The sequence below is a fragment of the Bos grunniens genome, chromosome 17, assembly GCF_055505025.1.
Source record: "Bos grunniens cultivar Pamir isolate PY7600 chromosome 17, Bosgru_T2T1.0, whole genome shotgun sequence".
NCBI lineage: Eukaryota > Metazoa > Chordata > Mammalia > Artiodactyla > Bovidae > Bos > Bos grunniens.
In genome coordinates this window covers 19033964-19106052 of record NC_141181.1, presented here as the reverse complement: position 1 = coordinate 19106052, position 72089 = coordinate 19033964, and the positions used below count along the sequence as shown (strand labels likewise).

General features: G+C 40.7%; 1 long non-coding RNA gene across 2 annotated transcripts; it reads right to left on the bottom strand.

The window, feature by feature from the left end:
* Positions 1-30150: 30150 nt before the first annotated feature.
* Positions 30151-70870, bottom strand: LOC147355093 (uncharacterized). 2 transcript variants are annotated; one of them, XR_015144210.1, is made up of 3 exons: positions 63460-70870; positions 49762-49940; positions 30151-33123 (listed from the first exon to the last, which is right to left on the bottom strand). It is a non-coding gene; the product is annotated as an uncharacterized LOC147355093 (long non-coding RNA). The 2 variants fall into 2 exon arrangements; XR_015144209.1 differs by lacking the exon at positions 30151-33123 and adding an exon at positions 38914-40347 and having other exon boundaries at positions 63460-70284.
* Between the last annotated feature and the right edge of the window lie 1219 nt (positions 70871-72089).

The following is a 72089-nucleotide window of genomic DNA, read 5'->3' as shown; positions in this document are numbered from 1 at the left end:
ATTTTGTAACTTTGTCAACATTTATTTTCACCAAACAACTCATTAAATCACTATAAAAGTCAAGGCATATGGTCGGTTTTGACAGTTTAAATTCCAGAAAGAGTTATAAGTCAAGTTAAACTCATAATACATAATGTAGTCTGGGTGTCTCATCCATGAATTATAACATTTTTATTATATTCCAACTCCAAATTACTAATGTCTTCCCTGTCCTGCCAATCTCTTGATTAAATGGGGGACTATTCAGGGTTATGAACATATATTATGGTAAAGGATGACTCCATCACTTGTCTCAGTTATCTCAATATTCTTATTTAAAGCTCCATCACTAGAGCAGCTGGCCCAACCTGAATTGTTGATTTAAAGAAACGAAAGCAGTAGGCATAAACAGAAAAAAAAAAAAAAAAATTGGCCCAAAATGCCCATGTTCCATAGTCATCATCTCGCTGTGTCTCATCATATTTTTCTGTAATATCTGTGTGCCTTCAATACTTTTGGTGTCCATTTTGATCACTTTAGTTCCTTCTCTTCAAAGTTATTCTTGCTTTACAGGTCTTATTCCCATAGGTCCAACTGAAGGGTATTTTATTCTGTGTCTCACACTGATAACGGGGCAATAACTTGTACCTATCAAGTCTCCTCATAAAATGGTTTAATGTCTTGAAGCTCTGCCAGTATGTCAGCTGAGGGAGTGAATCAAGTAGATACCATTTCGCATTTATCGGAGACCCACAGAGCATTAAGTCCTTAGAAAGAACTTGCTTAAAAATTATCCTCTTTTAGAAGTTTTGATTCTAAAACTATAGGACACATAAATATTTCAAAATACAAATAATAAGTTGATAAGTTTTAGTATTCTTTTATTTTTATTCATTTTGGATTAAGCGGTTTGTTCACTTTTTGCTAGTTGCAAATAAATACACATTCACGACAGAAAATTTTGAAGATTAAAAGTTATTTTAAAAATGAAAACAATAATCACCCATAATCTCAGTACCCAAAATATGGAGTGGTAACATCTTACATTTTTCACAATTAATTCTGATTTATGTTTTCCACTTACAGTAAAAGAGAAAAAATAGTGTAGAAATTTCTCAAGGAGAAAACCATCTTTGTTTAGGAACATACCTATATAGACATGTTTGATTACAAAATTGAAACCCACAAGGCTTGACTTGAGTCTTCTAAAACAAGACGAAAGAAAATCTAGTTGATTCCCACCCACTCCCCTCACCAGAAATGAACAAGAATTCTCATCTAGAAGGAGAGAGGAGGAATTAAAGGAGAGAAGGGCAACCCTGGCATGGTAGAAGAAATGACCAGTAATTCTTAAAGCAGATCTATCTCAAGAGTAGAATAGTAATGTCTAATATGTTTTTCTGTTGTTAGTATCAATAAATTCTGTAATATTTTCTCTAATATGCTTTAATAGAATCAGTGAACACAAATCCTCTGACCCTCTGGGTCGACCACCAGACCCAGTATGTATTACAGTAAAATCTGTAATACATAGAAGCTTAAGTTGGTGGGGCTTTGGAAAGGAAAGACACAGGATAAGGGCAATATACAGCAGGATAATACCATGCAGGAAAAGAAACAACATCCAAGAGGGCAAATGCAGACTGGAAACTTAATCTGGAACCAAAGCAGAATCTCACAACCAGAAGTGATTATGAAAAATGTCACTTCCCTGGAATCCCAAAGATGATGGGAGAAACACTGAATTTCCCACTGGAATGGAGACATAAGCCAAACTTTATTTAAATATCAAGGATAGACGACCCCCAGGAAGGTAGTTTTAGACTGATGTCTGCATTACATTTTCAAGAAAATACTGGACGCTTTAGATGATGATAATGACGGAGAAAATGATGATGCTGGCGGTGGTGCTAACACACTGACAGGTGGGCGTGATGAAAAACACGATGGACGTGCTCTACAACTGTTCTGTCAATCAAGTAGCCAAATAAAATTCCAGAATTTGCCAAGCACTTTCAGAGACAGTTTGCTGAGGCAGATAGAACACAACTCTGATAGAGCACAATCCTGATCGCATCAGGTTTCAGATCTGGTCCCTTTAATTTCTTCTAAATCCAGTCTCCCTACCTCCGGGTAGCACTATGGAGAATCTCTGGAATTGGTTACATGGTAACGAGGGAGGTATACAGAAAGCAAGAGAGAATGGGATCAGCTAAGTATGAATCTATTGGCATAATCACCCTGTGCACTGGCCTGAATCACAGATAAAAGGAGCTACAGGAAAATAACCTTGAACTCACAAATAAAACCACATGGGTGGTACCAAGCACAATTCAGTGATCAGATAACAGAAAGTCACCAGAAATTAGAAGAGTCAGGGATGTTTGGTAATGAAGTGAAACTTTAAAGAATGTATAGAATGTTGGTGCAAACAAAGAAAGAAAGGGAGAGAGATAGGAAAGATGGAAGGAAGGGAGGGAAGGAAAGGGGGAATCAGGAGAGAGGAAGAAGATTAAAAAAGAAAGAAGATCAAAAAAGAAGAAAGATGAGGGAAGATAATTCCAGGCCAGACAAGGGTTTGCTACAGCTTGGGATATAGTAGCTAGGAAGACAGTAACCCAATCAAAACAGCAAGTTCAAGGTCAGGCTAGAAATCCAGAGTAAGATAAGATTTTGAAAACTAAAAGGAATCAGTTTATTAGGAGACGGAAAGTCAGTGTCAATTCTTGATCAGGGACTGCCATGATAAAAGGGGCATATTAGGAAGGTCAGTTTTATCCAGTTAGAGGGGGAAAGCACAGTATGGAGAACACAGAGGAGGTTGCCACAGTCATACAAGTTTAAAGTAAGAAAGGATATGGCTGTGTGGGCTCAGTAGTGCCAGCTTTGTATGTGCAAATGGCTGCATTTAGTGGGCACCTGAGAGTAGTTACACAGAAGAACAGAAATTAAGTAAGTACCTATTTCTATTTTATTATCTAAAATTCCAATGGATTAACAAAACTAATACACCTCAAAGCACAAGACAGGGTGGGAAGAAGAGGGAGACAGTGGGGAGTTATTCGGAGGAAAGCTTTTGGGTAGGAAAACAAGCAAACCCAGTGTATTCATTTCCTACTATTAGCATAACAATTCTTTTTCTGCCTTTTTGTTTCATTTTTCATCCAGATATTTTTAATACAACTTTTAAAGGTTACACAGCATTTGCAGTCTTATTAATTTTGTAAAAACTTAACTTTTACAAAATATTAGCTATATTCCCCATGTTATATAATAATCCTTGTAGCCTATCGTATACCCAATAGTTGGGACCTCCCACTCCCCTTCCTCTCTACTGTACCTCCCCCACACACATTGGCAACTACTAGTTTGTTCTTTGTATCTGTTAATCAGTTTCTTTTTCATTATATTCACTAGTTTGTTTTATTTTTTAGATTCCACATATAAGTGATATCATACAGTATTTATCTTTCTCTGTGTCACTTACTCACTTAGCATAATGCCCTTCAAGTCCATCCGTGCGTGCATGCATGCATGCTAAGTCACTTCAGTGATGTCCAACTCTTTGTGACCCTATGGACAGTAGCCCACCAGGCTCCTCTGACCATGGGATCTTCCAGGCAAGAGGACTGGAAAATGCCCTTCTCCAGGGAATCTTCCAACCCAGGGGTCCAACTCGCATCTGCCTGCATCTCCTGCATTGCAGGAGGATTTGCTACCTATTGAGCCACCTGGGAAGCCCATACGTGTGTATGTGTGTGTGTGTGTGTGTGCGTGCGTGTGTGTGTATACACACTACAAACACACATCACACACACACACACACACACACACACACACATCTTCTCTATCCATTCATCTGCTATTGGACATTTAGATTGCTTTCACATCTTGGCAATTATAAATAGTGCATCTATGAACATTGAGGTGCATGTGTCTTTTCAAATTAATGTTTCTGTTTTTGGTTTTTTGTATGTATACCCTGGAGAAAAATTGCTGAGTCACATGGTAATTCTATGTTTTAGGTTTTTTGAGAAATCTCCATATTGTTTTCCACAGCAGCTGCACTGCTGTAACAAATTATCACAAATTTAGTGGCTTGAATAACACTAGTTTATTACCTTATATTTCTGGGAATCTATAAATAGCATCTTCTATTTACACTCACTGGGCAGAACCCTGCCATATAGTCACACTCAGCCAGCAATATCTGTAACATCCCATAAAACTACTTCCTTTGTAGAAACAGAAAGTTTCCAAATGGAAACAAACCACTGCTTCACAGTCACACACCAAGAATGAGAAAAAGAAGGGTGAGGAAAGAGAGAAGGAGGTGGAAAAACATTTCCTCCTGGAGAACAACTTCTTGATATTTGATAGTATTTATGGGACATCAGAAGCTATTTCAAAGGGAGTTGGTGGTATGCTTTTCCCTGGAGAAATTTAAGGATTTTCAATTGCAATCAAGTGAATGGAAATAGTTTATAGTTTCTCTCTTACCAGAAAGCAAGGAAATTAACCATAGTCCTCTGAGTTGCCATTTAATCCCAATCTGTTTTCATGGCATATTTGTTTTCCATCTTCTCAGAACTGTTCAGGAAGGTGTTCCTGGCAATAAACTATAAGCTCCAAGCACAGAAATGAAGACAAGAGAAAAAAGAAGCCAGACGTTTTTAAATGATACTGAAATATTCGCACATTAATGTTGTGAATGGTTTGGTATGTCATCTTGTGTTTGAACAATAATTTTCCAATCAATATTACCTGTCCTGTACTCAGTTGCCACAGTCATGTCCAAATCTTTGTGACCCCATGGACCGGACCAGGCGCCTCTGTCCATGGGATTTTCCCAGCAAGAATACAATATTACCTGTAATAAGTCAAATTACACACAGGAACTTCCTCCATAGCCCCAAATATGTAAATCAGAGACAGAAGTAAAAACAAAAATCATTAAATCTTTTAAGAATCTAATCACTTAAGAGAGAATATTATCACCCCAAATATTCAGTGGAAATCATCCAACTGAAAGACAGAATGTGTATATGTGTGAGTGTGAGTGAGTGTGGGTGGTGGCGGGGGGAGATGGAGGAAGAGAATTCGGAGACAGCATCAGCAAAAAGAAATAGAAGTGGTTTTCATGAATAAAACTCTGAAAACACTTCACTCCACTTGTGCAAGAATTATGGAGAGCAGCATTATTTTGCTGACCCAGCAAGATACTTGCTTAGCAAATCTCTTGACTACCTAAGAACACTCTGTCAAATTATTTAACTTGTTAATAACTTCTAAAAACAGAAAATTCTTGGCAGCCTCTTCGCTAAGAGGCATCGCTCTCATTTCAGAGCCCTCTTCGCTGCTCTAGCTGCAGTTACTACTCACCCTCATGCTCTTCAGTCTTCCTCTTGCCACCGTGGGCTCCAAATCCCAGTCTACCTACTTCTCTCTGTTCAAGAACCTGCATCACAGCTCTTCATTCTCATGTGTCCTTGCCCAGACTGAATATATTCAGTGGTTCCCTCCAATAAGCCTCTTATCTCGCCCCCTATAATTTATGAAGAGGAATTCTGTGCAGGTTTAAATGTAGTCTGTGCCATAACCAATTTAATTCAATAAATATTTATTGAGGGCCCACCTAGAATTGTGCTCTACACTGTGTGGAATATAAAAGAAATATATAGCACAGTCCCTCCTGTCAAGGAGTTTGCAATATTCCTGGGAATAAAGCTTGGATGCTGAAGTAATTACAGGATGCAAGATAGAATAGAGCAATGCAATAAAATTATGTAACCAAGGCCAAAATATAAGTCACAGACAACATTATGTTTGGTCGGGGCTGGCAGGATGGAGCTATGGGGAACTGTTCATAGAGAAGATAGAACTTGAGCTTGTCCTTAAAAGATGCATGGGTTCGACTGGGTACAGTGGTGGAAAAAGGCACTTCAGGTAGTCTGAATAAAATCAGAGAGCAAGAACAGCAGGCAGGATATGTAAGAGGGGATTTGAGAGGCCAGGCTGACTGGAGAGAAGGGGATGGAGGTCGCAGAGTTGTGTTAGAAAAAGCTCCATGGAAAGAATACAGCGAAACCACAGAATGCCACAAAGGGCACAGTAACAAATCTGGACTTGAACTATCTGCTCTTCATTTCTCTCTATCTCTTGATATTGATGCTTTCATTGTCAGCAGAGAATTCACTCATTGGCAACCAGCATGATGTGTTGAGAAGAACATGGGCTATGGAATGAGGAAACACTGCTCCTACCCCTGTGTGACCTCAGCAAGGTCATTTAAGTGCTCAAGCTCCAGTTTCCACAACTGTGAAAATGGGGATCTCATTGCCTGTCATAGGGTTGTTTTGAAAAATAAAGATAATGTGTGCAAAGTACCTTGTGGGTACAAGTATATGGAATACTTTATGCATTATATTCACTCAGTAACTATCTATTATTGAACATCTACTCTGTACCAAACATTGTGCTCAGCACTAGGGGTTTAAAACACATGGTGACGGTGCTTATTTTCAAGATATGAACAGACACAGTTTAAAATGACAGAAAGAGTAGCATCTTAAAGTCACATAAACTTGCTGGGTTTTGAATTGGGGGAAACCATTTCATTAGTCTGAGCCTCAATTTTTTCATAAATGTGTGTGTGTTAGTTGCTCAGTCGTGTCCAGCTCTTTGATTCCATGGACGGTAGCTCAGCTAGTCTCCTCTGTCCACAGGATTTCCCAGGCAAGAATACTGGAGTGAGTTGCCATTTCCTTCTCCTGTTTATCATCTGTATAATTGGTCTAATAGTATCTACCTTATAGGCAGACATGAGAATTAAATATAAATCTGTAAAGAAATTAATATACTGCTTGATAATCGGAGGCAGTAAGTGATACTTCTTTTATAACGGAAAAGCAGACATGAAAAATCATAACAGTATTGGCAGGGAGTTAGAGAAGTTTTCATAGATGACAAAGTCGCCGCACTAAGACTTAAAAATGAATAGTATTTGCTGAATGGGCATGTATTGAGAGGACATTCCTGGAAGAGGAAATAGCATGGAAAAGGAACAGAGACATTAAAGTGACTGGCATCTTCTAAGACACGCAGGTATTTAAGTATTGCTATTTCATAATCTCAAGGAAGGAGAGAGTCCAAAAGATGACAGTGGTCAGATAGACCCGTGTCAAATAATGAAGAGCCTGGAACATCACAGGAAGGGGTAGAGTCCATCTCATAGCATCGGGGAGATGCTGAGTAGTAGGCTCACTGTTGAGTAGGAAAGTATCATGACCACCTTTGTAGGTAGGACAACTCTTTGCAGTGTGGAGGGACAAGGGTAGGAAAAGCATTAAGAAGGCTACTGAAAAATCCAGGGGAAACAAGGAGATGGAGAAGATGGGATGGTTACTTAAGATGTTTACAAGTTGGTTCCAACAGAATTAATTTTAGTTGGATTTTGGAGGAGGGTAATGCTGCGAAAGTGCTGCACTCAATATGCCAGCAAATTTGGAAAACTCAGCAGTGGCCACAGGACTGGAAAAGGTCCGTTTTCATTCCAATCCAAAAGAAAGGCAAGGCCAAAGAATGCTCAAACTACCGCACAATTGCACTCATCTCACACGCTAGTAAAGTAATGCTCAAAATTCTCCAAGCCAGGCTTCAGCAATACTGAACCGTAAACTTCCAGATGTTCATGCTGGTTTTAGAAAAGGCAGAGGAACCAGAGATCAAATGGCCAACATCCGCTGGATCATGGAAAAAGCAAGAGAGTTCCAGAAAACATCTATTTCTGCTTTATTGACTATGCCAAAGCCTTTGACTGTGTGGATCACAATAAACTGTGGGAAATTCTGAAAGAGATGGGAATACCAGACCACCTGACCTGCCTCTTGAGAAACCTGTATGCAGGTCAGGAAGCAACAGTTAGAATTGGACATGGACAACAGACTGGTTCCAAATAGGAAAAGGAGTACATCAAAGCTGTATATTGTCACCCTGCTTATTTAAATTATATGCAGAGTACATCATGAGAAACGCTGGACTGGAAGAAGCACAAGCTGGAATCAAGATTGCCAGGAGAAATATCAATCACCTCAGATATGCAGATGACACCACCCTTATGGTAGAAAGTGAAGAGGAACTAAAAAGCCTCTTGATGAAAGTGAAAGAGGAGAGTGAAAAAGTTGGCTTGAAGCTCAACATTCAGAAAACGAAGGTCATGGTATCTGGTCCCATCACTTCATGGGAAATAGATGGGGACACAGTGGAAACAGTGTCAGACTTTATTTTTTTGGGCTCCAAAATCACTGCAGATGGTGATCTCAGCCATGAAATTAAAAGATGCTTACTCCTTGCAAAGAAAGTTATGACCAATCTAGATAGCATATTCAAAATCAGAGACATTACTTTGCCAACAAAGGTCCGTCTAGTCAAGGCTATGGTTTTTCCAGCGGTCACGTAGAGATGTGAGAGTTGGACTGTGAAGAAAACTGAGCACTGAAGAATTGATGTTTTTGAACTGTGGTGTTGGAGAAGACTCTTGAGAGTCCCTTGGACTGCAAGGAGATCCAACCAGTCCATTCTGAAGGAGATCAGCCCTGGGTGTTCTTTGGAAGGAATGATGCCAAAGCTGAAATTCCCATACTTCGGCCACCTCATGCAAAGAGTTGACTCCTAGAAAAGACCCTGATGCTGGGAGGGGTTGGGGGCAGGAGGAGAAGGGGAGGACAGAGGATGAGGTGGCTGGACAGCATCGACGACTCGATGGACGTGAGTTTGAGTGAACTCCGGGAGTTGGTGCTGGACAGGGAGGCCTGACGTGCTGCAATTCATGGGGTCGCAAAGAGTCAGACACGACTGAGTGACTGAACTGAACTGAACTGAAAGATGAACAACAGATCTAGGATGTTTTCCTTACTAGAAGGTGATGCACTTCTTGAGATTGGGAATGCAGATGGAAGCAGGTTTGGAATAAAGGTGATACATCATGCCTGGACACGATGAATTTGAGGTGCCTGTGAAGCATGCAAGTAGAGATCTGGACATGCTGTTCTGGAGTGGAGACTGAAGAAAAGAGGTGGCTGTTGATGTCAATCTGGAGGTCGCTGACATGGACGGATGGATGGAAACAGCCACGAGGGCAGACTCACCCAGGGAAAAGGACAAGAAAAGTGGCGGCCCCAGTCAGGCCTTCTCTAGCTAGCCTTAATAACTGAGCTGCTCAAGGAGATGACACTCAAATCCTTTAGGGCAAAGACCTCAGAAATAGGGTATGCTTAGGTATGCCCAAGGTCAAAAACATCCATTTTCTGGCACACATTTCCTCCACATGGTGTAAGTTTCATTTGTCTGAAAATAACCAGAGGGAGCTCATGGAGAGAAGCTCTTGGATACTGAGGGACTACATACAGGATGACAATTATAAACACACTGTCTCTAGAAAAGCACTTCATTTACAAAGCAGATTTGACAGCTCAAGTTGCTTTTCTGGCAGAGCGATCGGCCTGGCCCCTGAGCGACCTGGTGAGCTTCGATTACAGCTTTGATGCTAGCTCCACCACAGAGACCCCCTAAAAGGGGAGTGATAGATGAGGTCCTGTCAGGCTTCATTCCCTGGGTGGCCTTGAATCTCTGCCGTTATCTGTTACCCTGCCAGTGCTGACAGTGATGAACACAAGGCAGGCAGCTAACGACACCCCGATTCATTATCCAAAAAGAAGGGAGAGCAGAAATAAAGGGAAGGTGACTGGCATGTCGAAGCTTCATTCACATCAGTGCCATCTTCCTCCTACAGGGCTGAGTGGTGAAGAAATGATGGAGACCATTTGTCCCAAACAAGGACTCCAGTGCTACTCAGAACAGAACAAGTCACAGCGAAACTTGCCCAGGAAACTGTGCCCCGGCTTCTTCATGGCTAAGCTCTTCATAAACCTTTCAGACATAAGAAAAAATATTTAGAAGGCCTGAATTTTTTTCTCAGTCCACTTGCACTCTGGAAAAATATAAAAGAATCAAAGATACATAAAACCATCGATCTCTACTGCTTGCCCAGGCTAAATTGTTATTCATTCCAGAAGAGTACACAGTTTCTCTTTGTACAATAGTATTAAGCCTGTGAGTCAGCAATAGCAAATATTTGAGGCAGGCCTAACCATTGCTTCTCATAATAGACATTTATATCTTGAAGTGGTTTCTCCCTAAACAATATTTCATCAAGATTTTTTGTGTCAACTGGTAGACCTGATGGGAAATGAAGGCTTTTTTACTTACTTCATTGTCTCCTTTTTCTTATTAATGGGATTCTTGTGATACCTAAAGACATGGTTATATATTCAATAAATACAACTTAAATTTAATGCCCAAAGAAAGCAAGGTTTTCCATCTTAATTTAATCTATTTTAATCTAGAGTGTTAATCAGAGCACTGGTTTAGTGGGACATTAAGGCAAAGGAAGTTTTTAAAAAGAGGGGAAAAAGTTTCTGGTCAAATAGACTTGAGAAACCCTGGATTGAGTACTGTGCTGCAGATTTCCTTCCTACTGGGCTTCTTTTCAGACTCTTTAATATAGAAATGCACATTTTGACTCCCCTAAATAAAGTACAATCTCAATCTATATTTTCTTAGAATATTTGTATGGGATATACATCTAGACTAATGTTACCTAGAACCACACTTTAGGAACTTTTGGTCTAGACTTGCCCACAAACTCCATCTTCTTGCTCATTTACCCCATCAACAAAATCAAATGATTGTCAAGCTAGATTCTAAGTATTTGGCAGAGAGAGACAGTCTATGGATGGAATAAACACTGAAGAAGATATGGTTTCTGCCCTCAAAGAATGCCTGTATATTGAGCTATATCCTACCTTCATCGTTACTGCCCTCTGTCCCTGTCTTCCCTGTCTAAAAGAAAGCATGGGGCAAAGAAGATGCTCAAGCAAAGGGAATGACAATAATCTTAAATTTGGAACAAAGGCAATGGAAGTGATTAATACACAGGTTTTATCCTCGCTCTTTGATAAAGATCAAATTTTCTTTCTAAAAACAGTAGCACATACACTATTCTTTATTTGGGGGAGCGCTCCAATTTTTCACTATAAGTATGAATGAAAGCGGTCAGAGTTCCAGAATACCTAAAAACTACAGCATAAGTTAAAAAACAAAAAAGTACCAAATCTGAGAGTGAGCACAAAAGGATAATTCACTTTGATATTATAAGACATACTATATGTTTTTGTTAAGCACCATGTTTCTTGTTATGTAAGACATATACACATTGGCAGTATTTCTCATGTTGGCTGTTCAGTTTATTCTAATAAAGGAAGCCACTAGTTATGTTCAAAATAACTGAGGAGAGCTGAAGTCTGGGCTTCAATACAAAACTAAAAAGTGATAGGAACTAATCGGTTTTGTTTATGAATGTTTGTTTGCTAATCAAGCCATGGAGTAAAGAAAAAAATTGAAAACAAACTGGAATTCTTATTACCCAAAGAATTTTAAACTAGTATCAAAAGCAATGTGTAAGCTGCAAACTTATAAAGACTAGAAATGGACTATACAGCCTCTGTGATCTTTTTCATCTTCAAAAAGCAATCAGGATTCAGGTGGGGAGAAGCGATCATCCAAGAACTAAAGTAATATCTGGGGGAGATGAAACCATCATTATAAATTAGAAGTAACCCATCGTTCATTTTTCTGCTATCCTCTCTCCAGAAGAAAGAAGACTCTGAAAAAGCTAACTTCATTCTTTCCTCATGCGCTCTATGAATTTAAAAGCCAATCAGGATGTTTTCTAAATAAAATGCCAAGGAAGGCACCTCCATTTTTTACCCCTTGTTGCTAGTGGCAGATTATTTGGATCCAGATGTCATGGAATTTACCAGAGATAGGATGACAATAATTCTGTGGCTTTTAGCAGAATGAGTTTTCTCTTTCCACCATTTCATGTAAAATTCTCTTTCCAGTTTCCTACAACCAACTGTGTGCCTTTTACGTTTCCTGCAAAGGCATTTATTTCTGTCTGACCAATCTGAATTGTTCTGTTGCCTTGCTACCCACCAGTGACAAATATACTCCTTCATTTCTGAGTTCTCCAAGAGCTGGAGGATTGATGGGTGTGAAGAAAGAACTGGGATCACCAAGGCAAGGGAGGAATTCATCTTATTAGTCTCTGATCCAGGTTAACCACCAGGGAGACAATATTTTAAACTCCAAAAGACTTCTTAGAAGTTTCCAGAATTTCTCCAGAGACACAGATCAACAGACCAGAATAATCAAGAAAAGGGAATGAGTTTGCCAAATGCCACTCACTTGGTAGATTGTTTTACTTGAGTAAGCAAAAGACTTTTAATGGAATTATTTCAACCCAGTGAGAAAAGGAGCAGATCAACCCTCAAGGGAGGTACCTCCAAACTGCAGCTGAAGATAAAAGAAAGGGTGACATTTTCATTCCAGTCTTCAACCCTCAACACAGGGATGCAGGCAGCACTTGATCTGAATGTGGTTCAGTTGATGCACAGCTTTCCCAGAGCACTGAGCAATCAGTGTCGTGTCCACTTAAAATAATGCACAATGATATGGGGGTCCTGGGCCCCATAATTCTGCAGAAAACTCCCCTTCTCTTTCGGCTACAAGTAACTGAAAATGAAAGCAGCCTGATTGCGGTGAGGGCTCCTTTGGCTTCTTTGATGTTTAAATATTAGCCCCAGGGCTCAGAATTAACAGCTCCCCATCAGCAAAGCAGAGTCATCTGCCCCGTTATCCTGAAGCAGGGATAAAAATTCAAATGTTTAAAAGCAAGGCCAAATTTCTAAAAACAACAAAGGAATTACACAGGGTAGAGTCTGAGTAACAAGTGAACCTCCAGCTCCCAAGAACATTTCCCAAAATGGCTCCTTTATATTTGTTCATTGTAAAGTAGAGACATACAGGCTCACTGGATTTCTTCCTCTCTAGATGCCCCTGAGCTTGAAACTGAGAGTTCAGTCAGCCCCTCCAGCTCCCTCAGGGCTCGGGTCTTTCCCAATCCACTTCTGCCTTCAACTTGATAAGCTCTTCTTTTCTCGCCCCCTCTCTCCTCTCCCTGCTCCATCTCTTTCTCTGCTCCTCTTTACTCCTGTCAATCTCCCTCCAGGAGCCTCTCTTTTCCAGTTATGGCAGCCACGGAAGCATCCATAGGTGCCCAAACTTAGCTTAGCTGGCAGGGGGCCACGGAGGCTGCCCAAGAGAAGGGAGATCCTAAGAAAGTGTAAAACTCTGAGCTGGAACTAAGCATTTCTTTAACTTGAAGTCAAAAGCATTTTCCTTAGCCCTTGCTGCATATGCTGTATTGTTAACTTCTATCAAAGGGGTTCATATCTCGGGAATCACGGGAAAGTTTCAAACATGATTGATGGCTGGTCAAAAGAACATCCTCAGCGCGATAAGCCACAGAGAGGGTCTGTGCTGAGCCAGTGCAGGGCTGCCCGGCTGTGCCTTTCAAATTCCTTTCATCGCAATCGGCAACTGTAAGCACTGCAGGGTGAGAACAAGCCAGGACTTTGTGGAATATTCTTAACTGCTAATATGTAATCCATACAGCCAGTGCTAGCAGCCCGAGGATAAAAGATTTAAAGAAATAGAGACACAGGACTGATTTTTTTTTTTTGAAAGGCAACTTGGAAGGGAAAAAAAAAAACCAGTGAGAATAGTAAGATTTATGTTAACCCATTGGGAGCGCTCTGGAAATCTCTTTGATGAAGGATTGAGATTGCTTTGAAGCTGACGTTATTGAAGCAAAAAGTAAGTGTGGTGCCCAGGGACGGGGGTTGACTGGGTCACTTATCAGTCTTCTGGACTTTGTGTTTCCTTTTTCTTGCAAATGCTGCAAGCTACCATACTCCTAAACGCTGCCCTACCAAAATATTCTCCCTCTGAAGAGGAGGCTTTATTTAGCCTTTGTAATTAGTAGAAACTTAACCAGCGGGACATATGTAAAAAGAACCCAGAAAAAAGAATACACAAAAACACACACATCAATACAACATGCAAGAGGTTACTAGAAAATCTTAACACTGTTACCCATATCCTTTCTTACTCTGAGCTCAGATTTCAAACATGTCGCTGCAGGAGCATGGGGATAAACCCAGAGGATATCACAGGGAGGCAAAAGTGGTTAGCAGTTTCCCCTGATAGAAGAATCACGGCAGGGCAAGTATGGCTTTAGGAGTGAGAAATAAAGATGGGGTTGGATAGAAAAAAAGAGAACAAACAGAGGGCTTTGAACCATCAAAGAATTTGCCTGGAACCGGGAATATAGTTTGTGTTAGTCGCTCAGTCCTGCCGACTCTTTGCGATCCCATGGACTGCAGCCCTCCAGGCTCCTCTGTCCATGATATTCTCCAAGCAAAAATACTGGAGTGGGTTGCTATGCCCTTCTCCAAGGGATCTTCCTGACCCAAGAATCAAAGCCAGGTCTCCTGCATTGCAGGCAGATTCTTTACCATCTGAGACATCAGGGAATATAAAAGCTTCTCTTAAACAAGTAAGACTACCAGTTTAGGGATCATGGGAGAAAGACTTAAAATTTTTTTTTTAGTGAAAGAGGAAAAAAACAATGAATGACATAATGACTAGAAAAGGATATGCAGCTTATGATTAAGGAAAATCTAATACTCTGGATTGTCCTTTCTAGCACGAGTTATTGACTATAGCTGTGCTAAGATGTTATTATAAATATTCTTTTCTATCCTTGTCAGTTGTGACCATAAAGTAATGAGGCTGATATTTTCTTGGTAAACAAACCACAGCTTATACATTTAAAGAGTGTTGATTTTCATAGAGATCAATACTCCTATTCTCAGATTTTAAAGTCCCTGATATCAGCAAACTATTTTCTTTGTGACTAGTGTTTTGCCTTTGAAGGTAGTTTCCAAAGGGAAGTCCCAGAAATGGTTCAAACAATCACACATCAGCCTCCATGGTATGACTGGAATTAGTGCTGAGCCTTCCCAGGTAATTCTTTAGAAAGACAATACTAATCTAGGGATACAAACTCAAGAACAATAGTACAGATGTCAGGGTCTGGTCACAAAATGAAGTCATAGAATTGCTGGAGCAGGAGGAACTAGTCCTCTTCTATAGTCCTTTCCACAGATACTGAGAAATATATTAATAGCAATCTGGTTCCACTGACCAATGAAGAAACCATAGTAGAAAATATGAAAGCAAGTATAGCAGAGAATCCACCTATTCAATCAATATAGCTCATAAAGCAAAAGGAAATCACTATGCTGTCATTTGTCCTGATAAAGACATATAAACACAGCATACTCTCAGATGTTTAGCAAAAACAGATATGTCCCAGGGAGAACCAAAGACTCAACACTGTGGCCAACGTGGCTCCTAGGGAAATTGATAACAGCACTAAATGGGTAAATGCTGAAACCCACTGCCTCCCCTTAGATTTCCCACAAGAGGGCAAGAACACTTTAAGACACAAAAACTTCAATATCTTAAATGAATAAACGTCTACACACAACTCATCCTTTCCCTATAGAAGGAAGCGGTCCGGGGACCTAACAGTAAACAGATATATCTCCTCTGCAGGAGGCTGAGCAGCACAATCCTACCCAACCTCCAAGAGTGTCAAAATGACAAATCTCTTGTTGTTTTATAATATCTGGGCCAGTTTCATGTATTTTAGTACGATGTCCATCCACCACTGTTGGAGTTGCTTAGGAGTTGTCGACTCCAGTGCCTTAGAATTATGGTATTCTTACGTGGTCTATGGGAAAATAAACACAGGAAACACACAAACTTGGGAACGGTTTTTTCCCTACTATTTGCCACTCCAAACCCGGGTCTCCTGCATTGCAAGCGGATTCTTTACCATCTGAGCCACCAGGGAAGCCCAGTAATCTTATTGGTTAGCTGAAGCTTTTCCTCAAATGTAAAGGTAGTAACTCTGTAAAATGTTGAACTGGGGCACTTAGAAGAGACCCAGAATTCAATACAACAGATTAACATGGTGGTAAATGTGATGAATCCAATGTTACGTCACTTCTAAGGACTGGGAGGGGAGCAGGGCCCCAGGAGGGGGAGTCCCTGTGGCCACTGCAGGGGCCAGAGTCCGAAAATTATCAGAGGTGATTTCATACTTGAGGATAAATCACCAAAGTCCAAGAAAAGCACTAAGAATTATTTTGAGCAAGAAACGGTGTCTTTACCATCACTGGCCAATTTCTCTGATAAACCAAGATGATGCTTTCAGTTCAACCTAAATGGGTGTGTGCTCATACACCCATAGAGAAAGAACAGGATGAAACAGTCCTTGTTGAGCCTCCATCATGTATCAGAAACTTTACATCATAATGACCCGGTGCGAGAAGAATCATTACCTCCATTTCTGCACATGAATCAGCTGAAGACTCAGAAGCCAAGTGATTTATCCAGTCACAGAGCTTGCAAATGGCAGACCCAAGATTCAAACCTGATATCTCTCTGCTATGTAAAGCTAGGTACTTTTCACATCCCCAGGCTCAAGTGACATTTAACAAGGGGTTGACAGTTGCTTCCTGCTTTCCTAAAGTCTGTACTTTGAAAATCCAGTTTTACAAAATACTTAAATTAGGAAAAAAATCTATTTTAAAAATAATTTGCCATTGAGCTCCTTCAGGAAAAAGCTCACGTGGAATATCTTAAATAAAAAGAATTTGTGTCTTGCATGAAATGGTGTATTTGTATAAACAGGGTCAATTTTCCTGATGCATCCCAAGTTTCCTCCCCCCTCTATCTCCTTACTCTTTTCCCCAACAGCAACACTATCAACAGCCCCCCAATAGTAACAAGCATTTAATAAAGAGTGGTCCTCAGGGGAGCCACAGTGCACGGCATTGAAACAGGTGAAAACAATTGAGGAGCAGGCACTTGGTAATAACAGGGCAGGGTATATCTCCCCACGTCAAGCTCCCTTCTACACTATTGCTTCGACTCCCTTCCCCAGCCTCCCACTAGAAAGTCACACAGCATCCATTTTTCAGTATCAGGCTATCATTAAATAAAACATAAACTCTGTGCTCCACAGGGCCAGGATTGGGCTCCAAACAAAATCTAACGTGCGAACAGCTCTTAAGGGTCCTTGGTTGCCATTCTGTTACCCCCATCACCAGCCTGTTTCAGATGCCTCATGACTTGTCCTCTTCGCCAGTGACTTGGCTGCAAAGCAAGTTGTTTCGAGCAGCAGATAACAACCTCCCTTGAAAGAAACTAGTGCAGCATTTTAGAAAATAGGGTCTATAGTAAATGTGGTCATGGAATCACACAGCAACCTCTCAGGACTCGTTTCCTTCAGCATCGCCCTAATGATGCTGCTTATGGCCTAAATGATGGAGAATGGCTCTCCCACACCCCCTAAGGTCTATGATGCCCCAGTATTTTCTGATATAGGGAAAACTGAAAGGATGACAGCACCAAAGAACTTTCTCCTGGTTCAGAGAGAGAGTTTGAGGTCACCTGGAGAGGGGCAGTCTATTGTAAAGATGCTTTGAGCAGAAATGAGACTTCAGAGATTGATCTGCCTTCAGGCAAAGACTCCCCTAAACTACCCAGGATGAGACACTGGCCTATTTTAAACATCGCCTAAGAAAGGGGGTTCTTAACTCTTCCCTTCTGTACAGGAATACAGAGAGAAATGGAAAGGGAATTCATTTACATCTCAAATCAGTACATGTGTGAGTCAACATAATTGGCCAAAGAAAATCTGATCCCATGATACCAGGTAAGTTATCCTTAAATCATTCATCATGAAAGTCCTTTCCTATCTATTGCCTAATTATAGGATCTGAACCAAGGAAATCCTACCAAATACTTTCCTTGATCAAAATTCTTCTATGGCTCCTTGTAATTTAAGGACTCTCATGTAAAGGAGACTGAAGACAGAAATCCCTTTGACACTTACCAGGCATGCTTTCACTTAGGGCTTTACGCTTTCCATCCCCAGAAAGCCTATGGCTCATTCCCTCACTTCCTTCATGTCTATACGCAAAGGTCATTTAAACCTTCTGTTACTATCCCATTAACTGCAACACACACACACACACACACACCCTGTACCCTCTCACATTGTTTCTCTATAGATGTATCATCATCCAACACAGTATGTAATTACATCTTTTTTATTGTCTATCTTCCCCTATCAAAATGTCAGCTCCAAGAAAAAAGAATATTTTGGTCCATTTGCTCAATATGTTTGAGATCCATAGCTATTAAAATAGAGACTGAGCCTAATATATAGTAAGTGCTCTAACATGACTGGTGAGAGAACTGAATGAACATGTAGCTTACTGCGAGACTTAGAGTCTTAGAGTTTTGTATAAGCTAATAGATGATTACCTTTCTCAAACAGGATATGAACTAATAAATATGCAACAGTTATTCCTAGTTAGGATTCTTACCTCTAATTCCCTTTAAGAGCCCGAAATGGTGGGTTTGCAGCCATGATTCCTGGAACCTTGGCACCCCTCTAAGACATGTCCTCTTCCCCCCAAACCCCTGTTGTAGAGCCACAAGAGGGAAGACCAAAAAGCCAAACATCTGGCTTCCTGGAGCCTGCTTCAGTTATCTGTCTTATGCACTGGCATTTTCTGTAAGATGCTACCAGGGAGGAAACTGTCCCGTTACTAAAAACAGAAAAACTCGAGCCTGGACCATGAGACAGAAAAACATGAAAAGACATTGGATAGAGTGTCACAGAAATATGAATATTTATAGAGCATGTATTGTGTTCTCAGCTATGATCTGGACATTGGGAATACATAGAAAAGCAGAACATAGCCAAACTCACATTCAACCAAGTTCACATAACAGTATTTTCAGAAATTCTGGAAAATCAAAGGATCACTGAGGAAGGATTTCAGGGATATGTCCTTCCAGAGGCATCTGCTAGTCTTTTTTCATTGAAATATAACTGAAATACATACTGTGCTAGTTTCAGGTATGCTACATAGTGATTTGACATTTGCACACCTTGTGAAAGGATAACCACAGTAAGTCCAATAACTATCTATCTCCCTGCAAAGCAATTACAATATAATTGACCATGTTCCTTATGCTGTATATTACATCCCCATGACTTATTTATTTTATAACTGGAGGCTTAAAATTCCCTTCACCTATTACATGCACCCTCCCCCTCCCCTCATCTCTAGTTACCTCTCATTTGTTCTCTGTATTGATGAGTATGTTTTTGTTTGGCTTGGTTTGTTTTTTAGATTCTATATATTAGTGAAATCATATTTGTCTTTCTCTGTCTGTCTTATACCACTTAGCGTAATACCCTCTAGATCCATTCATGTTGTTGCAAATGGCAAGATGCCATTCTCTTTTGGCTGAGTAACATTCCATTGTATGCATAAACCACATTTTCTTTATCCATTCATCTTATGGATACTTAGGCTACTTCCATATTTGGCTATTGTAAATAATGTTACAATGAACATTGGGGTACATCTTTTTGAATTAGTATTTTTGTTTTCTTCAAGTAAATACCCAGAAATAAAATTGCTTGATCATGTGACAGTTCTATTTTTTATTTCTTCAGGAACCTCCAGTGATATTTTCCAATCTGCTAAGTTTTAAAGACAGTTGTTAGGCAGGCAAAGCATAAAGAAGACTGACTTTCACTTTGTGACTTTAAATAAGACTTTAATCTCTTTAGGAATTAGTTTCTCCAACTCTAAAAAGAGAGGCTTCAAAATTAGCTATATGTAAACTCCCTACAAAATTTAAGGCTATGTATCCAGCTTCTCCTACTTGTCCTACGACCAGATTACAGGAATCATTTGTTTCATGGAATATTGCTGACCATCAAATGTTTTGGCCAATTCATCTGAACATTAAGACTGTATGTGGCACATCATGATGATCAGTTGTCCCAAGGACAGTCATTTAAATTGATGTTTTCTTCTATATATGAGGGATTTTTATTGCATTGTCCAGATTCAATTTCAATAATTCCATTATAACTATCCTAAACATCAGTTATGAAGTTATCTTAAGTATGGAATTAAAAACTTTATTGTTCACTATTAGCAACAAGTTTGTTTTTACATTTAAGATAAGACATCCTTTCACATTTAACATATTGAACAAGGAAGCAGAGCTCTCTAAATCTGTTAAATTTGGAACTAGGGAAAATTTCAAGACATTTTACTCCTCCATACTTTCAAATCATAACTAACATGTCAGCCAGGAATTTTTTAACTGTCATCAGCTACCAAACTATCAAAAGTTAACAGGTTGGCATGACGATAATGAGTGGAATTCCAAAGTATAACTGCCTGGGGAATGTCTCTGTTGAGTCTGTAGATGTGTATAAATCTCATTACATTCATGGTACCCAAGAACCTAGTCCCTACACAGATGCATTAACAAAAATGACTTAGTGGCAAAGAAATCAAATTAATAGCAATACTTCTAAACATAAATACTAGGTTGTCCTTAATTTTAAGAGAAAATAAGGAGAAAGTGAAAGAATATGAAAAGAGATGTTCTTTTATTATGAAGTATGCAATGGATTTAATTTATAGTTCTAGTGATGTCTGGCTATATGACTGTGAATAAGGACTGTTTTATTTTAGGACTGTTGTCCTCATTTATCAAATGAGAGTAATAATACCTATCCAACTGGGGAAAACCCAAATGTTCACCAGCTGATTAATAGATAGACAAAATGTGGCTTATCAATAAACAAAATAAGAAATGAAAGTGGAAAAATCACAACTGATATTACAGAGACACAAAATACCATAAGAGAATGCTATAAAGTTATATGCAAAAAGTTGAACAAACTAGAAGAAATGGATAAACTTCTAGAAACACACAATCTTCCAAGACTGAATAAGGAAGAAACAGACAATCTGAACATAGAAATCACTGGTAGTGAAATTAAATTTCTAACTTAAAAACTCACAGCAAACAGAACTCCAAGACCACACAGCTTCATAGGGGAATTCTACCAAATATATATAAAAAAAAATTAGATAATATCTATCCTTCTCAAACTACACCAAAAATATTGAAGTGGAGGTAACACCCAAATTCCTTCTAGGAGCTCACAATTACCCTAATAGCAAAAGCAGGAAAAGAAAACACACACACACACAAAGAAAATTAGAGGCCAATTTCTCTAATGAATATAGATGCAAAAATTCTCAACAAAATATTAACAAATCAAAGTCAATTATATATATAAAGGATCATATACCATGATCAAGTGAGATTTATTCCAGGGATGCAAGAATGGTTCAATATCTGCAAATCAATCAATGTAATATACCACATTAACAAAACAAAGGATAAAAAAAACACATGATCATCTAAATAGATGCAGAAAAAGCATTTGACAAAATTTAACATCCATTCATGATAAAAACTCATCAAAGTTGGTATAAAGAGAATATATCTCAACATAATAATGTCCATTTATGACAAACCAACAGCTAACATCATACTCAATGGTGAAAAGCTGAAAGTATTTCCTCTAAGATCAGAAATAAGACAAGGATGTCCATCCTCACAACTTTTATTCAACATAGTACTGGACTTCCTCCACAGCAATCAGGCAAGGAAAAGAAATAATAGGTATCCAACTGGACTAGAAGAAGTAAAACTGTTACTATTTGCAGATGATATGATGCTATTTAGAGAAAACCCTAAAGTCTCCACCCAAAAACTGTTAAAACTAATAAGTGAATTCAAGAAAGTTGTGGGATATAAGATTAATGCACAGAAATCAATTGCTTTTCTATACACTGATAATGGACTATTGGAAAGAGAAAGCAAGAAAACAACCTTGTTTAAAATTGCATCAGGACTTATCTGGTGGTCTAGTGGTTAAGACTCCACACTCCCACAGTAGGAGGTATGCGGGGTTTGATCTCTGGTTGGGGAACTAAGATCCCGCATGCTATACAATGCAGCTGAAACTAATTAATTAAAATGGCATCAAAAAAATAAAGTATCTATGAATAAACTTAACCAAGGAGGCAAACGACAGACTCTGAAAATTACAAAACACTAATGACAGAAACTGAGGTCAAACAAAGAACTGGAAGAATACCCGTATTCATGAATTGGAACAATTAATATTGTTAAAATGTCCATACTACCTAAAGAAATCCACATATGTAATGTGATCCCTACCAAAGTACCCATGCCATTTTTCACATAACTAGAAAAAAAATCATCCTAAAATTTATGTAGAACCACAAAAGATCCCAAATAGCCAAAGCAATCTTGAGAAAAAAGAACAAAGCTGGAGGTATTATGCTCCCTGGCTTCAGACTATACTAAGTGTGTGTGTGTGCGTGCGTGCGTGTGTGTGCTCAGTCCTCAGTCGTTTCTAACTCTTTCTGACCCTACTGACTGTAGCCAGCCAGGCTCCTCTGTCCATGGGATTTCCCAGGCAAAAATCCTGGAGCAGGTTGCCATTTCCTCCTCCAGGGAATTTTCCAGACCCAGGGATCAAACCTTAGTCTCTTATGTCTCCACTTTGGCAGGAAGATTCTTTACCACTGTTCCACCTGGGAAGCCTAGACTACACTACAGACTACAACAATCAGAACGATATTATACTGGCACAGAACACGTAGATCAGCAGAACAGAAGAGAGGCTCAGGAATAAATCCATGCACTTACAGTCAGTTAATCTAAAACAAAGGAGGCAAAACTATACAATGGAGAAAAGACAGTCTCTTCAATAAGCACTGCTGGGAAAACACAGCTACATGTAGAAGACTGAAATTAGAACATCTTCTCACACCATAAACAAAAATAAACTCAAAATGTATTCAAGACCTAAATATAAGATACGGCACCATGAAACTCCTAGAAAAAAACATAAGCAGAATAGTCTTTGACATAAATTACAGCAATATTTTTTAGGATCACTCTCCCAAGGCAAAAGAAACAAAAGCAAAAAATAAACAAACTGGATCTAATTAAACTTAAAAGTTTTTATAAAGCAAAGGAAACTAATAAAATGAAAAGAAACCTACTGAATGGGAGAAAATATTTGCAAGTGATATGACTAATAAGGGAGGATATCAAAAATATTAATATATAAAACAGCTCATACAACTCAATATCAAAAGCACACACAACCTGATTTTAAAAATGGGCAGAAGACCGGAACAGACATTTTTCCAAAGGAGATATACAAATGACCACAGGCATGAAAAGATGTTCGACATCACTGGTCATTCAGGGAAATGCACTTCCAAAGAACAACAAGATACCACTTCACACCTGTCGGAATAGCTATCATCAAAAAAAAAACCCACAAATAACAAATGCTGGCAGAGATGTGGGAGAAAGAAATCCTAGTATCCTGTTGATGAAATGTTAATTGGTGCAACCATTCGAATAACAGCATGCAAGTTCCTCAAAAAACTAAAAATAGAACTACCATGCGCTTGGTTGCTCAGTCAATCGACTCTTTGGGACCCCAAGGACTGAAGCCCGCCAGGCTCCTCTGCCCATGGGGAATCTCCAGGCAAGAACACTGGAGTGGGTTGCCATGCCCTCCTCCAGGGAGAACTACCGTATGATCCAGCAATTCCACTCCTAGGCATAAATCCAAAGAAATCAAAAACCCTACAATTTGCTCCCCAATGTTTATAGAAGCATTATTTACAATAGCCAAGATATGGAAGAAACCCAAGTGTTCATCAACAGATGAACGGATAAAGAAAATGTGAAAGATAATCAGTATACTCGGCCATTAAAAAAGAATGAAATTTTGCTATTTGTAATGACACGAATGACCTGGAGGATATTATGCTAAGTGAAATAATCAGACAGAGAAAGACAAGTACTGTATGATATCATTTATATGTGGAATTTTAAAAATAAAACAAGTTGATGAATATAACAAAACAGAGTCACAGAGACAACAAACTAATGGATAGCAGTGGGGAGAGGAAGTGGGGAGGGGCACACTCAGGGTAGGGGATTAAAAGGTGCAAACTACTTTTGTAGTGTGTATAAAATAAATAAGCTACAAGGATATATTGCACAGCACAGGGAATATAGCCAACATTTTATAATGACTATAAATGGAGTTTAACCTTTAAAAATTGTGAATCACTGTACTGTACACCTGTAACATATAACATTGTACAGCCACTATACTTCAATTTTTAAAATCTCCCACAAAACTGTGTGGTCCAGGCAAGAGTACTGGAGTGGGGTGCCATTTCTTTCTCCAGGGGATCTTCCCAACCCAGGGATTGAACCCGGGTCTCCTACACTGCAGGCAGACGCTTTACCGTCTGAGCCACCAGGGAAGCCCATACAATGGATTATTAAACATTAATAAAAATAAGGTACTAACACATGCTACAATATGGATGAACCTTGAAAATATTATACTAAGAAGTCATTCACAAAAGGCCACATATTAAAAGAAAAAAAAAAGGCCACATATGAATGGTTCCATATGTATGAAATGTCCATAAAAGCCAAATCTGTAAAGGCAGAAAGTAAATTAATGGTTGTCTAAGGTTGAGAAATAAAGACATGGCGAAGTGACCATTAATGGGCCTGGGACTTGGGGAGGGGTAATGAAAATACTCTAAAATTGAGTGTGCTGATGGTTTCCCCACTCCATGAACATAAGAAAAACCACTGAACTGAACACTTCAAAAGGTAATTGAATGCAGCCATAAAAAAAGAACAAAATAATGCAACTTGCAGCAACACGAATGGACCTAGAGATTATATTAGGTGAAGAAGTGAGACAGAGAAAGACAAATATATAATATCACTTATATATAGAATCTACAAAAAGGATACAAATGGACTTATTTACAAAGCAGAAACAGAGTCCCAGATGTAGAAAACAAACCTAAGGGTACCAGGGGTTAGAGGGGGAAAAATAAATTGGGACACTTGGATTGACATATATATATTACTACTTGTAAAATAGATAGCTAATAAGGATCTACTATACAGCACAGGGAACTCTATTCATTACTTCGTAATGGCCTATATGGGAAAAGAATCTTAATAAGAGGTGATACATGTATAACTGATTCACTTTGCTCTACACCTGAAACTGATACATTATAAGTCAACTATACTCCAATAAAAATGAAAATAAATAAATAAGAAAAAAAGGTAATTGTATGTTGTTTGAATTATATCTCAATAAAGTTGTTATTAAAAAATAATACCAGGACATCTCTGGTGGTCCATTGGTGACGAATCCATCTTGAAATGCAGGGCATGCGGATTTCATCCCTGATCAGGGAACTAAGATTCCCACATGCCTGGAACTAAGCCTATGCCCCACAGAGCTGACAAGCGGCGACTACTGAGCCCATGTACCACAGCTAGAGAGTCCGAGGGCTGCAACAAAAGATTCTTGAAGAAACACCTGGATCCCACATGCTGCAACCAAGATCTGAGGCAGCCAAATTAATTAATTAACCGAAAAGTAATCCCTATCAGATTTGTTGCAAGGAGTAAACAATGTAAGATATACGAAAGCTCTCCATTAAGAACATTCTATGTTATGTTAACCATATGACTGACTACTTTTATATTTCCTTGAAAAAGGTTTTTTGATGCCGTCCTGTCAATCCAATGATATTTAAGAATAAGCCTAAAACTTATCAAAGCAGTCACTATCTGCACATGTTCTTAAATTAGCATATTTAACAAACCTGAAGCCTGTCCCCAAGATACAGTGGTATGCCAGGAGTCTGTCCATCTCACTAAGATCTTGTATTCCATCTCCACTGCTAAAATTTGGGGCAACAGTCACTTTAGACTTTGTCAAATTTCTGAAAGGCTCACTACTTGATATCTTACTCTGAATATAAGCCAATAAACAGACAAGGATAAATGTGCTGTAAGGTGGTTTTGACATAGGAAATTTAATGTGCAAACAGAGGGGGACTAGGTGTACATAAAGCAGAAAAGTTCAAGAGAGATTTTTCTTGTGACATAACCATGTTGATTCCAATTCAGAAGCCCATTTTCCCTTGAATTTGGAGTATATCCTGGTGAACACAGCTTTCTCTTGTTTCACTTAACAACTGCTGTTAAAATTTTAGTGACAGAATGAGAAAGCCATTCAATGGAGATTGCCAAATGTCTAATTAAACGATGCTGAAAATCAAAGGAGGAGAATCCAACTGCTAAATATAATAAGCTCAGGCATAAAATCATTGATGAAAAAAGAAAACAGCATCTTCACTTTGTCAAGATGGTGTGCATGTATTAGATATCTTCTGTGATTGTCCATTGACTAAGTTCATTAGGACCAGTATCGACTACCTTAGTTTCCACTCCACATTGATTTCACATCTGATCAAGCTAAGAGCCAGAATTACTGAAAACTCATTGTACTAGAGGAAGAAAAGGAACTGAACCTGTCTTCCTAAAATTTAAAAAAGAAAAGCCATAAAATACAAATTAAATTGGTTACCTGAAAATTTTAAAACTACATCTAAACCAAAGACACCTAAATAAAGTTCAAAGACAAGAACCAGACTGTGAAAAATATTTGAAACAAATATGAAAGACAAAATGCTTATATCCCAACTATAAAAAGAACTTCTAAACATTAATAAGAAAAAGGCGATCCAGTAGGAGAATATAATAGGCAACTGGTTGAAGAGAAACGTCATTGTTCAGTTGTTAAGTCATGTCTCACTCTTCGTGACCCCAAGAACTGCAGCATGCCAGGCTCCCATCCTCTACTATCTCCTGGAGTTTGCTCAAATTCATGTTCATTGAGTCGGTGATGCTATTTAACCATCTCATCCTCTGCAGCCCCTTCTCCTTTTGCCTTCAAACTTTCCCAACATCAATGTCTTTTCCAATGAGTCAGCTCTGCGCATCAGGTGGCCAAAGTATTGGAGCTTCAGCAACAGTCCTTCCAATGAATATTCAGGATTGACTTCCTTTAAGATTGACTGGTTGATCTCCTTGCTGTTCAAGGGACTGTCAAGAGTCTTCTCCAGCACCACAATTTGAAAGCATCAGTTCCTCAGCACTCAGCCTTCCTTACGGTCCAGCTCTCACATCCATACATGACTACTGGAAAAACAATAGCTTTGACTATACAAACCTTTGTGGGCAAAGTGATGTCTCTGCTTTTTAATACACTGTCTAGGTTTGTCATAGCTCTCCTTCCAAGGAACAAGGGTCTTTTAATTTTATGAGTTCAGTCACCATCCACAGTGATTTTGGAGCCCAGGAACATAAAATTTGTCACTGCTTCCACTTTTTTCCCTTCTTTGCCATGAAGTTATGGGACTGGATGCCATGATCTTAGTTTTTTGAATGCTGAATTTTAAGCCAGTTTTTTCACTCTCCTCTTTCACCCTCTTCAAGAGACTCTTTAGTTCCTCTTCACTTTCTGTCATTAGAGTGGTGTCATCTGCATATCTGAGGCTGATATTTCTCCCGGCAATCTTGATTCAAGCTTGTGCTTCATCCAGCCCAGCATTTCACATGATGTCCTCTGTATAGAATCAAATAATCAGGATGACAATATACAGCCTTGACGTACTCCTTTACCAATTTGGAACCAGTCAGTTGTCTCATGTCCAGTTCCAACTGTTGCTTCTTGCCCTGTATACAGGTTTCTGAGCAGACAGGTAAGGTGTTCTTTAAGAATTTTCCATAGTTTGTTTTGATTCACACAATCAAAGGCTGTGTGGAAGAGGAAATACAAATGGCCAAGAAGCATATGACAATAAGTTTGCCCTCTCTAATAACCAGGGATATATAAACTAAATTACTAGGGATATTTTACAGTGATCAGATAAGAAGAAATGTTAACATTTGAGAATACCCAGCATTGGCACAGAGAAGGCAATGGCACCCCACTCCAGGACTTTTGCCTAGAAAATCCCATGGATGGAGGAGCCTGGTAGGCTGCAATCCATGGGGTCGCTAGAGTCAGACACGACTGAGCGACTTCACTTTCACTTTTCACTTTCCTGCATTGGAGAAGGAAATGGCAACACACTCCAGTGTTCTTGCCTGGAGAATCCCAGGGACAGGGAAGCCTGGCGGGCTGCCATCTATGGGGTCGCACAGAGTCAGACACGACTGAAGCGACTTAGCAGCAGCAGCAGCAGCAGCATTGGCAAAGTTTTATAGACAGAAGGATTTATTCACCAGTGGTGACCTTGTGAATGAGAACATTCACTTCATACCACCTGTTAAAATTTTAAATGTTCATATGGGGGACATGAACATTAAGAAACCCTAACCCTAACCCACATGTTAAACGTTAAGATATCTATTCATTTAAAAAAACACTCTAGTACAGGCAAAGCTGTTCACTACAACAGAAATCATGGAACTGTTAAATAAAATTGATGTATAGTTAAGATGTGGAATACTATATGGTAGATAAAATGAATAGACTAGAGTACATAAACTGATGTGTGTGTATGTCACCACTGATGGTTTTGTTTTAATGTAATTTCCATAAAATACATGAAATATAATGTGAATATATTATACATAACATAATGTGAATGTTTTTCATGTTACAAAAAAATACTATACATTTCACAGAAGTACATATATATGTATGTTGGTGCAAAAAACAACCATGTGGAAGAATATAAAACAAACTCATGATTATGAACGCCAAAAAGGGACTGCCACTTACAAGAGGGAGGACAGATTTAAATGATCATCAAAGAAGACTTCAGCTCAATCTAAAATGTTTTCCTAAAAAACAAAAAAGGAAAATACAGTCAAGTGTTTCTTGGATATTATTTTAAGAAGATGCTTAGGATAAAGCCAGAACAGAAGTCTATCAAAATGTTCAAGCACCTTGCTTGATGATGGATACATTTGAGGTTGTTATTTTCACACATACAAGGGTGGTGGGTACCGGGAGCTGGGTATGTGTAGATGTGTTTTCCAAATCTCTCAAATTTAAAGAAAAAAAGGTAGAAAATGTGACTACTATAGTTTGATATTCAGTCATATAGAATAACAAGTCCAAATGTAAGGCGGGCCTAATTTCAATGTGATAAAAGCACCTTGCATATTATAACCCACTAACTAATCCACTATTATCCATTAGATTAAACATTGGATTAAAAACTGTATTAAGTTTTAAGCTTTCACCTTAGAAATCAGAGAACAGACCTTTGAAGAAATGAGCTGAACCAGTAGATTTTTGTGATTAAATATTACTACATAATTTGTCTTAAACACTTCTCCCTTTTAAAATGTCAAGATAATTATATGTTAAATATTACCTTAATAAGCCCTAGAAATTCAGATTTTAATTACAGAAACTTAGAAAATGTGAGTGTCTAGCCTCACATCATTTAACTCTGGCCTCAAGGAATTTGCAGGTTGTGCCAGAATCCTTCATTACCTGGTTACACACTAGTGGACAATATGACATTTTGCTTGGAAATGATATAGGATAATATGATGGAAAATAACTGCACTTTCTCTATTGTGCTTCTCCTGTAAGGCTATAAATAAGTTGAATTGTGCTCGCTTGATTTATGTTTATGACTATTATTATGATGATTTATTTGAGGTTGAGTGCTGACAGTGTGCTGAGTGCTATACCAGACTCATAAGAAGAAATGGTTATGCCCCAGAGGCTTACATACCAAGACAAACAATTCAGTCATAAAACACACCAGCTAAGAGATGCTTAATCTCAGCAGTGCAATGCTTCTTGAAGTTTATCCGTAGGTGGAGAAAATTCTCTCCAACTGGGGGAAGGAGGTTAATGCTCTTTGAAAGACTTTGAGGGCCAGTTTTCAATAGAGATTTCATATGGGGGTAAAGAAACATCAAAGTGCATGCTCTGAGAGCATAATAAAGGGGATAATCGATGGAGGGTTCCCCAGCAAACAAAGAGTTTTAGGTATTGAGTTAGGTATGGTGGATATAAGACTGCCCTTCAAGGACCTCAATCTAATGGGCATACTCAACTGTACGAGTCCAGGTAGGTTCAACGTACTGTTTTTATACAACCATCTTAAATCTTTTCTGGAATAATATTGGTTATGGACATCTAACTCTCCAGCCCAGTGTTTCAAAACATATATTTTTAAAGAACACTAAGTTTAGAGGATGTTTTTAGGTAGGGCAAAGTTTGAAAACCTGTGGATAAACAAACTTGAGAAATGCTGGGTTAAAGTGAAACAAGTATCTCTATTGCAAGAATTCTCAGAGTCATCATGAAAACTGTGGATCTCTGAGTCTGAGTGCAAAATAATTTTGGTAGAGTATTTCACAGGATTAGTACTGTGGAAAATACACATCGGGAAATACCAAGGTTGGTGGAAGAGAGAAGGAAAGAATGAATTAAAACATTTTGTTTTAACCATGATGGTTGTTGTAGTTCCTTGTTTCCTGATTCACTTGCTCAAAAGACATAATGTGCTCCAGTGTCTCTTCCAGCTCAGCTAAACAGGGCACAATGCTTTTCATCACCTTCCAAATGTGGTTGGAAGGATAACAGGGGTAGAATAAGGCACAATAAATAGATCTACACATTTGTGGTAGCCAGCCTCCAAGATGGTCCCCAATAATCTCTGCCTCCTGGTATCCTACCTTTGGGTGGTCCCCTCCCACAGTAAATAGGGCTGACTTCTGTATGGGGATTCCCAGGTGGTAGAGTGGTAAAGAATCCACCTGCAATGCAGGAGACGCAGCTTTAATTCCTGTGTCGAAATGATCCCCTGGAGGAGGACATAGCAACCCACTCCAGTATTCTTGCCTGGAGAATCCCATGCAAAGAGGAGCCTGGCAGCTACAGTCCACAATGTCACAAGGAGACGGACACAACTGAAGTAACTGAACACACACGTGTAACCAATAGAGTACTTGGAAACAATGAAGTGCAACCTCCAAGGCTAGGTCATATAAGACATTAAATCTTCTAACTTGCTGTTCTGGGATCACTTGCTCTAGGGGAAGCCAGCTGCCATATTGTGAGAACACTCAGGCAGTCCTACAGAAAGACCTATGTGGTGAAGAAAAGAGTTTCTACTGACAGCCATGTCAGTGAGTCCTCTTAGAAGCAACAAGTCCTTCAGATAACTGTGACCTCAGCCAACATCTTGACTGCATCCCTATAAAAGACTCTGAGCCAGTACCACCCAGTTAAACTGTACTCAAATTCTTGAGCTACAAAAACTGTATGAGATAATGAAAATTTGGTGTTTTAAGCCACTAAGCTTTGGTGTAGTTTATTACACAGCAATGGATAACTAATACTGCATCGGATTTTTCATGATCTCAAATATTCTGTCCTATGTGTCTTGAGTTGGGGATTCAAAGAATTTGATCAATAAAACCATTGCTTTCCCTGCATACAAGGTTATAGTCACTGAATCTCAATCAGTACCAAAACCAAAAAGTTCTGTATGGCACTCTAGGAATATTCTATCACTACCCAGTTCACCAAAAACGTTCTATTTCCTAGATGTGAGTGTATGTGTGTTCAACCGTGTCCAACCCTTTGCAACCCCATGGACCTTAACCTGCCAGGTTCCTCTGTCCATGGGATTTTCCAGGCAAGAATACTGGAGTGGATTGCCATTTCCTTCTCGAAGGGATCTTCCCAACCCAGGGACTGAACAAGCATCTCCTGTGTCTCCTGAATTGGCAGGCAGGTTCTTTACCACTAGCACCACCTGGGGCAGGGCAACTTCTTGAGGAACTGATAAAATCACAGAGATAGCTATTAAGACTCTTTGGGAAAACAGGCCCCCTGACCAGGTTACTAAGAGTCAGGAAGTGGCCTCTACTATGGGAGTCGACACTGGTAGTGTCTAAACTTCACTATGGGGTAAAGCAGAAGGATCAAGTTGAGCAAGTAGAGGTAAATCCAGCTCACCCCTGTGGAACACTAAAAAGGAACTGAAGAGTTTCCAAGGATGAGGGCAAGATTGGGAGAAAGAGAAACAATACAAATGATCTGAAGAGAGTGGTTCAGAGACGCAAAAACACGATACAAGGCAAAGGGGGCTGGAGCCAAGATAACAAGAATAGAGAAAGTAGGTACAGAAGGGCCTGGCCGAGGGCATCAATAGGAGCCCTGTAGATGGGAGTTGTAAAGAATGCAAGCAACTTCGGATAGAGAGTAATCCAACTCAAATATGTGAAAATCTTCAGAATGTTCAAGAGAAGCAGGCTGACCAAGAAAAAACAGATACGTGAATTAAGCCCTATGGCTCAGAGGTTAAAGCATCTGCCTCCAATGCGGGAGACCCGTCTTCGATCCCTGGGTCGGGAAGATCCCCGGGAGAAAGAAATGGTAACCCACTCCAGTATTCTTGCCTGGAGAATCCCATGGTAGGCTTCTCTGAGCGACTTCACTTTCACTTTTCACTTTCTATGGAGTCCCCTCAGAGTAACATGTCCAAAAGAGGCTGCATCAGCATGCATGCACCAAAAGGGAAATGGAGCATGAAGACAGGTTCCTCTCTGAGCTATGACCTTGATATGTGTATGTGTGCCTTGTGTGCTGAGTCATGTCTGACTCTTTGTAACCCTATGGACTGTAGCCCACCAGGCTCCTTTGTCCATGGAATTTTCCAAGCAAAAATACTGGAGCGGGTTGCTGTTTCCTTCTCCAGGGGGTCTTCCCCATCCATGGATAGAACCCTCGTCTCTTGCATCTCCCGCATTGACAAGCAGATTCTTTACCAGTTGATCACACCCAAAACAAGTGAGGGGCAAAGAAAGGGGGAGGGGGAGGGAAGACACACAGAAGTGTGTAGACTTCTTTGCTGGTGGCAGCTACCACTCTCCTTGAGGAAGCTGGGAAACCCTTACTGGGTTGTCTAGTTGAGCATGGGATTTCTGGGTGAAGAGGTGAAACATCTGGACCATGGGCACCTCTACATAAGTGTGTGTGGTGCTAAAGTGTGTGTCAGGCTCCTTTTGCAACACTGGCAATCTTTGGGGAAATTCTGCACGAATAAGTTGGAATTATTTTCTCCCATTGCACCGAGTCCAGAAATAGTCCATGACCAATGATCCAATACAGCTGCCGGTAGAAATAAATTTCCTTACAACTTTGCAATAGGCTCAATACACCGTCTTGCCCATGGAAACGCACGTAGCAGTAATCAGTATTCCTCTCCGACTCCAGACCTGGTGGATAATTACAATTAAGCTTCAATGGATTAGCTGCCAGCAGGACAGTAGATTGTGGTATTTTACATCTGTACTTTTTCAGCAAACTTGGGTATGTGAGGTTTTTTTTCCTTCTCCATGGAAAACAAAAAGTTATTTCCAATTAATTCAGGAGACCATCAAAATTACTGAAAATTGTGTTGTTCCCCGTGATGGGATGAATGAGGTATAGAATGACTCTCCTCATTGTGTTAGAAATGCAAGGGTCACTCGCATTTCTTACAGAGCCCCTAGTTTACATTTTTCAATTAGGAGATAATCAGTGTGCCATTATGAGTAAAAATTGTTGGAATGACCTTTTGGCTGTTGCTTTAACCAGCAAATCTTTGGGGAGGATTTGATTGAAAGCATGACAGGAGAACAAGGCAAGTTATACTGATGATAAATAAGAACAATTATCACACCTATTATCTGATAAATAATTTATTGTGATTTGCCATTAATCCATTTCAAGCCACCTCCTGGATAAAAACACACCCCAAAGACTGACTGAATTCAGCTTTTCCCACATCATGTCAGAAATTCTTGTCTGAAAAGCACAAAGGAAGCACTTACCTGGAATATAAAGAGCTGTCACGGTATACTTGATCATTTTAATCAGTGCAGATAAATTATGCCCCTTATAGAAATGGTAAATCAGTACTTCTCTGTCAGTTTGAAAAAAAAAAAATCTGTGAGGTGTTTTAAGGAGAAGCCATAGCTCAATACTTAGGAGTCTGTTTGGTTTTTAAATCTTGTCTTCCACTCTTGTTAAAAGCCGTCAGCCTATGCATTTTCAGTCAAAGCCTGCAGCATATTTCTAATTTCAAAGTGTACGTACTATTATTATAGGATAATTAAATTCTTTATAATACTCCATAAGTCCAATTGGTAAGGATTGGTGGAATATATAAAAATGATTCTCAGTGTTAGAGTTTAGTGGCAAATGTTGTTTCTGCTACTGCGCTCTTCTTCTTGATAATTCCAACAGGCAAATATATATATATATATATATATATATATATTATTTCTAACCCTGGTGACAGAAAAGTAATGTGGACCTTTTGGACATAAAGATCACATTTGTCTATAACTTCCCTGGTGTCTCAGATGGTTAAAAATCTGCCTGCAATGCAGGAAACCTGGGTTTGATCCCTATGTCATGAGGATCCCCTGGAGAAAGAAAACGCACCCCACTCCAATATGCTTGCCTGGAGAATCCCGTGGACAGAGGAGCCTGTTGGGCTACAGTCCATGGGATCGCAAAGAGTTGGACACAACCGAGAGACTGAACACCATGGTCACTTAACATCTTGAAAAAAATTATACTATTTTTTCCCTTTGTGCACTCGCCTGATGCATGTATGACCCCATGGTGTCTCTTGTTCCAAGACCAGGTTTTAATTCTACTTTTTCTCCTCTTTTGTAATTTTTGTTCCATTTCAAAGATGGGTTTTTTTAAGTAAATTAATTTGACTTTTTGTTATTTACCTCTGATGTTAAACATATGTTCTTGGTTAGAGTTTTTTCTCCATGCTTTATTCTCTTGATGTTTTTGGTTACTGTCTTACTATTATTTACTTAGTCATCCTATCAGCTTGGATTCATTTCATAGGATTCCAGAACATTTTTTAATCAATAGAACATCAATGTTGGGCAGAAATCCCTGTACCATTATCAGAAATTACAAACTGTCATGGTTCCCCCTACTGAAGAATTGAGTTATGGACCTAACGTCAAAGGGTTCTGTCTTCTGCCTGCAGGTATCTGACAGAGATTAAAATAGTCTTTAAGGTCTGTTGAGAATGTGATTATACAACTATTCAAGCAATTGGACATCTTCAGCATCAGGAAATTCTTCCTTAGAGCTACCCAAAGCCCTCCAGCTACAATAAAAGCCCATTTTAAACTTGACTTTAGGACTGGGTGACTCAACAAACTCCTTTATTTTATAGATGAGAGGACCATAGAAAAGTAGACACCACAGTGTTTTATGGTCAATGTACCCTCTGCAGTGAAGGGGGCGGGGGTGGGAAGGGGTTGGTAATGGTGGGGGGAGGTCTTGATAGGCATTCCCTACCACTCCTTGGAAGAAAAGTTATGACCAACCTAGATAGCATATTCAAAAACAGAGACATTACTTTGCCAACAAAGGTCCGTCTAGTCAAGGCTATGGTTTTTCCTGTGGTCATGTATGGATGTGAGAGTTGGACTGTGAAGAAAGCTGAGCGCCAAAGAATTGATGCTTTTGAAGTGTGGTGTTGGAGAAGACTCTTGAGAGTCCCTTGGACTGCAAGGAGATCCAACCAGTCCATTCTAAAGGAGATCAGCCCTGGGATTTCTTTGGCAGGAATGATGCTAAAGCTGAAACTCCAGTACTTTGGCCACTTCATGTGAAGAATTGACTCATTGGAAAAGACTCTGATGCTGGGAGGGATTGGGGGCAGGAGGAGAAGGGGACGACAGAGGATGAGATGGCTGGATGGCATCACCGACTCAATGGACATGAGTCTGAGTGAACTCCAGGAGTTGGTGATGGACAGGGAGGCCTGGCATGATGCGATTCATGGGGTCGCAAAGAGTCGGACACGACTGAGTGACTGAACCGAACTGACTCACAAGCAGAAGGTCTTTTATTCACCATCATGATATGAGGTGGGATCAACTTCATCAACCTCAACCAGAATAGTTCTGAAAGACCCCAGCCACACGTGCTTTACAGAATAAAGCAAGAGAATACAAAATTATGAGTGCCCTTCATGACATTATAGTTTTAAATAATGGGGGAATTCCTGGATTATAAACTTAAGGACAAGGCTATTTTTCCTAATACACTCAATTTCTAATATATCATACAGAAGTGACAAGACCTCTCTCCATGTGAAATCATAGAAACTGTTTAAAATAAGCTAAAAAGACCAGAAAAAAATCTGTAGCGCTTTCTCTTGCCTGACACGAGAAAGAGATGTCACTAATGTAAATCAGTACAGCTGAAGGTCTGGTGATAATGCAACATTCAGACTTTTCATGCCAATACCATGAGAATTAACAAAAGGGAGATTTTTTTTCTCTTTCTCTCTCATGTCTCCCTGTTATATATATATATATCTTTGTGCCTATCTCAATGTGTGTGTGTGGCTCAGATCCCACAGATACAGTACCAGTGAAGAACAGATGACATGAGAAAAAAAGTTTTCTATTCTCTTTCAACCAAAATTAGTATGAGTTTCTTACAGGTGTGTCTCTCTTTTTAAAAGACAATCCACTTTGAAAACTGATGATCATCCAATTCTCCCCACCTAAAAGCTCTCAGGGAAATTAGGTAGATGATGTTTGATTTATAAAGACTAGCAGATTTCTTTTCTTTGAAGGAATTCCAGATATGGCCCTTCTGTGAGGATGCTTGTGACAGAACATTCCAGCACTCCCTACCAAGCAGAACAAAGCTCCCATTTCACACAATTCCAGATATCCTCAGGCCTTCTAAGTTACCACCTGTGGTTGGATCTAAGCAAACAAAAACCTAAAAGAGGAGACAAATCATCAGTAAATCTCTTAGGTACCAATCCACAAATACTAGGAGGCAAGGGAAATAACCAGGAAGATCCTGAAGTGATGCTAAGGAATTATGATCTGGTTGGCATCAGGGAACCTGTTAGGATAAATCAAATGACTGAAATGTCAATACTGAGGAATGCAAACTGTGAAGAAGAGAGGACAAAGAGGTGGGGAGAAAGGGCTCACGCTACAGATCAAAGAGTTGGACTTACGATGAAATACAGATGGAGGATAAAGGAAGTAGCCGTGCTGAAGCTTTATGAGTTAAGGTAAAAGAAATATATGAAATAAAGGGGAATTAGCAGTGCAGGTCCTCTGTGCACCACTAAATCAAGATGAACTCGCTGATAAATTACTGTAGAGGGACGAAACAGATACCCATGTCCCCATAAATAAATAAAATGTAGCATGCAGTATCAGTCTTGGCATAGATGTCTCATCTCTCTGTTGCTGTCCACTAAAAATTTCCATGTTCTTCTCCGCCTTTTCCTCCTTCTGACTCTCAGGCAACCGTGGGTACTAAGACCTCTGCTTAATTTCTTACCTTTGAATTAATGACAATATTCTGGGTTTCGTTTCTTTAGGTCCCTTAGATTGTGACCACTTGGAGTTTAAAGGCACAGTATAAATAAACCAAACGTAAGTAAAATGCTAAATGACAAGATCACAAAACTTGCTACTCTAGATTTCAATTACTGAGACATTTCTTACGGGATAATAAAAAGAGCAAAATGCAGGTCATCCGGGAATTTTTAGAGTTGTGTTACTATTAGCTGCTTGTTTCATAAAGTGGAAAGGGCAGCGAGAGGTGAGGCAATTTGGGCCTGCTCACGAAAAACAAGGAAGGAACCATCAGGAATCTGGAGGTAAAGGGCACTTGGGATCGTAACCTGATTCCATTTGCTATGCTGAGAGGAGGCTGATTTGTGCAACTTCTCCCAAATACACAAAATAGGAAAAAGGTGAAGCCATAAGAGAGAATTCTACCCTGAAAGTTAAAACTCACATGGGAAAAATCTGTGAAGCAAAATTACACTGTGAAATGTCATTCTCTAAAGGGCTTAAACAAGAAGTGTGATAAATGTTATTACTCTGCAGTGCCATACGGGTGTTGAGGACTCAATCACCGCTCTGATTTTGCCCAACAAGTGCAAGAAGGCAGTTAGAGGAAAACAGACCCTGTTCCAAAGTGCTTTCAGGTTAAAGGCTTCAGGGAGAGAAGCAAAATGGGAAAACCACTAATACAGCCATCAAGCTCATAAATAACTTTGAATCATCACTGACTAGTTGCCCTCTAAGGTTTAAAGGCACCTTAAGGTCAGGATAAGCAAAGAATGAATAGAGTTAAAGGTCAGAAAAGTTCAGAGAAATTCCACTTAAGAACCAAAGGAAAACCAGCCTAAACCAATCTTTAAGACTGATTTTCTTAATGATCTCAGCAAAACAGTTGCAAGAAACCCCCTAATGTCATTCCAAGATCAAGCAAGTATGTCTAAGACTGGAGAACAGCTGCACTTCTAATCTGGGATACAGATAAAAGAGCATCTAAACAGTTAGAAATTAACACCCACAGGGATGATGCCCAGATACGTGAACACAGAAATTGTACAAAATGCGTGCATGCATGCATGGTATGGAGATATATATGTGTATGTGTGTTTGTGTGTGTATATTATGTCATGTAATCCTGAATTCTAGTTTCAGTACAAAAGGGACAGATTTCATTAATTGAAAGTGTCATTTTAAACTTTGTTTCATATTTAATTTTGACCTTTGAAATGAGTCAACATTACACATACATAATATATAATATAAGCTATATTATCCAAGTTGTGATCAAGTCTTCCCAGGCTAAAAACACCCTGACGACATCCTCCATGAGCCAATAAATTAAGCATCTGAGGATACCATGAAAGAGAAGAGCAGAAAGAGCCAAGAATCAAAAGAAAGGAGTTTATTCTCCAAATTCCATTTGCGTGCATGAACAAAGAATGTTCCCTCCCAGGGCACAAGGCCACTTTCAAGTTTATTAGTAAACCAAAACTACCACCAAAACCAAGATCAAAGACTTTGAGCAAGAAAAATACTTTGGGGTTTAGGCTTTCCCAGAAAGGATCCCAAAAGACTACCCTCACATACCTGCACAGCCAGACAGGAAAATATACCAATGACATATTGAATTTTTTTAAAAGAAAGTTATAAAGCAAGACACATGGTATAATCTCATTTTTATTAAAATACAAACACAAGTTATAAATGCACATATTTTATAAGCATAGTAGAAGATCTGAAAAAATACTTTAAAATCTCTAATGGCATTTACTCAAACAGAAGTGAAAGTGAAGGGCTGACTCCTATTTTGAGAATTCACTTTTGTATTATAGTAATTGTGTCTGATTTTTATAATTTTGTAAACCAACATTAATATTCTCAGAAATTAACCTTGAGATTTCCTAGCTGCCTTCTATGACTGTTTGTTAAAGTAATATTTGTCCATCCAAATTCTAGAAAATCTCTTAAAGTCAAGAACTGACATTCTCTTAAAAGACAAAAGTAGTCAAATCACCTATATCCATAATAACTAGTTGAAGAATACACAAAAAGATATAAAATATGACGTGAGAAATGGTAAACATGGGGATGGGGAATTAAAATGTAGTGTGGTTAGAATGTGTTCGAACTTAAGATATCATCAACTTAAAATAATTGGATATACATCAGTCTTATGGACTCTGTGGCAGAGGGAGAGGGTGGGGAGATTTGGGAGAATGGCATTGAAACATGTATAATATCATGTATGAAATGAGTCGCCAGTCCAGGTTCGATGCACGGTACTGGATGCTTGGGGCTGGTGCACTGGGATGACCCAGAGGGAGGGTAGGGAGGGAGGAGGGTTCAGGATGGGGAACGTGGGTATACCTGTGGCGGATTCATTTTGATATTTGGCAAAACTAATACAATATTGTAAAGTTTAAAAATAAAATAAAATGTTAAAAAAATTAGATATAATATATTGTTATTATAAACCTCATGGTAATGGCAAACCAAAAACTTAGATACATGCACAAAAAAGAGAAAGGAAGCCAAACATAAAACTAAAGATAATCATCACATCACAAGGTAAGAGAGAAAATAAGAGGAAAGGAAGAAAAGAGAACTACTAAAACAATCACAACACAATTAACAGAATAGCAATAAGTACATACCTATTGACAGTTACTTTAAATGTACATGGATTAAATACTCCAATAAAAAGATATAGGCTGAATGGATTTAGAAACAAGACCCATATATTTGCTACCTATAAGAAATTCACTTCAGATATAAAGACATACACATAGTAAAAGTGAGAGGAGCGGGGGGAAGGTATTCCCTCCAAATAGAAACAGAAAGCTGGAATAGCTATCAGTTCAGTTCAGTCGCTCAGTCGTGTCCAACTCTTTGCGACTCCATGAATCACACAGCACACCAGGCCTCCCTGCCCATCAGCAGTTCCCGGAGTTCACTCAAACTCATGCCCATCGAGTCGGTGATGCCATCCAGCCATCTCATCCTCTGTCGTCCCCTTCTCCTCCAGCTATACTTAGCTCAAAAAATCTCGATTTTAAAACAAAGACTGTAAGAAGAGACAATGGGTGCTATTACCTAAGAAAAACAGACCAAACAAGGAGATAACAGTTGTAAATATATATATTCCCAACATAGGAGTAAAATTAACAAACGTAAAGGGAGAAATTGACAGTAACACAATAATAGTAGAGGACTTTAACACCCCACCTACATCAATGGACAGATCATCCAGACAAAAAAATCAGTAAAGAAACACTGGCCTTAAACAACAAACTGGACCAATCAGATGGATTTAAAGATACATTTCATTTCAAACAATCCATTCAAAATCAGAAGAACACACATTCTTTTCCAGAGCACATGGAACATTCTTTAGGACAGATCACCTGCTTTGCCATAACACAAGTCTCAATATATTTCTAAGAAGATTAAAATCATATCAAGCATCTTTTCTGACCACAGTGCCACAGGACTAGAAATCAACTACAAGGTGGGGGGGAGGAGGGAACTGCAAAAAAATAAAATACATAGAGGCTAAAAGTATGCTACTAAACAAACAATGCGTCATTGAAGAAATCAAAGAGGAAATCAAAAACTACTAGAGACAAATTAAAATGGAAACACAACAATCCAAAATCTATGAGACACAGCAAAAGCAGTTCTAAGAAGAAAGTTTATAGCAATAAAAAAGCCTACCTCAGGAAACAAGAGAAAATAAACAACCTAACATTAAACCTAAGGGAACTAGAAAAAGAACAAACAAAATCCAAAGTTAGCAGAAGGAAAGAAATCATAAAGATGAGAGCAGAAATACATGAAATAGACACTAAAAACAACAGAAAAGATCAATGAAACTAAGAACTGGTTCTTTGAAATTGAAAACCTTTAACCAAACTCATCAAGAAAAAAGAGAGATGATCTGCCCAAATAAACAAATCAGAAGTGAAAAAGAAGCTACAATGGACACCAAAAAATACAAAAAATCATAGTTGATCACTATGAACAACTATCTGCTGATAAAGTGGATAGTCTAAAGGGAATGGATAAATTCCTAAAATGTACAATCTCCCAAGACTTAATCAGGAAGAAATAGGAAATGTGAACAGACCAATTACCTGTAATCAGATTGAATCAGTAATTTATTTATTTTTTGAATCAGTAATTTAAAAACTCACAACAAACAATTCCAGAATCAGATGGCTTCACAGATGAATTCTACCAAACATTTCAAAAAGAGTTAACACCTATCCTTCTCACACTATTCCAAAAAAACTGCAGAAGGAACACTTCCAAACTCATTATATGAGGTCAGCATCACCCTGATACAAGACATCACACATAAAAAAAAGAAAATTACAGGCCAAAATCAGTGATAAACATAAATGCAAAAATACTCAACAATATATTAGCAAATCAAATTCAACAATACAGTGAAGGGATCATACATCATGATTAAATAGGATTTATTCCAGGGATGCAAGGATAGCTCATTATCTATAAATCAATCAATGTGATACATCACAATAACAAAATTGAAGAATGAAAATAATATGATCATCTCAATAGTAACAGAAAAAACTTTTGACATAATTCAACATTCATTGATGATAAAAACTCAACAAAGTGGTATGAAGGCATGATACCTCAACATCATAAAACATCATACGACAAACCTACATCCAACATCCTACTCAAGAGTGAAAAAGTGAAAGCACTTCCTCTGAGGTCAGGAACAAGACAAGGATATTCACTCTCACCATTTTTATTTAACATAATACTGGAAGTCTTACCCAAAGCAATTGCACAAGAAAAATAAATAAAGAAGCCAAATTGTAAAGGAAGAAGTAAAACTGTCAGTGCTTGCAGATGATATGATACTTTATATAGAAAAAAATGAGGATGAAACTCCCTCAAAAAAACCATTAAAACGAATAAATGAATGCAGCAGAGTTGCAGGATACAAAATTAATATTAAAACACAGGCAGGACACTCTCTGACATCAGCTTTAGTAGTTCTTTGTGAAGCAAACAAAAGCAAAAACAAACAACTGGAACCAAGTCAAACTAAAAAGCTTTTGCACAACAAAGGAAACTATCAACAAAACAAAAAGGCCATCTACTGAACAGAAGATATAGAGATGGCCAACAGGCACATGAAAAGATGCTCAGCATCATTAATCATTGGGGAAATGGAAATTAAAGCCACGAGATAACGCCTCACACCTGTCAGAAGGATGGTTTTCAAAAAGACAGCAAATAACAATTGTTAGTAAGAATGTGGAGAAAAGGGACTCTCTGCACTGTTGGTGGGATTGTAAATTGGTGTAGCCATTATGGAAAACAGAATGGTGGTTCCCCAGAAAATTAAAAGTAGAACTTCCATATGATCCAGCAACTTCGCTTCTTGGTATTTATTCACAGGAAACAAAAACCCTAATTCGAAAAGATATTTTCACACCAATGTTCACAGAAGCATTATTTATTTATAATATCCAAGATACAGAAGCAACTTAGGTATCCATCAATAAATAAATGGATAAAGAAGATACGATATGTATAAGCACATATATACACACATATATACGAATATATATATATGATATATATGCACATATATACACACATTATATATATGTATATACACAGTAGAATATTACTCAGCCATTAAAAAAGACATCTTGCCACTTGCAACAATAAGCATGGATCTAAACAGTATTAGGCTAAGTGAAAAGTCTCACAGAGAAGGCCAAATACTGCATGATCTCACTTAAATGTGGAAACTAACAAACAAAATGAAAAGAGTCATAGATACAGAGAACAAGCAGGTGGCTGCCAGAAAGGAGGGAAGCCTGGAGGCGGTAGAAATAGACAAAGGGGATTAAGAAGTACAAACCTCCAGTTAGATAATAAATAAGCCACAGGAATATCATATACAGCATGAGAAATATGGCCAATAATATTGCAAAAACTTTGGGGACAGACTAGATATTGCAGTGATCATTTCATAATGTATGTAAATGTCAGATCATTATGTAGTATACCTGAAACTAACACAATATTGTATTTCAACTATATTTCAATTAAAAAAAAAGAATTTCCCTTTACTATGAAAGATGGAATATATATACACACATATACATAAATACATACACATATATATGATATATATGCACATATATACACACATTATATATATGTATATACACAGTAGAATATTACTCAGCCATTAAAAAAGACATCTTGCCACTTGCAACAATAAGCATGGATCTAAACAGTATTAGGCTAAGTGAAAAATCTCACAGAGAAGGACAAATACTGCATGATCTCACTTAAATTTGGAATCTAAAAATTAAAACAAAATGAAAACAGTCATAGATACAGAGAACAAGCAGGTGGCTGCCAGAAAGGAGGGAGGCCTGGAGGTGGTAGAAACAGATGAAGGGGATTAAGAGGTACAAACCTCCAATTATATAATAAATAAGCTACAGGAATATCATATACAGCATGAGAAATACAGTCAATAATATTGTAATAACTTTGCATGGGGACAGATTAGACATTGTGGTAATTATTTTATAACATATGTAAATGTCATATCATTACGTAGTATACCTGAAACTAATACAGTATTGTATTTCAACTATATTTCAATTTTAAAAAAAAGAATTTACCTTCACTGTGAAAGACAGACAAGGCTGTGGTCCTAGTGTGATTAGATTGACTAGTTTCCTGTGAGTATGGTTTCAGTGTGTTTGCCCTCTGCCTACTCCAGTACTCTTGCCTGGAGAATCCCATGGACAGAGGAGCCTGGTGGGCTGTAGTCCATGGGGTCTCTAAGAGTTGGGCATGACTGAGCGATTTCACTTTCACTTTTCACTTTCATGCATTGGAGAAAGAAATGGCAGCCCACTCCAGTATTCTTGCCTGGAGAATCCCAGGGACGGAGGAGCCTAGTGGGCTGCCATCTATGGGGTCGCACAGAGTCGGATATGACTGAGGTGACTTAGCAGCAGGAGCCCTCTTGCAACATCTACCCTCTTACTTGGGTTTCTCTTACCTTGGGCGTGTGGTATCTCTTCACCGCTGCTCCAGCAAAGCGCAGCCATTGCTCCTTACCTTGGACGAGGGGTATCTCCTCACCGCTGCCCTTCCTGACCTTCAACGTGGGATAGCTCCTCTAGGCCCTCCTGCGCCCGTGTAGCCAGGGCTCCTTGGACATGGGGTAGCTCCTCCCAGCCGCCGCCCCTGACCTCAGATGCGAGGTAACTCCTCTCCTTGCTGCCCCTGAACTATGGAATGAGGTTCGTGACATTGTACAGGAGACAGGGATCAAGACCATCCCCATGGAAAAGAAATGCAAAAAAGCAAAATGGCTGTCTGGGGAGGCCTTACAAATAGCTGTGAAAAGAAGAGACGTGAAAAGCAAAGGAGAAAACGAAAGATATAAACATCTGAATGCAGAGTTCCAAAGAATAGCAAGAAGAGATAAGAAAGCCTTCTTCAGCGATCAATGCAAAGAAATAGAGGAAAACAACAGAATGGGAAAGACTAGGGATCTCTTCAAGAAAATCAGAGATACCAAAGGAACATTTCATGCAAAGATGGGCTCGATAAAGGACAGAAATGGTAAGGACCTAACAGAAGCAGAAGATATTAAGAAGAGATGGCAAGAATACACAGAAGAACTGTACAAAAAAGATCTTCATGACCCAGATAATCATGATGGTGTGATCACTGACCTAGAGCCAGACATCCTGAAATGTGAAGTCAAATGGGCCTTAGAAAGCATCACTATGAACAAAGCTAGTGGAGGTGATGGAATTCCATTTGAGCTATTCCAAATCCTGAAAGATGATGCTGTGAAAGTGCTGCACTCAATATGCCAGGAAATCTGGAAAACTCAGCAGTGGCCACAGGACTGGAAAAGGTCAATTTTCATTCCAATCCCAAAGAAAGGCAATGCCAACGAATGCTCAAACTACCGCACAATTGCACTCATCTCACACGCTAGTAAAGTACTGCTCAAAATTCTCCAAGCCAGGCTTCAGCAATATGTGAACCGTGAACTTTCTGATGTGCAAGCTGGTTTTAGAAAAGGCAGAGGAACCAGAGATCAAATGGCCAACATCCGCTGGATCATGGAAAAAGCAAGAGAGTTCCAGAAAAGCCTCTATTTCTGCTTTATTAACTATGCCAAAGCCTTTGACTGTGTGGATCACAATAAACTATGGAAAATTCTGAAAGAGATGGGAATACCAGACCACCTGATCTTCCTCTTGAGAAATTTGTATGCAGGTCAGGAAGCAACAGTTAGAACTGGACATGGAACAACAGACTGGTTCCAAATAGGAAAAGGAGTTCGTCAAGGCTGTATATTGTCACCCTGTTTATTTAACCTATATGCAGAGTACATCATGAGAAACGCTGGGCTGGAAGAAACACAAGCTGGAATCAAGATTGCCAGGAGAAATATCAATCACCTCAGATATGCAGATGATACCACCCTTATGGCAGAAAGTGAAGAAGAACTAAAGAGCCTCTTGATGAAAGTGAAAGAAGAGAGTGAAAAAGTTGGCTTAAAGCTCAACATTCAGAAAATGAAGATCATGGCATCTGGTCCCTCACTTCATGGGAAATAGATGGGGAAACAGTGGAAACAGTGTCAGACTTTATTTTTCTGGGCTCCAAAATCACTACAGATGGTGATCGCAGCCATGAAATTAAAAGACTCTTACTCCTTGGAAGGAAAGTTATGACCAACCTAGATAGCATATTCAAAAGCAGAGACATTACTTTGCCAACAAAGGTTCGTCTAGTCAAGGCTATGGTTTTTCCTGTGGTCATGTATGGATGTGAGAGTTGGACTGTGAAGAAGGCTGAGCACCAAAGAATTGATGCTTTTGAACTGGGGTGTTGAAGAAGACTCTTGAGAGTCCCTTGGACTGCAAGGAGATCCAACCAGTCCATTCTGAAGATCAGCCCTGGGATTTCTTTGGAAGGAATGACGCTAAAGCTGAAACTCCAGTACTTTGGCCACCTCATGTGAAGAGTTGACTCATTGGAAAAGACTCTGATGCTGGGAGGGATTGGGGACAAGAGGAGAAGGGGATGACAGAGGATGAGATGGCTGGATGGCATCACTGACTCAATGGACGTGAGTCTGAGTGAACTCCAGGAGTTGATGCTGGACAGGGAGGCCTGGCGTGCTGCGATTCATGGGGTCACAAAGAGTCAGACACAACTGAGCGACTGATCTGATCTGATGAAAGACAGAAAGATTGAGCTGATGTTCCAGGATAATGAGACAAGAAACATGATAACTACATATAACACATAAGCCTGGTCTGGGTCTGAACCAAAGGAAGTTGCTTTTTTTTTGTCTTACTTTAAAAGACATATTCAGTCAGTTCAGTCACTCAGTTGAGTCTGACTCTTTGCGACCCCATGGACTGCAGCACACCAGGCTTCAAATTTGAATAAAGTCTATAGGTTTAATAGTGTTGTCAGTTTAATCTTGATTTTAATAACTGTACTGTGGTTACGTACATGCTTAGAATATTCACTGAAGTATTTAAGCATAAGGAGCATCTATTTTGTCTTTTACTTACTCTCAATTGGGTCAACAAAACATAGATATAGATGGAGAGAGAGAGATGACAGCCAGCATGGTAAAAATGTTAACATTTGGGCAACCTTTATACTATTCTTGCAACTTTTCTATAAATCTGAAATATTTCAAAATAAAGTTTTAAAAAAGACAGAAGGAAGGAAGAAAGGGAGGGGGGAAACTTGCCTTGCCTTCTACTCCTTCCTCACAAATGATGGTCCAGGAGTCTTCTGCTTTGTTTGTTTAGTTGGTTTTATTCATTTACACAGTTTGATCTTGTCAGAGGAATCTGATATATCTTCAGAAGGAAATCGAGTTTTCACAAATACTCGAGACTAATTTAGCTAATAAACATCTCAGGGTATTTCAAAAGCAAATGTTTGATAGCAAGAGTGATTGACCTTACTAACAGGGCAGAAGATAAAAGGAATTTAGACAAAGTTAGAAAAAGTCAGTAGCAGGACTGAAAACAAAAACCAAGTTTCCAAGCAGCTCATTCAGTATGATTTTTTTAAGCCAAAATTTTGTGATGCGGCAGCTATTCTACAGTGGAAAATTGCCCCTGGGAAGAAACAAGAGTTCATCAAAGGCAGAGGGTCTGAGTCCTCTGTCTGCTGTGGAGAGACACCGGTCATATTGCTATGCACCCCATAAATCACAAATAATAATATCCTGAGGCATTCTCTCCTGTATTAAAAGATAAGAACTCTGTTTTTGTTTCCAGAACCATTGCTCTCCTTCCCCGCTTCACACAGCTCATGTAATTCAGAAGATAGACTTCATTCAAAGAATGAAAAATAGTTAAGTCTGAATCCCGGTGCCTCTCTTCATCAATTCAGCAACTGCAGAACGTTATCTGCCTTGTAAGTACTCAGCTCCCTCTAACAAGATGAATTTCTTTCCTAAAACAGGTTTGTACTTAGGGCTTCACCACCAGCAATGTTAGCACCACTCTGAGAAAAAGATGCGTTGCTATATATGGGCTTTATAGATTGCAGGTAGACCTCCTCTTTGGAGAAAAGAGATAACACAGTAGTCATAAATAATGACTCTTCACCAAAAAATGATAAGAAGGCATTCTCCATGAATTCTGGCAGAATCAGAGGGGCAGGCTCCAAAATCATCACCCAACTGAAGATGGCTTCAGAGGTTTGCTGCAGACAGCACAGTCTGTAGTCTGCCCAAACTGTAATCCATACACCAGCAGCTTCAGTGCCCCCTGAGAGCTCGTGAGAAATGCAGAATCTCAGGCCCCTCCATGCTTACGTTGAATCAGTATGTGCATTTTCACAAGATCCACAGGATATGTGTATGCACTTTGGAGTCTGAGAAACACCAGACTAGAGGGAATTATGCAGTAGACAGTTTGAGCCTAGAAGCTAAAGGAAAACAACTGTGTGCACATCCACACACGCGCGCGCGCGCGCACACACACACACACACACACCCTGGGACCACAAAAGGACACCCCGTTCTAGCCTGAACTACCCACAGGCTGGTACCCAGCGTGCTGCCATCTCCCATCCCTCCACTCCACCACCCCTCCCATGGTCTTGGATCCATGACCCACAGTCAACCTAAGTCAAGGACGGGTGCTGAGAAGCCTTACACCCTGTTATCCCAAAAAGATGATCAAATGATTATTATCTTTCATTCTATTAATGTGATGAACCACATTTACTGATTTGCATGTGTTGAAATCATCTTTGCATCCCAAGGGTGAACCCCTCTTGACCATGGGGTATACACATCCCTTTAATGTGCTGTGAATACCATTTTGTTGAGAATTTTTGTGTCCATATTCATCAGGGATATTGGCGTGTAGTTTGCTTTTCTTATAACCCAACTGCTTGATTTTAGCTGTCTGGGAGACAAAAGGAAATAAATGGAAACAAGTACACTTACTGAGTGACTACTAGGTACCAGGCCCTGTCCCTACGTCATCTCATTGCTTCTAACAACCATGCAAAGGTAACAGCATCAGCTCTAACTTACTAATTAAACAACTGAAGCTTTGCCCTAGATCACACAACAAGAAAATGTTTAAGTTAGGATCCCACTCTGGATTGCAAGTTCTATTCTTTCTCCTGTACCACAGTGACACAGAAACTGAGATTTCTAATCTTATTTCTTGAAGGGAAAAAGGAGCCAGTTCTATACGACTCCACTTTCACAGGAAACTAGATTCTGTCCACGGCAGGATATCTGGTTTCAACAAGGAAGAAATTTTTCAAGTTGTTATGGAAGATGGGAAGGAAATTTATGAAATGTGATGAAATCTTTGTCTGACCACCTTGTAAGCACCTGTAGAGGTCAACCAAGCCAAATATGTCCCAGAGCACGCATTTCCCTTAAAGCACTGACTTGAATGACGACATGAAGAGGAACCCACTTCCCTAAGAAGGTACCCATTCCATTTAAACATGTTACCCTCAAATGGAGTCAAGTAGGTCTCAGTTGTTTCTCGAAAGCCACACAGAATAGTCCAAACCCCTTTCTTCAACCACCCTTTAAGAACGGAAGACAAAAACCCGGACACACACAAAACAAGAATTTCTCTTCTGCCATTAAATACACTTGGTCTTTAATCCCTTCCTCAGATGACAGGATTTTCAATCCCTTTTCCATTCTGGTTCTGCCCCCAGGCACACATCACGCCCCACATGAGCACCCGTACCTAGCCTGTCTCGCAATTATGGCCAGCGTGTGGCTGAGGCAGAGTCACGTTAGTTTCACCCTATCTGTCTCTTTCCATCCTGATTCTACCCAGCCCCTCACACACAAGCTGATCCCAAATGTAATCCATCTACGGAGGGGCGATGCTGTGATAACTGCACACATGCATTAACTCTCCGAAGTGTTTCACCAACCCACTCACCCACCTGCCTCCGAAGACTCCCGTTTTGAAGTGGCAATGTGATCAATCAAGTCGGTTTCGTGTTCCACAGCCCACACAGTACGGAGAAAAATTAATGACACCAACTGTTCTTGCTAGAGAAGCAACTCAACTAGACAGCAGCCTTCATGACAATAGGAAAGGAGCTCTTCACTTTTAGTCATCCTGGAAGAAGAGAAAAAAATACATGTATGGGGGAGTGGGGGTACTTGATGTATAGATGAAATAAAAAGCCATTTGCCCAAAGGCCACAGCAGAACTTGCTCTACTGGCCTAAGTAGAAGTTAGGCTTCCTCTTCTCACTCAGTGCTTAAGCATTTCACAGACACCAAAGGCAATGAAGGCAGAGACTTGATTTAGAGTCTAAACTCAGCCCCTGTGGTTTGCAGATTGGGACTTCCCAAGCAACTCAATGGAAATGGATAGACTACAAGGACAGGAGAGTCCCCTCCACGCCATCCATCATAGTCTCCCAGAGGCTCCGCTTCATTTCCTGCCCACCAGACCCAGGGAATACAGACCCAAGCTGGCTACATTTCTCTCTCTCTCTTTCTCTCATTCATTCTCTCTCGTATTCTTGCTCTTTCTCTCTCTCAGTCTCTGCCTGCCCCTCATCCCTGTTTCAAGACAAGCCCAGGAGCCAGCCTCTTCATTGTAGAACTCACATCCACCCCTTGCAGGGGGAGAAGCATGACCTCATCTGGTCAGCTCTACACATGCCGGCCAGGCCTCACTCTCCCTCTCACCATCCTCAGGAGGTCAGAGCCTCTCCATCCTCCTTACTTCTATCTACCCAGACCTACTCAGATTTCCATACTCTTCCTTACACATTTGTTCTTAGATCAGATTTCCCATTACCAGCTTTATTGACATAGAAACAGCATAGCGTGGTTTGGAATTTGGATATTAGAGCACTAACTAATCTGGATGTTTACAGCAATGGTTTTCCACCCCTCTCCAGCAGAGACCTGGGGCATCTCTGGAACCTTCTCAGTGGCCAAAGAATAGCCTCCAAAAGGGTTTTACACTCCTTCACCTTTCTCACATTTATATCTAGGAACTCTCTGTGGGGCTTTTCTTTGATAGGAATACTCTTCCACTCAAGAGAAAAACCAACATTAGTAAGGGAACCATATTCCTTCCCTGTTATCACCCTACAAACCACAACACACACACACAGGATGATGAGTGCCTTCCTCACCCGGCCATGAAAGAGAAGGAGCTAAGGAAAGCCTTCAAGCCGGACACTAAAAAGCCACCAACAGGCAGAATGCTTCTGCTTCAGTGTCTCACAGTGCTCAGAATGCACGATACCAGACAACGCGGGATCACCCGGGGCCAGCTGTTCATTATTCAGATGTGAAAATGGAAACTCACAGAGGTTAATGGCTTGCTTTATTAACTCAGAAGCGAAGTCACTACCACAATTTTTTCACATGGGAGACACTCTGTGTTGAAAGAATAAATGTTTACATAATGAATGTGTTACTATATACCTGACTCCTTCCAGAAAAGAGTCCAGGTAGTTTTCAAAGAGACATAAAAACAAAAAAGAATGGTATTTAATAGGAATGAACAAAGAACGAGTGGCTGTGATTAGAGTTTTCCTTGTCTCAAATTCAAGCTCCAAAAATTTGCTCTTTGCTGTGACAAGTACTCCAGACTTTGAAAATTTACATTCATTGCACTTTTCTAGGCTGTCCTAAATTTTGAGTGATGAACAATTTCCTACTGAGAACTTTAAATAACCAGTGAGATGCCAAGGAGGACTTGCAGGCAAGGAGGTGTCTTCACGGGCCATGTGTTATATTTAGGTGGATCCTGCCTTGATTTCTTGAAAATGTGTTTGCTCTTCTCTCAAGACCAGACGCTTTCTACTTGCATCTGCTATAAGAAACAGGATCAGGTTGTGACAAAGAGCAGGCCAAGCCGAGGGCCTAACAGGCCACGTAGATTGACTGGACCTTCCTGTGCGGGTCCCTTACAGGATGAGGCCACCGTCTCAATTCTCCAAGGTTCACCCAGGGATCAGTGACAACAGCGTCCCCCAGGGGCTTCATCAGACACGCGGGACCTCCGATTCCTCCCCAGACCCACTGGACAGGAATCTGCATTTCAACAAGATTTCCAGGTGATCTGAAGGCATGTTCAAGTTTGAGAAATAGCCATCCGTAGTATTCCTGGGCTCTCAGATATGGACATTCACAAAGCAGCCAGAGAATAAATACAGCCTGACCCGCACACCTGGAACAGGACACATAAATGCGAGATGGTTGTTTTGTGGGGGGAGGGAGAGGGAAGCTGGTTTGAGTTTTGTTTGCTTTTAGAGCTTCTCTGTTGTCGTCCTTGTGGCTTGCTCTTCAGTGAAAATATCAAATGAAAGTCACATGGGAAAAAGGTGGTTTTTTTGAGCCAATTTGATTAGTCATACCTTGGCACACGCTGACAAAGGGATTCGCCCCCAGGGGGTACCATTGTTCTTGAGGACTGACTTTGTTGGAGAGAAAACTTTTGTTTCCAGAGGCGTAGGCCACACAGCACGGAGTGGAATAGAAATATGGCGATTATCCAGTTCATTTACTTGCTGTACACAGTCAGACAAACCAATCCAGGTAGTACGGGCTATAAAAAACATTCAGAGATGCCGGAATTATCTAGGTTCACTGCTAACATTGTTCCAAGGCACTGGATGAGAGCCAGACTTGCACATCACTTTGTGCTTTTAAACATAGTACCAGGGGAACCTGTACCAGCAGACTTAGAAAGGAAGGGGCAGGCGGAGGTAACCCCTAGACCCAGGTGGCATCTGATGGGGGTGACATTAGGCTTGGCAGAGCTCCGGCTGCACTGTCTGCAAAGCACTTATCACATGGAAGGCAGGGCGGCCTGCCAAAATACAGACACCGGGACCAAGCAAAGGATAATTGCTATAAATCCCATACAGAGAGCGAAGACAGAGATGTCAGCAAAACACGTCTCCTGGCTGGATAGCAGCACACACAGGACTGCAGGGTAGAGTCGGACAAGAAAGGGAAGATCTTTGAAAAGGCCAAATTTGTTCAAAGCAGGTATGGCAGGCCAGCTGGAAGACATGTCAGTCAAGGACTAGACTCTCTGCTCCGAGGTATTTCTGTCACTTGGCCATGACAGCTTCCCGAAACGAAATATAAGGAAAAATTACAACTAGATTTCCTCCAGGCCTGGTGTACACTGATTGCAATTTCGGAAGAGTTGAGATTAACCAGAGTTTGTTCAGCCCCTCATAAGCACCAGGTCTCTTTTAAGTCTTACAAATGTGGTTATTTTGGTGGAGGAGGGGTTTAACCAAGGGATCACCACCCTTTTTTTTTTTTCCACCACACCTTGAAACTTACTGGATCTTAGTTCCCTGACCAGGGATTAAACCTGTACCCCCTGCAGTGGAAGCATGGAGTCCTAACCACTGAACCACCAGGGAGGTCTTGGGACCACCACCCTTAAGGGGTTCTTGTTTGGACTTTAGGGATCCCTGAATTTCCTAAAATTGTATGAAAATATGATCATGTATCTTTTTCCCCTGGGAGCAGAGACCATCACTTTCATCAGACCCAAGAGATCCATGACGACAAGGTGAAGAATTACCACTAGCTGGATGAAGGAACCAAGACCTATGGAATATTCTCTATGCAGCCTTGTACTTGGTGACATCATTTAATGTGCCTACAAACCTTAAGGTAAGTGGCATTATCCCCATTTTATAGCTAATGTGCCTACAAACCTTAATGTAAGTGGCATTATCCCCATTTTATAGCCATAAGATAAGTAAGGCTAAAGAGGACAAGAAGCCTTACCAGAAGAAGCCTTACCTAAACTCACACAATAACTGTAAGAACTGAAACATAAACTCAGACTTATCTAGTCCAAAATCCATGCTTTTCTATGAGACTATGGGCTTCCCTGGTGGCTCAGTTGGTAAAGAATCTGCCCACAATGTGGGAGACCTAGGTTCAATCCCTTAGGTTTGGCAACCCACTCCAGCATTCTTGCCTGGAGAATCCCCATGGACAAAGGAACCTGGCAGGCTACAGTCCACAGGATCACAATGACTTGGACATGACTGAACTACTAACACAGATGACATGCTTCTTGAGTGCTTTATGGGGATGGGGCTGTGGGGTGAGGATAAGAATTAGTGAAGGGGGACTTCCCTGGTTGTCCAGTGGTTGAGACTTTGCCTTGCAATGCAGGGGCTGCAGGTTTAATTCCTGCTCAGGGAGCTAAGATACCACATGCCTCCAGGCCAAAAAACCAAAACATAAAAAACAGAAGCAATATTGTAACAAATTCAATAAAAAGCCTTTTAAAAAAACACCCACTGCAAAAAAAAAAAAAAGAAGAAGAAGAATTAATGAAGCGAGGCAGCAAGGAAAACCAATCTGACATTTTAGCTGGCTCTTGAAGAATGAGTTGAGCTGGGACATCTAGAAGTATCAGGTTGGCCAAAAAGTTTCCTCTGGTTTTCCATGCTGCTGCTACTGCTGCTGCTGTTGCTAGGTCACTTCAGTCGTGTCCAACTCTGTGTGACCCCATAGACGGCAGCCCACCAGGCTTCCCTGTCCCTGGGATTCTCCAGGCAAGAACACTGGAGTGGGTTGCCATTTCCTTCTCCAATGCATGAAAGTGAAAAGTGAAAGTGAAGTCACTCAGTCGTGTCCGACTCTTAGCGACCCCATGGACTGCAGCCTATCAAGCTCCTCCGTCCATGGGATTTTCCAGGCAAAGTACTGGAGTGGGGTGCCATTGCCTTCTCCGGTTTTCCATGAGATAGTATAAAACCCAATCCTTTTGGCCAATACAATAGAAGGAAGGAAATCCCAGGTGGAGGGAACAAGGTAAGAGTCAGAGCAGTGAGAAGGGGTTAAATGTTGGGGGCAGGAGGGCGCCCTCCCTCCTATCAGATCAGGAGCTTCCTAAAGGCTCAAGAACCAAGGAATAGTCACAGGACCAAGCCCCTGTAGGGGTTAAATATCTGACTCCTTTAGTTTTAAATTTCCTGTTACCCAAACTGCAGCGCAACCAGAGGATAACCCTCCCTGCTGAAGTCCCTGATACAAAGTCCAGGAGCCGCAGCTTAATGCCTGGCATCCATTCAAACAAGTGCATTTTGTTTATTTCTAATGTGTCTGAGCCCAGCGAGCAGGTTTACAGCAGGTCAGGAAGATGCCAAGAGCTTTACCAGGGCCACCGGAGTCCACACAGAACACACAGCCTCTCTGGAAGCAAAAGATCATCCGTTAAGTGTGTGGCTTTAATGCAGCTCCATTCCCCCAAGATGCTCCTGTTTCAATATAAATAATATCCTAAGACTAAAATATTCCATGTGCACCCCCAACACATTTAATCAGGCTTTCGGATGTGCACTGACTCTACTGCAGGCTCCTGCTGCCTTCTGAAATGGAAAAGCCACTCATATTAGCATGGAATCCTATGTAATTGAATTGTGGTTTTAAATTCTGTGATTAACAGATGGTACCGTCTTGTCCCAGTGTGCTCATCTCCGTATCCCTACCCCTGGAGACACAACACACACCCCTTTGGATCACCACCAGCAGCCACGCTTTCTTTAGCCCTGGTGTTATTTTAGCATTTAACTCTCTTTTATAAAGGGGCCATCTCACAAGCATTATTAATGCCCAGGTAACAACTCCTACCAAATCTTCTCACTGGCTTGTAAATGAATTTAAGTGTATCACAGCCCAAACCTCTTCAGGCTCCCTGGTTGGGAATTCTTGAGATTTTCTTCCCCAAAAGTGAAAGTCAAAAAATATTAAAAGATAAAGGGACATGATTCATCTTGGTTCAGCAGATCATAAGTTCCTCGAGGGCAGGGAGAGTTTATTCGGCTGATTGATTTAATATTTATTGAGTCATAACTAGCTTCATGGACCATAGAAATAAATCTATTGATGCACTTCATTACAAGAAAAACCATTGCTGTCTCTAGATAGGACCAAGAAGCATTCACTTTGATGATTTCTTTCCTTTATACTGATTAACAAACTTGAAAGAGCAGCTCCTACTCTAAAAAATACATGAGTAGAAAATACTGAGTTCTGTTGCATAAAACTGGAATAAAAGATTCTCCCTTTCTGAAATAGCTATGTGCTAGGGAAAAGGGTGACTGCTGGAAAGGGGCAGAGGAATTCATCACCCCTGAAAACCTTTCACTTTCACAGCACACCATCTCAGAACGCCTGTATCGTTATGAGATCTCGAACTTAGTATTTTTTTTTTAAACCATGGTTTCCACTGAAATGAATGGGCTGCACAAGGAAACTCAAAAATGTTTAAAGACATACCCAAAAAGCAGACAAACTTCTACCAGAGTCACTACTGAGGCCGGGAAACATGTGCCCATAAATGCGTTACTTACTTGTGCCTGCCAGCATATCACCTACAAGTGCTATCTTTAGGCGGGGAGGGGAATAGATACAGAAGAAAGGGTGGCTGCGGTTTTACCCACATCAGTAAACAACAGGACCATCTACCAGAACCGCACACCCCAGGGCTCCCGGATAATTGTCAGACCAACTTTTGGCAGCTCGTTATCAATTCAGTGTGGGTGCTGTTTTGTAAACACATCTAATTTGGTTTTAAATTTTAATCCATAAAGTCATTACTAAAGGACTCCAGGCTGCTGAAATGATGAACCAACTGCTTCCAAAGCAGACAGAAAGGCACCAGCGCCAGCCAGGGCTGCCTGTCCTCCCTTCTTTGCCTCCGGATTCACCTTGTCTCTCACCTCCTTCACAGCAATGTGCATGGTCTCCTACTCACCGCAGATTTTCTGTTGCTACCCAAATGCTCTCTCCCCCTGTCTCTCTCTGTGTGCATGTCTGTCTGTGTGTGTATCTGTCTTTCTCTATCAGTCTCTGTCTTTCAAACAGACAGACACACAGACACACACACATATATATACACTTGCACACAAGTTGTTTGTCTCTTTCTGATGCAGTATTCCAATCCCTGCCTCCTCTACTCTTCCAGTTTAATCTACTTCTCTAACATAAAAATTGTTCTTTAACAAAAAGATCAGTCTGAAGGAAAGAAACTGTCTTAAAGAGTTAATGGCAGGGAACATAGCTGACTGACAGATGGACTGACCAACCAAATGGCCCCCCAGCATCTCAGATATTGCCCTCCTTTGAGAATTGGTTCTCATGGGTACTTACCCACAAGAGGAGAGGGTTTTTTCAATGTAAAGATCAAACACTGAATCTTTCAAAACATGGCATATGATAAAATCTGGTTTCTTTAACAAATTATGTACCAAACCTAGTTCTTTGGAACTGATGGATTTTAACCTGTATGTTCACCCTTCATAACAACCTTGGGAGGACGGTATTAAAGCTCCTCTTCCCTGTTTCATGGGAGACTGAAGCACATGGAGGTCAAGTAACTTGCCCCAAGTCACACAACCAGAAAGTGATTGTCAGGATTTCCACCCAGATAATTTGTCTCCAGAGTCTGCTTTTAACCACTACTCTCTGCTGCTTCTTATTTGAATGACTGCATTTTTATCTAATTAACAGAGAGGAAATTTTGCATTCACTTTTTATGCATCTATCATTAGATTTTCTCTCATTAGTTTTCTCTAGCGAAGAAAAGAGATGACTGATTTACCTAGTGGCTAATTATTACCCTATTTACCCTATTAAATAAATATTTACTCTGTTGTGCAGATCAGTAATTGCTCAAAACTCCTGTTTATGACTCCCCACCATTAACCAGAGATATTCTAGTAAACCTTTTACCTTCCTTCACCTCACTCCTTTTGACAGTCCATATACCTAACCATGGGGATTCCCTGGTGGTTCAGATGGTACAGAATCTGCCTGCAATGCAGGAGACCCAGGTTCAATCTCTGGGTCAGGAAGATTCCCTGGAGAAGGGAATGGCTACCCACTCCAGTCTTCTTGCCTAGAGAATTCCATGTTCAGAGGAGCCTGGCGGGCTATAGTCCTTGGGGTCACAAAGAGTCGGACACAACTGAGCAACTCACACAGACACACACCTAACCATATCCAAATCCCTTTCTGAAAAGCAGCCTATTAAAGAACCACTCTCAGGGACGTCGCTCGACTGCTCAGTGGGGGTTAATAGCATGTCAGAGCAACCAAGCAAATATTGCCCTGGAGACCCAAAACTCAGGCCAGGCGGCTTCCCTGGAGAAGAATCCGTGTGGATCTAGAAATTCTTCATGCGCTGTGCTGCTCTGCAATAGCCTACCTCACTTCCTTGAATTCAAAGTCAAAGTGGGCAAAATAAACTCTCCACCACTTGGGAAAGCCGGGAGACAGAATACATTCTTTTCTGTAATCATATTTTCAGGGCTTCCCTGGTGACTCGGTGGTAAAGAATCCACCTGCCAATGTAGGTGACACAGGCTCGATCTCTGATCCGGGAAGATCCCACATGCCTCAGAACAACTAAGCCCATGCAACACAACTACTCAGCCTGTGCTCTGGAGCCCAAGAAACGAAACTACCTAAGCTCGTGTTCCCTAGAGCCCGTGCTCCCAGCAAGAGAAGCCTCCACAATGAGAAGCCCACACACTGCAACGAACAGTAAACCCCGCTCGCCACAACTAGAGAAAAGACGGCGCAGTAATGAAGACCTAGCACAGCCCAAAGCACATACATAAAATTATAAATAATAATGTTTTATGTTCTGCAGGACTGGTGTTTTTCATGCTGTTTTTTCCAAAGTATGCTTCGTTTTAAGATCTGAAAACCCAAAGGCCCCAGGATTTTTTTTTTTTTTCCTTCTCTTTCAAAAATGGATGGTTCTGCTTTTCATTTAAGGTGCAGTTTAGAAAGAAGCAGCCTGTGAAACCAATTAACTAATTGGAAATCACTTAATGACTGTGGCAGCATTTCGGATTTCTGGCATGGGTTCACAGCAGTCAAGAGAAATTGCTTTCCAATATTATGATAAGGTAAGCTGTGGAGGTCTCACCGGGGGTGGCTGAAGGCTGCTGTGAGCAACAATCAGCTCTAATCTGCCCACCAAAATAATGGAGACATTATAACACGGAATCCAGTGATTGGAAAGTAAGCACGACATAAAATTCCAAAGATATGCGGAGATCTGCTGAGAAGAAATGTGCAGCTGAAGTTCCTGGCTATGATGTTTGAGAGCTTCCAATCTTCATGCAGATATTATGCCTTTGAAATGGCTCTCAGACAGACAGCCAGGCATGTGGGGGAGGAGACGTGACAGGAGGAAAGGAAAAAAAAATAAGAGTAAATGTTCACCCTAGCACAATTGTCCAACTAATTGTTTTAGTATGGAGAGAATCATTGTTCACATTGAGAAAATAATCCAGTTAATTGCTCAAGAGTTAACAGAGCCAGAGAAAATAAATTACCCCAAACACAATATTTTATCCATTTGCCATTTGCTTGTTCCGAGGTAGTGAGTTCTCTTAGCATATATCTAAATAGCGGAGTTCATGAGAACCAGTATCATCAGTGTTGAAAACAGTATCAGCCATCTCTAGTAGTATATTTATTTCCTTTTCCCTCTATTTTGAAAGAAAAGCACAGGCATACACACAGGTCTAGGTGATTTAAAATTGCTTTGAGGTGGACCACTGGCTTCATGTGTCCTGGGCCTCAGAATTGTTTCTTGAGTACGGCAAATCTCTTTACCTCCTTTGCCTTAGTTTACTCACCTGGAAAATGGCCTGACAGCTATTCAAAGAAACAGGTATTCAAATGATGGGTGAATTCCGCAAACATAGAGCCAGGCTGCTGCAAATTCTTCCAGCAATAACAAACGTTCACTTTTTCTCTCACACAGATACCATGAGTTTGGGCAACAAAGACTCTGGCCCAGAGATATTCACTGTTGTTTTCATACACAACAGAAATTCTCTACACGCGCTTGTCACTCCACTGCCAGCATGGGGGCATCACCCAGACCCCGGCTTTATTAATTTAGTAATAATGACCCACTGGGTAGTGACTTAGATGCATGCTTCGTATGTGGCCGTGACCCAAAGGAAGGAAGATGTTCTCTTTTCAGGCAGCAGAATCAAGAAATACAATGCCACTCAGACAAATTGCTGTGACAACCATTAGCCTGTCAGACAGCAGGACCAGGTTAGCCCTGTTCTCACACCTGCTGGGATATCAGGCCTTTGTTCAAAGCATGCTCCACTTTATAGAGCCTCATCCCTGGAGGTTCTTCAGCCACAAAACCCCCAGGGCAAGGAGTGCAACATTAAAACTATAATACTGATGATTATTGTCACCCTGCTTATTTAACGTATATGCAATGTCGGGCTGGATGACTCACAGGCTGGAATCAAGATTGCCAGGAGAAGTATCAATCACCTCAGATATGCAGATGACACCACCCTTATGGCAGAAAGCAAAGAAGAACTAAAGGGCCTCTTGAAAGTGAAAGAGGAGAGTGAAGAAATTGGCTTAACCTCAACATTCAGAAAACAAAGATCATGGCATCCAGTCCCATCACTTAATGGCAAATAGATGGGGAAACAATGGAAACAGTGACAGACTTTATTTTGGGGGGCTCTAAAATCAGTGCAGATGGTGACTGCAGCCATGAAATTAAAAGACACTTACTCCTTGGAAGAAAAGTTATGACCAACCTAGACAGCATATTAAAAAACAGAGACATTACTTTGCCAACAAAGGTCCATCTAGTCAAATCTATGGTTTTTCCAGTAGTCATGTATGGATGTGAGAGTTGGACTATAAAGAAAGCTGAGCGCTGAAGAATTGATGCTTTTGAACTGTGGTGGTGGAGAAGATCTTGAGAGTCCCTTGGACTGCAAGGAGATCCAACTAGTCCATCCTAAAGGAAATCAGTCCTGAATATTCATTGGAAGAACTGATGCTGAAACTCCAATACTTTGGCCACCTGATGCGAAGAACTGACTCACTGGAAAAGACCCTGATGCTGGGAAAGATTGAAGGCAGGAGGAGAAGGGGATGACAGAGGATGAGATGGTTGAATGGCATCACCGACTCGATGGACATGAATTTGAGTAAGCTCCAGGAATTGGTGATGGACAGAGAAGACTGGCATGCTACAGTCCATGGGGTTGCAAAGAGTCAGACGTAACTGAGCGACTGAACTGAAAACTGATGATTCTTCCTTTAATGCTTCAAAAACAACAACAACAACAAAAAAAAACAAACAATGCTTCATTCTGACCTGGGGGGAAAGTTGTTTAGCTTATTGCCTTTCTTAGGATTTCATTTCTAATCTGCATTCTAGAAAATGACATCCTACTAATACCAAGATTATATCAAGACAATAGGGCTGATAAACTAATGTTAATTACCAGTGAAGATAATAAGTAAATACAGATCAAGGAATGTAAGGATATACCAGGAAAGCCACTGCACCAAGAATTTCCTGGATGTGAGCAGAACTCATGAAAGAGAAACATCTTCATCTTCATAAGAAAAGAAAAACCTCCAAAATATCAAAGGAGAAAAACCCTGCACGTGAACCTTTCAAATTGACTCAGAACATTTTCCAAGAGGAGGAACCTGAAAAAACATGTGATGCAGTTGATAGCATTCGAAGCTTCTCCATCCCACTTACAGAACGTTGCTCGCTGACCCAAAGGTGAGGCTCTACCCACAAAGACAGGCTGAATGCCAACTTGAACAGCCTCATTTGCAAAGCTCAGCACTCTGGAGCTTAAATGTCCCTGCTTAACAAATGGTGAGCAATTTAGTCCACCACGTGTAGGCAAGACCAAGGCCAAAGTCTAACAATAGCTCCCCTCTCTCTGAGTCCTTGAATTAGCGAATGCTATTACAAAAAGAAAATATACTTTTATCTAGGTTGTTCCTTTTTCCCTTGGCTGTTTTCTGTGGCTTTGCCTATAAGCTCACAGTTTGTAGTTAAATTGGACAATTACTGGGCGAGAAGTGAATAATTAATGAACAGTCACTGTAGATGTTTTGGAAACTGTGACCCAATCATCGAACGAATAGCTGAACCACTGAAATAAATGACTTGTTCCACTCATTACCTGATCAGCATTTGTTTAGAGGTTCCTAGGTGCCCTATCAAAATTCTAATCAGTTCTATTTAAATTACATTTTTTGCACTGCATTGTTATAAATGCTAATTTATGCCTAGAATGGAACAGCTTTATTTCGTACCTCCTGAAGAAACGGATGAATAAAAACATACTTCTACAGGGCATAAAAGATTATCAAGGGTTCAACAACTACTGGATTTGCACTTGCCAAAACACATCCTGAAACTCAGAGCTGAAGCTTTAGGAGACAAGGACATTTGGATCCTCCCACCACAAAGCTGTCCCCGTTATGAGGCAGAGGATTGTCACAGCAGCATCTGCAACCACGACCAGGGACTTCCTGCCATTGGGGAGGAGAGCAGATTTCAGGGTGAGGAATGAAAAGAAGGGGACATTGTCACTGCTGAGAATACTGACCCCCCACATCTTAAAAGCAGATGGTTATTTCAGAATCTCTGGGTAACTTCCTTGAATTGAGTAGAATTTCTCCAAACCTGGTACCCCATCTGCTTTTTAAAAGATGTCCATCTCCACCAGCTCGCAAGAGGTGACCGAGTTATCATAGCAAATGGTATCTCCATATCTCCTTTTACAATTAGTTTGGCCTCCCAACCTTAGTACAGAGTGCCACTCTAAGCAGTGAGATGTGCTCCAGCCAAGAGGAGAGGAAGCACAGTTTTCAGGGAAAACACTAAAACCACCTGCCCTGGCTGGGCAAGAGAGTAGCCACTTGCATGAATTATTGTTGCATGAAACTGACTATTGTTAGTTTGTTACTCCTTGCATGAAACTAACAGCTACCACCAATGGGGAAGAATTCGGAAAGGTCAAGAGGAGAGAAGAACTGCCAGCCCACATGTCCTACCAACCTCCCAGATTCTTTCTCGCTGGCATCCATCTTGGCTGAGCGATGCGTACACCGCCAGGAAGGACCCTGAGTCAGAATGACTGGCCAGAGACAACCTGGAAACTAACCCCATCACCATAAAACCCAAGACTGTGAGCCACATGGCAGGGTAGTTCTGCTGGTTTCCCTTACCTCCTGCTCTCCACCCAGGCGCCCCTTCCCAATAAACCTCTTGCTTTGTCAGCACATGTCTCCTGGGACAATTCATTTCTGAGTGTGAGATAAGAGATCACACTCGGGCCCTGGAAGGGGTTCCCCCTCCTGCAACAGTTTTACACTGACGTAGAAGCCGGGCCAACTTGTGGCCTACAGGTGACCAGATGGACCCCAAGTCATTTGGGATATAGAAGACCTCAGGAGAGAAAGGAGATTTAGAGTGGTGCTCTAGAAATAGCTAGAAATCTCCTAATGAGACCAAAACAGTCCTGCTTGTAAAACTACTTTGTTCTGCTACAGGGCTTGTGGGATCTTAGCTCCTCAAGCAGGGATTGAACCCCGGCCCCCAGCAGTGGAAATGCAGAGTCCTAACCACTGGACTGCCAGGGAAGTCCCTGGTAAAACTACCTTGATAAATAACACCGTGCACCCCACTCACTCAGGCCAGGAGGCTGCTGGAAGTCAGAGAGTCTGTCAGTTGCCCTGCTGGGAGTGGGAGGCATCAAATTCAGAATTCACTGCTAGAAGTTTTTCATAAGCTGAGGAATTACCTTGAGAGGATTGACTTTCCAAGTGCAAGTCAGCAGCTGCTGGGGAGGCTGAGACCACCTCAATCATCCTGAACCACAAGTCTCTGGCGGAGAGGGGGCGAGGCGAGGCGGGATCAGCCCGGCTTAGGGCTGCCTGGCCGGGTGTGGAAAACACGGGTTCACACAAGCATTTAACCTCTTTTAAGCAGTGCAATGTGGCTGAGGCTTAAAACAAGGTTGGAACATTTTCTCGCTTATTATCACCTTGATAACCTCTTCTTGTAGCTGAAGGAGTGTGGTGGGGAGTTGGGGTTGGGGGGCGCGCCGGAGTGGGAGGAGGGAGCGCTGCGAGGGGAGGGGGCGGGATCAGGCACCCGAACAAGCTGCTGTTTTCTTGTTTTCTGAAAACAGCTGGGAAAAGGTGAAGGAAATTTGCTCTCTAAATATTTCTCCTTTTAAACAGAAACGGTATTTTCCTGATCGCACCAGTTAATCACTTAATGGGAATAGGAAGAAGAGAATAGCTTTTGTTCATCTTCCGTGAAATCTATCCGTTAGTTTGAAAGCAAGATTTGTCTAGGAAATACTGAAGTAAGGGTGGGGTTCTAAGAGAACTAAGGGCAGGGGAGTGGGAGAAGTGAGGCAGAGCAGGAACACGTGTGTTTGAGATCTTCGTCGGGGAGATGTCATCACCTGGGACAGAGTGGCTGCAAAGCTTTTGCTGGTGGGAGTGGTCCAGCGCACCTCCCGCTCCAGGACCGAGACCAATCCTAAATGGAGTCTTTTTAGGGAAATTAAGTTGCACAGTGATGGTTCTCACTCTTGTTTAATTGATAATAATTGATCAGGGTCTTTCTAATATTCATAAGAATCTCTTCATTCTCCTTTAAAGTGCTTTGAACTAATCCCCAGTCAAAGCTATAGGTAAGGGATCTCCCTGGCAGTCCAGTGGTTAAGAGACCACACTTCCACTGCAGGGGGCGGGGATTCAGGCTCTGGTTAGGAAACTAAGAACCCACATACGCTGCAGGGAGGCCAAAAGATAGGGGGGAAAGGTGAGTTTACCAGGTGGCATTAGTGGTAAAGAGCCCACCTGCCAATGCAGGAGACCTAAGACTATAAGGTTGTATCCCTGGGTGGGGAAGATTCATTCCCTGGAGGAGGTTATGGCAACCCATTCCAGTATTCTTGCCTGGAGAATCCCATGGAGAGAGGAGCCTGGAGGGTTATGGTCCATGGGGTCACAATGAGTGAGCCAGGTCTGAGCGATTTAACACGCCTGCAGGAGAACAAACTTGTCTAAAAGCCATCCCTACCACCAGATGACTCTGCAATCCACCCGCCATGCTCCTGCCTGAGAATCTGAGCCCTAGATGCTATTTCTGGCCAAATCCTTGTTATCACTTACATCTGAGTTATAGAATTTCAATTTTCCAATCTGAAAAAAAGAAAATTCAGTCACTAAGGGAATGCATACTATCTATTTATTCCTAAATTTTCACAGATGGTGATACTTGATCACCACTGTGATTATCTTCTTATTTTCATTGCAGGAATTTAACATTAACTGAATGGCCACAATTTTCCTGACTCTATCCAGGATAAATGATACGGGAGTTTCATAAAATCGTCACTACTATTGACTCCAAGCCAATAATTTGGCTTTTTATTTTCAAAGGTGATGTGCTCCATCAAAATGTTCCTCATATCAGAAATATGGGCCAAGAGGTCAAATGAGAAGATGTATTCCATCTGTGAGGTGATTCACCTTTTTAACATATCAGTTAAGTCTCCATCTATATCAGTTATAAAAATATTGAATAAATCCAAAGGTGGAGAGTCCTGTGACATGTCACTGGAGACCTCATTCCAGATTAAAATCAGTAATTAATCAATATTACATGTATATTATTGTTCAGCCTTTTTATCAATTACTTAAAAGATGAAATAGAAGTATATATTAAACTTGAACATGGCACAAAGCTAGGACAGTTAATATTTCAGATCCCACATGACTCAAAAATCCTTGCCAGTCTGGAGCAATGGGGGAAATTTAATATGAGATATCACAGGAATAAAGGTAGCCCTGCACTTAGGTTCAAAAAGCCATTTTAAGTATTAATACATTTTACCAGCAATTATGTGAAAAATCCGTGGGGCTCTTACTTTGCTATAAGCCACTGTAAGCCAGCGGGATATGGCTGCCCCAGAATCCCAATTATATTTTAGATGACATTAGTAGGCATCTAGCCCAAAACAAGAGAGGTAATAGTTCTTCTGTTCAGTGGTCAAACATCACAGCATGAGGGAAAAAAAGTTAATACAATCTCTTTCACCAACTATGTGAATTTGAACAAGTCATGTGATTTAAGTCCTAATGTTCTCATTTGAAAATGTAAATAATAATAGCTGACAGTATGGCAGAAACCAATATAATACTGTAAAACAATTGTCCTTCAATTAAAAATAAAGTCTTTAAAAAATAATAGTTGACAAACATGCTATCATTCCATGAAATCATTATAAAATCAAATTAGAGTTTCCATGAAAGTGTTTTGACAATGATAATGCAACATTACACTGGAAGTCTACTGTTATCCAAAACCATCCACCTCTTTCCAATAGATGTTCTCCTTTGGGGAACCCCGCCTTTACCATTCTTGCTGTGTAGTGGGCCCTAATTCGCTGAGGCCACAGGAATTGGTTTGGAAATGGGCACGTAGCCCAGTCAGGGCCAAGGAGACTGTGCTATAACTTTTGACAAAAAAGAAGCTCTTGTTCCTTTGCTGTATTTGGTCATAAAAGAAAGTGAGTCTTAGACTGCATCCTATCACCAGGAAGAAGTCCACCTGAAGGTGAGGCTGATACGCAAGGAAGGAAGAGATGAAAGAGACAAGAAACAAATACCCTCATGTGACAATCTGGGTCAGACCCTTTCCCCAGATGAAGCCAGCATTCCTCTGGATCACGCTATATTCTAAGTCCATATATTCCATTTTTTAAGTCAATTTGAGCAAGGTGTTTCTGTCACTTGCAACAAGAAGAGTCCTATGATTGTGCATTCGTTTAAATGTCTTGGAAAACCTAGTTATTCAAATATATGGGAAAAAATAAATGGGAGAATTTTCAAATGGAGATGTATATGTATTTTCATCCTAAAGGGAATCAGTCCTGAATATTCATTGGAAGGACCGATACTGAAGCTGAAACTCCAATACTTTGGCCACCCGATGCAAAGAACTGACTCATTTGAAAAGACCCTGATGCTGGGAAAGATTGAAGGTGGGAGGAGAAGGGGACGACAGAGGACTAGATGGTTGGATGGCATCGCTGACTCGATGGACAAGAGTTTGAGTAAACTCCAGGAGTTGGTGGTGGACAGGGAGGCCTGGCATGCTGCAGTCCATGAGGTCGCAAAGAGTTGGACACGACTGATTGACTGAACCGAACTGAACTGATGTATTTCCAACAAAAATAAAGTCTGTGTTCAGATTGTGTTAGCCATTAAGATTGTTAAGAGTCTTGTGTGAGATTGTTATATTGCTCTGCTAGACTGTGCTCCCCAGTACAGCAAAACTTCATTATTGAAGTTTTGTGCCTTGGGTCCTAAGCCTTATATAAGGAACTACATGAAAAATTTGCTCTAAAAAAGAATTCTTTAGCATTCTGCCTCTGGAAAAGCCAATTTTCCAGCCTACCCCATCTTGTCTTCCTGCTGAGCTAATAGCCAGATCTCCAACTAAAACAGCAGTGCCCATCTCTGATTAATAGGACCTTTCTCCCCACCTTTTTTAATGGCTTCCTCCCATTGTGATTTCAATCAGAACATTGCTGGGAATCCCTCCTGGCGCCTCTCCAGGACCACTTCTATTGCCATCTTTTGTATACTCCTCCTCAAGAAGAGAAAAGTCAAAGAAATGTCTCCACACTCCAAAGCTGAAATCAATGTGGAAGGTGAACAAACGATAGCATTTTTCTAGCTGGAAGGGGCTTATAGCCATCAGCTGGTCCGAGGATCAGCCACGGGATCAATCTAACCCACCTGATTTTTATTTACAAGTGTAATTACAAATAAAACTTTATTTGAATACAGCATGCCTATTTGTTACATATTGTCTATGGCCACTTTCTTGCTACAAAGCAGCATTGAGTAGTCAAAGACTGCAGGGCCCCAAAAGACTAAAATATTTACAATCCAGCCCTTTATAAGAAAATTTTGCCAACTTCTTATCTAGTCCAGTCATTTAGTTTTTAAAAAGAAGCTTAGGTCAAGACTTCCCTGGTGGTCCAGTGGGTAGGACTTGGTGCTTTCACTGACGGGGTCCCAGGTTTGATCCCTGGTTGGAGAACTAAGATCCCACGAACCACGCAACACAACCAAAAAAAAGGGAAAAAACCGCAGCCTGTAAAGGCTAGTGAATAGAACATGAGAGACCAAATCCAGATTTGTTCCACGTGGTGGTGTTTTCATGTCCAGTCTTATCCATCTACTAGATTACAGGTCGGAGAAGGCAATGGCACCCCACTCCAGTACTGTTGCCTGGAAAATCCCGTGGACGGAGGAGCCTGGTAGGCTGCAGTCCATGAGGTCGCTAAGAGTCAGACACGACTGAGTGGCTTCCCTTTCACTTTTCACTTTCATGCATTGGAGAAGGAAATGGCAACCCACTCCAGTGTTCTTGCCTGGAGAATCCCAGGGACGGGGGAGCCTGGTGGGTTGACGTCTATGGGGTCGCACAGAGTCGGACACGACTGAAGCAATTTAGCAGCAGCAGATTACAGGTGCCTTATAGGCAGACATTGTGCCTATCTCTGTGGTATCACAAACAATGGAGCCTGAATACTGAAGTCATCCTGAAAACTAGGAAACGGATTGAGAAAATAAGGGATCCCTTCAGAGATTTCTCTTCTATGTAACCCATCTCCCCTCCTGTCTCCACAGCCTCCAAGTATCTGTAGGCACAAACCTGTCCTTCTCCCACTGGACATCAAGCTACTCTCTGTAAGATCATCTTGAAAATGACATAATAGTATCCACCCCCCGGAAATGAGCCAAAGTGTGCAAAGCAGGTAGCACTGAGGTTGGCACGTTTTAAACTCTCAAAGAATAATAGTTTAGCGGCAGCAGCAGCATCAGAACTGAAGGCATCCTGAGATCTGCCTGGGTATTGGATAAAATTACTGAGCTGGCTATTTCTTTTAGATCCCTCTATAGGTAAAGTGAAACATACAAGAAGGTGGGATTCCAACACTCAGTTTCTGCAAACAGTTGAATCCACATTTAATTGCCATCACCCAAGGAAGTCAGAGCATTAGTCAGGGACCATTCTCCCAGATCTCAGCAGGACCTGTGGCCCTGGAAGGAGAAAGAAGATTCTTTCCCTGAGGCTAAGGCATTTTACCACTGTTTGCTCAGTCACTCAGTCATGTCCAACTCTTTGCGACCCCATGGTCTGTAACCTGCCAGGCTCCTCTGTCCATTGGCTTCTCCAGGTAAGAACACTGGAGTGGGTTGCCATTCCCTTCTCCAGGGGATCTTCCTGACCCGGGGATTGAACCCACATCTCTTGCATTGGCAGGTGGATTCTTTACCCCTAGCACCATCTAGGAAGCCCAAGGCATTACAAATGTCAAGACATAAACAAAGGAAAGACTTAGAAGCGTGTCAAACAGCATGTGTATAGTATAGACCCAACTGTGGCCGAGGACATTTGTCCTGAGCCTCCCCACAGTGAGAATGGTCCCACCTGATACCAAGGGCTCCCGTCAGACCACATAGGTTGCTGCCTAATCTAACTCTTCTTTAGATTTTATGACTGTAACTCTCTCTCCATCAATAGGAATTTGTTGTAACTGTTCTACAACATACTTTAACTGTGGGCAAAATATCCTTGTCATTAATTCCATCCTTTTGCTAAAGAATTATGCTCATGTTGTTATCTTGTATTTTGATAGTGCCTAACAGGGATGTTAGGGATGGGAAAGATTGAGGGCAGGAGGAGAAGGGGGCAACAGAGGACGAGATGGTTGGATGGCATCACCGACTTGATGGACATGAGTTGGAGCAAACTGGGAGATAGTGAAGGACAGGCGAGCCTGGCGTGCTGCAGTCCATGGGGTCACAAAAAGACAGACACGACTAAGCAACCGAACAAAAACAACGAAACAGGGATGGCAGAAAGAAAAACCAACCTCGTGCCAGAGGAAACAGCCAAGTACCCCTCCAGGTCCCCCTCCTCTTTCTGGTCTAAGAGGGCAGATGGCAATCCCCCTTTAGATCAATACCCCTCTAGGACCTAAAAGGGACATTGACAGCAATGGGGTCTACCATCTCCCCTATCCAACTGCTTTTTGTAATGCTAGTCACAAGGAATAAAAATTGTTCAGGGTTGCTTAGCCCATATAGGGAACCAAATCGAATGTGGGGCCCTCTGAATGTACCCTTGGCAGCCAGAAAACATGACCAGGGCTAATAACTAGTAAACTCCCATATTAAGAGGGCTTTTCCCACCCCAGGCCCCACCCCTACTGCTGCCATCTGTGTGTGACTTTTTCCTCTCTAAGAATTCAAACTGGGTGGGGGACTGTGATTTTTTAAAAAAATCTCTTAGTAGCATCTCTACCCAGAGCTAGCCTCATCACAATTACCCTCACCAGACGAGGCAACCTCACGTTGAGAATGGATATGGTTTGTAGCCAGCACCAAATGTTTCCCCTTCTGCCTTTTTTGTCTTCCCTATCAATCAGAACATGTGAAACTCCCAAATGAAGAGTAAACACACAGCCCAGGTTCCTTTCATCTCCTAACATATGTCATGAAGGGGAAAAGGAAAAAAAAAAAAAAAAAAAAACCTATTCCCAGCTTCAATCAGCCATTCGTTCTCTGAGACTTGAGCCTGAGACTGAATAGGATGCGTGGGGGAGTGGTGGAGGAGGGCAGCTGTGGGCTGACTCCTTGCAAGATAATAGGAATTCACTGCATACCTGAGTCTTGGAGTCATTATCTCCCCTGCGAGCACTTCTGTATTTATATATAATGAGATCATTACCAGGCAGCTATTCCAATTTTATTCAGACTTTAATATTTCTTGAAGAAAAAAAAATAGCATACAAAAGGGTTTGTGATGCCAACTCAATCAGACGTGCTGTTGATGGAGAATTATTCAAGTGCAAGCCAGAACAGGGGGGAAAAAATCATTTCAGAGAGGTTTCTGTCAAAGCCAAGTTCGCCTGTGATGATGTTTCCAGTGAATGTGCTGAAGTGTCCAGAGGTGAGGAAGGAAAATAACAACTCACAGAGGATGGGCTGTGGACAGGATTAAAAACCAGGAGTGTTCCAGCCCAAGCGCTCAAGCAGGCAGGGCAGGGTGTCCTGCCGAGCGGGCTCCCACCCCGGCATTCAGCGGGTAATTTGACCAAGGAAGCAGGCACACTCAGCCCCACTCGCCCAGTTTGGCAGGAGCAGTCAGGTGTTAGCAATTAACCCTTGTGCGGTGTTGTCTCCTTTTGTGATTGAACTCAGGTGGCTGGCAAGGTAGGCGAGACAAGTCCTTTCTCCTTTTACATTTAAGGAAGGGACTTTCTCACCGTCCCGGTACCCTCTTCAGGAAAGAGAACTGGCAGGATTTGCTTTCTCTCTGTCGCCATCCAGACACGACGGCTAGACTTGCAGTGCCCCAGCTAATCAAATATCCTGGCTGAGGTTTAATAAACCATCCTCTGTTTTCAGCAAATGAGAAAATCAAATGAAAGAAATCAAATACGGAAACCGAACAAAAAGGGCTCTCCCTTTGATGATCCAGACGGCCCCTCAGGATCAGACTAAGCCTTGGGTGACAATTACGAAAACTGTTCATCACTGCCCAGCACTTTTAGACACACACTCTGCTAATATGAGCTCTCTGGATGTTTGAACTTTGGATAAACATGAACTTATGTGTTCATGTCTAGCATCTACAATTTATCCTGAGACTATAAATATAAAAGGAGAATCATCTTAGCTCTTAGCTCTCAGTCCTGAACTGCAGATGAGAGTTAGCAGGGAAAGCAGGGATGGAGGCTTGTCATCAGGATCAACATGAAATTAAAGGAACGTGGGTCATTTATGGTGATTGTAAAGCACCCATAATTTTTCCCCTAGAATTTCCTAACAAACTAAACCAAAATAGCATTGGAAGAAAATTTTCGAAATGTCCATGCTATCCACTGGGCCCCCAAGCCTGATGCTAGTATAGAACTGGTAGATTTTTTTATTATCATTTGTATTATCCTATCTTAAAGAGATAGCTTGTAATGTCTACAAGTTCTGGTAAAATCATTAAGGCTATTTTATAGATCCTAGTCTTGGGATGTACTCAACACTTAGAAATCAGTTTGTAAGAGAAAGAAAGGAAGGGAGGGAGGGCGGTGATCTCCTGTATTCGTGAAATACAGCCAGCTCCACAACAATCTATAATCTACATTCTGTAGGCAAAGGATTGCATCAAAATTGTCCTGATTTAAAAGAGACTTAAATAGAAAAATGGGAACAATTTTCTCTCCCTACATAAATCCAAGTCATAGCAATCATTTGACGATTTACTCCTTGAAAAGGGAAAGAATCAGCCCAAGTAAGAATTACTAAATTTCTGTTGTTCACTACTTGTGTGTGT